Below are 72089 nucleotides of genomic sequence, written 5' to 3'. Positions count from 1 at the left end.
ATGGGCAATGATAGGGCCGATGAAATTTTTGATGGTGTTCTCAAAATGGTTGCGGAAGAAGCTCATGATTTATCAAACTCATTTTATGAATGGTCGAGACTAAGGACTAAAATACTATTTGAGGACATGCTCCTAGATTATTCCGAAGCTGACAAGTGGTCCACCTTAATAAACATGGAGAGAAAGGTGATTGAGCTCGCCAAGACATCATCCGTACCGGTAGCCATGTCAAGAGAAAGGTTGGTAGAAACTAATACAAAATTAAAGATACAAATGTCAACAATGGAAACCGCTCATCAAAATCATATGGTTAAGGGTGAAATAACCGGGGAAGATAAGAGCGTGATGGAAGCACTAGATCAGTTGTAGAGAGACTTCAGGCCGATATCAAGAGGATGGAAGAAGAAATCGAGAGAATTATTGCAATTTACTTTACTCCGATTGAAGAGGCTGACAGAAATGGGAAACAGCGGGAACAGACAACCTTTGAGTTCGGTCAATCATCCAGACCGGAAGGGGATCAACATGGAAAAAGTCAACCGGAATCTCCCTCCGTGTCTCTAGAAAAAGAAGACAGTGCAACGGTTTCTTCGTCCACCAAAAATGTCCAGGGCAAGGACACAACTATTGACAAGTCTTCATCGGGTAAGTCTCCTAACCGAAATAATTCTATAGAGAACAGTCCTCTAAGACAGACCGGCCCAACTCTATCTCTATCGATTCAATTTGCGCCTCCGGTACAAAATCAGGTTGTTGTTCCATTTCCGAATGAAATGAAGGCGTTTATTTAGAAAACAGTTCAGGACTCCATGGCCTTGTGACAGACATCCCTGGAAGCTAGGGCTTCATCGACCGACTCCAAAATTGAAAACGTTGAAAAGGTCGCTTCTCAAACCTTAGAAATGGTGCAAGCCATGTCGGTCCAGATCGATGAATTGGCAAGAGTCAAAGTTGTTGCCAATGAAGAGAAAATACAAAGAGATGAAGAAACGGTCAGACAGATTCAGGCCGATGAAGAAGAAAGGGCACGTCTGGCCAATGAAACCGAAATGACTGATGCAGAATTAGCCAAGAGAATTCAAAACGAAGAGGATAATCCTGAAGAGGCTGAACGAGAAAACGTTGATGCGGCTAGAAACTTTCAACAACAATAAATTTTAGAGGTGGCAAATGAAGAAATAAGATAGACACCCACCCCGATTGCCAAACAGACAAGGGCTCATGCAAAGAAAAGAAAAGGAGCACAAGTAACAACGGTTTTAGCCCGTGCTGCACAAACAAGTATTCAGATGGCTGAGAATCTAGCCGGTGGTTCAAATATTCTAACCGCTGACGAATAAGAGGAAGATGTTGCACCTCTGAATCCAAGAAAGCATCGACCTGCAGTTTCAACCACACCGATTTCAGCATCTCCAATTCAATATGTTCGCTCTAGTACCCGGTCAGAACAAGGAACTAGAGCAGACTCGGTTGAAAACTTTATGTAGAGTCGAAGAACCTCATCTTTCCAAGCTTCTGCTCGACCGATCTCAGGTCAACCGACTAGCAATTTACGAGATCCTACCGCTCCAGGAACAGGTTTCGTATACGGCTGGGCCATGGACATGATCAACCAACCGGATAAAAGTGGCCAATGAATTCTCAACCCTTAAGCTTTCCGTTTCGAATATATATATATATATATATATATATATATATATATATATATATATATATCTTATAATTATAACTTATGATAGTTTTGGAAATTTATATTATTCAGTCTTAAAATTATATATATATTATATGACCTACGACTATTTTGGGAAATTATGATATTTTGGAAAATACAAAGTCTTCGATTTCAGTTTCAACTTACTGGTTTTGATACTTTTATATAAAAATATCAAAAAGGGAGAAATTGTTAAGTATACAAAATTTTTCATACAAAATTCTTCCTCAAATAAAGTTTTAAAGTTTTCCTTAAATCAAACCGTTTTCTAAAATCGGCCAAACAAATACAAGTTCTTTAAAATCGGCCAACGGTTACAGAGTTTTGAATATTTAACTTAAATAATTAAAAAGGGAGAAATTGTTAGAGAAATTAGATAAGTTCATTAATAAGCAATTAACTATCTAAAAGAACTTAATTAAATTCAACTATATGTGCATGTATATATTTTCAACCTAGCGGGTCAAACTATTCTTCCTGAAACAGCACAAACTGAAATCCCTTATTTATATTCTCGGAAGTCCGGCTCGACTAAACCTCTGTCAAGTTATCAACCGATATGTGTCCAGTTAGAATAAATCCTAAAGGTGACATGTATTTTCACCGGACAGATTAAATCAAAACAAGATCAAAGATATGGATACATTGGCAGTTGACGTGTTGATGCAAACATATATTCCTTGGAATGTGCAAAGAAAGATCTTCAAAGGTTCAGACTGCGTCACTTGTCTTCTGAAACAAATCTGCTGATTAGACTAAATGCAGCTATCAGATGAATAGTTACCGGATTTAGTATAAATCCAGAAGCAACCTCCAAGGAGCAGGCAACCGGCAAATGTACAGCTGCCAAGTGTACAAATACACAAATGTACAAGCTACCTAACTTGAGCCGACACGACATCATAATTTGAGAAGCTTCCAATGAATGGATAATCATTTTTGACCAACCATCTTAGAGAGAGAGAAATATGACTGTTGTCATATTTTGACGATAAAAGGAAGCTAAAAGGCTGAAGAAAAGCTTCTTCTTGATTCTAATTTCGAAGTCTTGTGGTTTTTGCTACTTCTTCGCGCTTGATCTACTTCTTGCCTCTTTTCTCTAGCTCTGGATTCAAACTCTTAAGAACATACATTGAGAAATCTACAAAGCTATTGAGTGATAAAAACAAACTGTACAAGTTCTGGGTATTTACATATTTGTAAAAGTGTATTACAATACTATGTGAGTGTTGTAAAGTGAACATCGATCAGTAAATAAGACTCGATCGTGTGTTGTATTGTGTGGTTAAATATTCCTTAATGAATATTCTTCTCAATTGTTTAAGAAGAAGGGGTAACATAGGAGTTTCATCTCCGAACATCCATAAAATATGTGTCTTGTGTTCTTCATTTACTTTCGGTCACCAAACCAACCGAACCGGTTTCCCCTCATTCTAACTGATCCTTCTCTACTCTCTTCTTTAACCGATCTGTGTGTGTGTTGCTTCAAGATGAAACAAATATTTCTACACTTAAACCCGGTTCAAGAGTTTGTGACAGTCTGTGTGGTGTTTAAGACCGGTGTTAATTCCTAACCGGATTAGTGCCAACCGTTGTGTGTGTGTAAGAGGTCTCCTTTAGCCGGACCCTAGTCTACTATCGGCGATCCCGATCCTAATAGTCTACTTTTTCAGAATCAGATATCTATCGAAAACTGAGGACACCCAAAACGAACTTCCATCATCTACTTTCTCAAAATAAGAAATCGATCGAAAAAACAAGAAGACTCAAGACGAACCTTTATCGTCTACTTCATAACAAATAAATTAGGCTATCACAACATCTCTTTTCTCTAACTCAAGATCTAATAAATTATTTGTCACTCATCTAGCCTTGAATGTTGCATACTCAATCAACTTGAACCTCATACTTCTCATTGAACAAATTAGCTTGCAATCTGTTAGTTTCTTGAATCCAAAAACGCCTAGCAATCCAAGAATATTATTTCAAGATTCACTATATCTCTTTAATTATCTTCACCAATGCTTCAAATAATTATCTATAGTTTCTCCAAAACAAATTGTGAATATCCTTCCATTTGAATTGATCGGACCTCTCATCTAGCCCATTTTTCATGACTAGGAATCTCATTCAAATTCTTAATCATCTAATCTATGATCCATAATGTATAGACAATTAAGATAGAACAAAAGAAGTAACAAAATCATCACCTTCAAATTTTCGAGTCTCCCATCTAGCTCTTTTTTTTTCATGACTAAATCTCATTCAAGATTTTATTTATCTTCTCACATTAGAAAATCGTGCAATGATTTCTTCTTAATTCGTTTGAGAGTTGCTCTTAAGATGTCTCTACCTCAACTTATAAGTGTCTTTAACTAGTCTTTCTCTTTCTGGTCTTTCATTCATATTGTGTGTTAACTTGAATTGTTTCAATCCTTAATCACCCTCCAACTCAATACAATCTTGCAATTTGGCCCGAATGATTTCCCTATCAACATGTCGACAATGTTGTCATCGATAAATACCATTTTGATAACAACTTTCCATACTCGATCATGTTTTTGTCAAGTATAAAAGCACATAATCTCACCACCGTCTTCATCTTGATTAGCTCTTCCAATAAGATAAGGTCATAACCAAAAAGATACAAACTTTTTGTTCCAAACAAGTCAAATAAAACTAAAATTAGGCAGACACTTTAAGCCCTAGAAAAAACAAGCTTCGAGACCTCCAAACCTTGATCCGACCGTTAAAAATGTAGAGGAATGAGTTACCAACCCTCTCGACAAAATTTCAGTGCTATCGGACTTCGTTTGATTCTCCGATCGTCAGTTTGATGAACCTTGTGCGGCTGTAGGCGAAAATCTGCTGCTAGATTTTCTCTCTTCCTCTCTTTTAATTTTGACTTCTTCCATAACCGTTTTCCAAAGAAAAATCTCTTCAAACTTATTTCAGTCGAGAGTTTCTTCAAGTCAAAGCCTCGAGAAAGTGAAATAATGTCACTCATGTATACCAAGACAACAATCGGTTGTAATAAAAACCTCCAACTAATTTTCAACAAACATGAAGATGTTCGTTTGTTCTCCATTTCTTCTAGCCAAATCTTGCATAGAAAGAATCTAACAAACCATATATATGATTAGTGCACCCTCAACTCATACCTTATAAATTATCATTCTTGGTAGAACCCTTGAGGCATCAACACCCACTTGACAACTTCGCACCAGCACTTACTAGAGATTACCAATCAAAACATACTCACAAGGTTTGATGCAAATCAAAATTCGGCCTTTATACACACATATCAAACTACACTCTTACAAACAAACATTAAAAGCCACCCGCTTTAATTAGAAAACCCTTTACATGTTGCATCAATTGTCTTCCATAATGTGCAACATTGAATAAGCTCTCCACCTTCTTTTTCAACTCCAATTTTTAATCTCCATATTGACGAATTATCAAATCTCTTAACAGATAAATCACAAATCTCCATCTTTGAGAAATTCAAGTCAAACAAGACTCAATACAAATCCAAGATAAAAGCATACAAAGCTTTGAGAATTTGATTAAAATCAAACAAGGCTTTACTTGTGAAAATTAGAATCAAATAGGTCTTAAACCTATTTTATTAATTCAAACAAGACTTAAATAAAAAGTCTTAGTTGTTGACCGTTTCAAAGATTCTTGGCTCATCTCCATATATTATATTATATGATAATATAATATAATATCTATATATATGGAATATATATAGAGATATATATGGAATATATATGGAGATATATATATTTTTTTTCTTTTTATATTTTAATAGACCATATGCCCCAAATTAAAATAAGTCAAAAGAATATACATTATCTTCTTCATTCTGGTGTCGTTGTCGATGACTTTTCGTCACCTACACCCATTGGCGCCTTCGAGAAGAACAAAAAGACTCATTGTCTTCTTCTCTCTTCTTCTCAAGACATCGTCACCCAAAACAAAAAATATATTTTAACGACTGTTGACATCTCCTTAGCAATTGAAGTTTTCAACTCAAATCTTCACAGCGGCTAAATTTTCTAAACCAATGTCGTTTCTCCAATAACCATCTTCAACAAAAACACAAATATCCAATAACTTCTTCAATGGTGGTTAGGGTTTCCGTAATATCTTCAAAAATAGATTAGGATAAATATTCTCAAACCATGCTCTGATATCACTTGTTGAGAAAATATCTAATCTAAACACACGATAAAAGAATATATAAATATAAAGTGGTAAAGAATAATAAAGAACACAAGATATAACGAGGTTCGGCCAATAATGTCTACATCCTCGGGGAGTTGTCCATTTTATTGATTTTCCATGGAATAATAGTTTAAGTAAACTTAGGTGTCTCTATTTATATGAAATAATGTATGCAAGATTTTACAGTAATCTGAAATTTAAATAATAAATAAAAATAATGCATATTAAATATCCATTTTTATAAATAAATAAATAAATAATGAAAACAAATACAAGGTGCATTTTAGATACATGTTTTATCTTTTGTTTTCTTTTGCACAAAAATTGCAAATGAATAGAAGAAACCTTAAATTTGTTTACAACCGGCAGGGTTTTTTCTAGCAACGCCGGCGGCAGGGTTTAGGAGGAGGAAAATCAAAGGAGAACGGATTTCCTTCCTCGACCGAGAGTTGGAGGTTTGCTATCTTCTTGATTTCTACCGAAAGCTGAATCGATACCAAATTACAAAGAACGAGAGAGAAAGAAAGAGATCCGAGAACTGACTAGTTCGATTCAAGTTTGCTCTTCTTTAGACATTCAAACCTAATTTACAGTTTTTTCCATCAAATACTATCTGGGTTCGTGATTTCAGCTCTCAATGACCTTCGCATTAAGCTCCTGATCGATTTCGCGGCTGAGACAGGTGAGCTTCAATGGAGTAACCTCTGGTAGCGGCGACAACATCAATTAACTATCACTTCTCTCCAGCAATAGGTACATGATCTTCTTCCCTGTTGTGGTTGATGAAATGATTTCTATTCTGAAATGTTGATTAGCTGCATTAGAATGCTAAGAATTGCTTGAAGTTGAATGATTATTAACCTAGAAATGAAGCCCAGCTTGATTAATAACTCTACATTTCTGTATAATGTCTTTCTTTTCCCTTGTTATTTACTGAAGCCACAGTTCTTAACTTTCAGGTTTGATTTTGGATTTAGAAAGTCTGGTAGAAAGGTAAAAGAATGGTCTGGAAAATTTCAACAACCAAGTTATTAAATATAAGCATAGCTTCTTTCTGCAGGAACAACCAGTTGGAGAAAGCAGAAATTGTCATAATAGATGGTATTAGATTAGGTGTATTACCAGATGTGGTTACTTATAATACTCTAATTTCTGCGTATTGTCGTCTCGTTGGATTAGATGCTGCTTCTTCGGTTCTTTCAAGAATGAAAGAAGCTGGAATTCAATCAGACCTCATTACATATAACACGTTGATGGCTAGCGCGACCACTCATTGTTTGTTTCAGACAACTCTTGAGCTGTTCGATGAAATGCTCAAGAGAAATATCAGACCAAACGTCTGGACATACAACACCTTGATGCATTGTTATTTCAAATCTGGAAAACCAGACGAAGCCGACAGAGTATTCCAACACATAATTGATCCTTGTCCGACAACCTTTAACATCATGATTAACGGATTATGCAACAATGGCTACACAGCCAATGCTCTCAGTTTATTCAGGAATCTGCAACGTTGTGGCTTTATCCCACAGTTACCCACTTTCAACATCCTTATTAACGGCCTTTGCAAGTCAGGCAGATTAGGTTCCGCAAGAAGAATCCTAAGGGAGCTTGAGCAATCGGGTCATAAGCCAAACGCTATAACTTATACAACCGTAATGAAATGTTGTTTCAAGTCTCGAAAGTATAGGCAAGGACTCGAGGTATTTTACGAGATGAGGGATAAAGGGTATACTTTCGACTCATTTGGATACTGCACGGTTATCGGTGCTTTGGTTAGGATCGGTAGAATAAACGAGGCTAATAAGTATGCTGAAGAGATGTCGAGAAACGGGGGTAAGCTCGATTTAGTTTGTTACAACACATTGATTAATCTCTCGTTTAAGGAAGGAAAATTGGACGTCGTTGATAGATTATTAGAAGACATTGAGAAGGCCGGTTTCGCAGTTGATAAGTACACCCATGCGATAATAGTAGACGGGTTTTGCAATTCGGGTGATTTTGATACGGCTAAGAGGCATTTGAAGGATATGAGTCAGAATGGGTTAGATTGGAACATTGTGGCTTTCAATTGTTATCTAAACGCTTTGGCTAGATCGGGTCATCTTCATCGTGCAATGAGGGTTTACTATTCGATGGACATTAGGGATTCATTTACTTATTCTTCTTTGGTGCATCATCTTTGTAAGTCTAGGAGATATGTTACTGCATCTAAGTTACTTCAAGCTTGTTTAAGAAGCCGTGGGAAAATTCTTAAGTCTGCTCAAAGAGCGGTTCTAAGTGGACTTCGATATTCGGGATTTTCGAATGAAGCGAGAAAAGTTCACAAGGCAATTCAAACAGCAAAAATTTTGCAGCATAAGTGAAAAGTTATTGTATTTGTATATTATAGATATTGTCTCATTTGATCATACATATTTATTCATGTTAGTGGAAGTTTTGAGACTGCCTTTTATAGCTCTATGGCATCCTTTTAGAAGGGTTCCATGGTTTATTGAATTATTTTGGGTCTAAATTATTTTGTTGTTCTAAAGCATACAAATTTATATGTTTTTGTTGTATTCATTGCTCTATTAGAATATTTACATGTAGTGCTGTTAATGTGTTAGATTGTTGGGTAATTTTTTTTGTTTGGCGAGGGCATATTTCTTATCTAAACAAGATAAATATACAAAGTGATGCTCATTATAAATATGATACATGACCGACAAAATTCCTAAATAAATGTTTATGTGAATTTTTTTTTTACTTGAATCTCTTATTAGGTTAGCTAAATTTCAAAATTATAACAAATCAAATAAAGTTTTTTTTTATACTGCAAGTTGTTTTATGTCATAAATAAATTCGATCACATTTTAATGACATATGAATGTACCAAGAAAACAAATATTTCAAAGGAGGCTGTAATTTCAATTTCAATTGCCTTTCCACAATTAAGAATTATATAGACAAAAGATTCACTTCTTAACTAATGCATTTAAAATTTTGAATTAACTTTCAATTTTAAACTAGACTAACTAGAATTCTATATTTAATTTCTAAGTTAGTTAAATTTGTATGATTTTACAAGTTTATAAATTATTTAAATTTTATATTTTATACAATTTTTTATATTAATAAAATAGATTTATTTTTAAATTCAAAAAACACATTAGAATTAATTTTATAACTATTATTTATTTAATTAATTTATAAAAACTTAATGAATTGAATATTTAAGTAAATGTTGAAAAAAACTAAATAGAGCGGTATACAATAGTATATAATTCTTAGACTTATTCCAAGATAGAAAACGGTTTAATAAAAAAATGTCTAACTACTAAAATGTTGCATTACACAATGAGGTAGAGATGATTCAAGATTAGCTTAGTGATTTTTTTAAAGCTAGTTAGAGTGTATTGGCTAACCTTTCCTATGCACATTAATTATTTTTTGAAAAAGTTTGTATAACAACTCAATGTAGTGTTGTAACATTTAGGTTAAAAGGTGTGTGGTCAATAGTACCTTTGAACAAATATTTAACTTGTCCATTATAAATAATATTTGCAGTCTATTAATTTTGATATGTTATGGAATGCTAAGTTGTTTATCCAAATTAACATTTATTATCATTTTAATTTTAAAATGAGAAATAATGTTAACTATATTATTTTTGTTATATAAGTTATATTTCAAAATTTAACATTAGATAATAATAATAATAATAATAATAATAATAAGTTAATAACTAAGGTTTGTGTTATTATTCAAACTCCTTCAATGGAATATAAAAATCAATTCCATATATTACAATCTCTAATTTCTCAAATATCCATTCCATTTTAGCCCCCACATACACCCACAAAACTAGCGTTATGTTTAAATTAAATCCCCACAAAATCTCAAAAGCAATTGACAAAGATCTTCTTGACAAAAAAAAACCCAAAAAGATGTTGAAATCCACTAGATGTGCATCTTGCAAATCTTTGAGGAAAAGATGCTCTAAAGATTGCATCTTTGCTCCATATTTCCCTGGAAATAATCCAAAAAGATTTGATTGTGCTCATAAGATCTATGGAGCAAACAATATTTCCAGAGCCTTGCAGGTAAATATCAAATAATGACGATATTTGGCTAAATTCAGAAGAAACTGTGTTTTTAAATTTTATATGTACTTTACCACTGAGTTATGAGTCTCTATTATTATATATGTTTAGAATAAAGTGTCTTCTACATTTCATGTAATTCTTTACAGGATCTTCCCATTCATGCAAGAGCAATGGCTGCAGACTGCATGGTTCTTGAAGCAAGTTGGAGAATAACTGACCCTGTTTATGGATGCATTGGGCTCATAACCCAATTGCAAGATCAATTCATTAAGACCCAGAATGAGCTAACCCAAATTCAAGCCCTCTTAGCACTTCACTGGGCCCAGATTCATGAAAATGTACTAATTCCATTTGAAAATAATACTCAAGTGGTTGAACTAGAACCATCTTGGGTAAATTGTAATGGGTTTGTAGTAGATCAATAATGAAATCATCACACAGAAATGGAAAGTTGGGTAATTTTTGTATAACAACTATATTAATACAAAAAATAACAGAGAACTATCTTGTAATAATTGATGATAGTGTTATTATAGCAGTTACCAACATGTTCAACACAAATGATTGGATTACCCTATTAGGTCTTGTTCTCAACTATTGTGATTGCTTCTTCAATAGCTTGTATAAATGTGGAGATCTTGTAAGTAAAGAAGCCAATCAGCATTGGTATCAATTCTAAATGCATTAATCCATAATTTGGAACCGCTATCCTGAGTACAGTAATAAAACATGAAATTTCCTGAATGAGTGAAAAAAAATTAGAAGTTTAAATAAAGTTTTATCGTGAGAGGATTTTACCCATTCCATCGGTTGTAGAGCATGACCAACGCAACAGGAACCAGTAACCTCGGTTGTCCTATTGCTCCCCTGCAATAAATAAAAGGTAATGTAGAAGAAATTCAACAGATCATAATCCATTTGGAAAAACTTTTTAGATCTTTATCTGAATCTGGATCCAAATGAAAACTTCTTTTTGTTGGGTAAATATGATTTTAGACAAATCGACTTAAGGAGCCAATTTGTTTTTGTTTGGTACTTACTTGATAACACCCCTAGCTCCATCTGCCATTGAATCTATACTGGTGCTAAGCATGCGAATATACACGAAAGAACCGATCAAGCCAGCCCCATAGCTGCATATGCAAGTTTACGACTTCATATGACACCATAAACATGAATAAAATCTACACACAAAGAAAAACAAAATCATATTTACCTAGCAGTAATTTCAGGAGAATATGAAACATAGGCTGACAGTAAACCGACACCACCAACACCCATTGTGAGTAACTGTAGTTTGTTCTTCAACTGAAAAAAAACACCAAAAAAAAAATCAACAAATATAAGTAGACAAAGATAGAAAAGAAACCCATCGAAAGGAACCTTAGAGTATTGCTCTCGTGATTCAGCAGCTAAGATTACTGGATCGCCACGAGGCTTGCTTCCTTCTCGGAGAATCACATCCTACACGAAAAAGAGTTGATTAAACCAAATTTATTAACAAAATTTTCAATATCATTTGTATAGTACATACACTTCCTCCAGTGGCAGCCTTAGTGGCTCTGTCCCATTTCTCTTGCTCGCGTCTTGTTGGCGCTAGCTTCCATTTCGGTGACACAGGTCTACGCCTCTGAAAAAAATATGAAGATAGTTTTGAATCGGTATCTGGATTACAGTGAATCTGACTTATGACTTCATTTGAAAACATATTGACTTTGATTATACAAGTGATCTGAAACATTTAAATTCCAAATTATGTTCTTACTTGGACTGATTCTATTACAGGTTGCTGTTGTAGTGCAGATTTAGATGGTGAAGCCAACTGCTTGCTCAAATCAATATCCATGCTTTTTTTATGAACACAATACATGAATGGTAAAGAACTAAAGATGATAAATACAAAAGGTAAGCAAGATTAAAAAAATTTGTAAACCTGTCAAGACTCATAACTCTGTTCAAACTAAGAAACCCAGAAATCTCTTCCTGTTAAAGACCCAATCAAATGAACAAACAATCAATCAAATCAAGTGACCAATTTCATAATACTAATTACAGGACAAATAAACCTTAGGGGGAGATTCAATGTCTTCATTTGGATCCTGAATCAATCGCTTCATTCGATCCATGAAATCTCGGTTCCAGATATAATCAGTGGAAGTAAGAGGGTCATCTTTCTCACCTCCCCAATACTTCCGAAGTTTGGTTGAAGTGGGTGGTCCACCATAGTCCCCAGGAGCTACACCAGTTGACCATTTCTGCGGTTTCTTATTTGGAAGTATGATTTTAGTGGGTAAGGTAGGCGATTGCGGCGGAATTGACGAAGGAGAAGGATTCGCCGTTGAATCCTGAGAGATGGATGATGAAGAAGTGGCGGAAATGCGGTAGGCGTTGAGAATTGTTACCGCCATTGTTGATTGTTCTGTGTTAATTGGGTTTTTGGAAATTGATGAAAGAAAACCTTCTTCAGTCTTATCTTTGGATAATTGAATAATCGAAAAATGGAATCTTGATGATGGTGGTAATGTGTGAGTTGATTTTCAGCCGTTCGTTTTACAGTTTCTGATATTTATAGATATTTTTTTTTCATTCTTTCAATAAATATCTAGATTATTCATTTAGAAATTTTATTAAGTTTTCATCTTTATATTTGAAGTGAAGAATTAAAGATGAATGTGAATTTGACTAAGTTAATGATAGTCAACCCAAAAAAAAATTGAATATAATAATGTTTTGAAATGTAATTCCTAATCACCTTAAAAATAAACCCAAATTAAAAATAGAACCTTTAAAAATAAACACAAATTAAAAATAGAACCTTTATTTATTTATTTTTGTGAATAAATGAAAACTAAGTTGTAAATTCCAATTTTTTTTTAAAATGTAAGTATTAGGTTCCAACCTGAATTAGTTAAAGCTTTTTTTTATAAAAACTAATCAATTATTATTTAAACTCAAATTTGAGTTAATTTTACTCACTCAAAATTTTGAATTATGAATTATCACAATTTTATATATTTTAGAAAATAATTTATAAAAATGTTCTATACGTATTATTTTAAAATTGATCTTTTATTTTTATAACTACTAATTTTAATTTACAGATATAGTTTGGGGACTAAAAAATGTTGTGATTTGAAAAAAAAAAAAATAGATTTAACATTTATTTTTCGAAACTAAATAACGTTTTGAATGGTTTATCAATTTAAACTAGGGTCGGTCCTGGGTAAATTCGGCAAACCCTCGGGCTAGGGCAGCACACTCCCAGGACAGTCCATTTGTTAAAATCATTAAGTTATTTAGTTAAAAAAATATTTAATTCTAAATATAAAATGTTGTAACTTAGTGATTCAAGATAAAAGAAATTAAAACTTTTATATGTTTATGAGTTCAAATCTCACAAAAACAATTAGTTTTTATCAATTTTTTTTTGAACTAGACATAGGATAAGAAAAATATATCGACCTTTTTTCTACCAGGGTTGAGGCAATCCAAAACTTTGGACCGACTCTGATTTAAACTCTGATTTAAACGTATTTGTGTTTTATATAGAGATTTTTTTATTTATTAAATATACTCATTTTAAATTGTCAAGATGTTGTATAGTTTGAAAAATAAAATATATATATACCTACAATTATTTTAAAAATGTTCAAATATATTAAAAATGAAAAAAAAAATCATTTATATGAAAGAAAAAAAATGGTACTCTATATGTTATTGAGCGCATAAGTAATTCAGAAGAACGATTAACTCCTCCAAAATACTTTACTGGCTTTCCAGAACGAATCTCATAAAGTGTTATAAGAATAACATTATGAATGATATAAATCGGACGACTACACTTATTGAATGTTCGACGATTTCTCTCTAACTATATATTTTCATTTTCATTTTAAAGAGTTCTAATGTGATTGAATTAGTGATATCGGATTTCTTATAAGCTATTATCACTTGAGTTATCTTAGTGAATATATATTTTTTATAAATTTATAAATTGTTTAAGAAAAAAACAATATATTAAAAATATATTAAAGTAAAAAGAGATGTTGTGACTTGTGAGACAAAAACCTCAAATGAATATAAATTTTAATACACAATTTAAAATTTAAATCTCATCGGTGATCACCTAATGAGAAATTCAGTTTAAAGATAATTCAGTTTTTTCAAATTAGAGTGTTCCTATTCTTATGTGAATATTTGAAAACAAAATAGGGGCAATAGAAAGCTAAAGGGAAATAGAACATTTCAAAAGGCACGGTATGAAGCAATACTTTTCATACTAATAAGACCAAATTAGGATACAATTAACTCCATATCTCTACCCGTTTTATTTATGCCTATAAAAACACCACAATATAGTTTAGAAAGCAAGATCACCCAGCCCCTCTAGTTAACAACATTTTAATTAAGATGGATTCCAAAAACATGAGAATGACTTTGCTCTTAGTTTTCGCAGCCCTACTTTCTCAAGTTGACACCTCTATGCTCGATAGACACGAGCAATGGATGGTGCAACATAGTCGTTTCTACAAAGATGATGCCGAGAAGTACACTCGGTTCATCGTATTCAAAGAGAACTTGGAGCGGATTGAATTGTTTAACAAAGCCGGAAACGCTCCATACAAGCTCGGAGTGAACCAGTTTGCCGACCTAACGAATGAAGAGTTCAAGCTAATGAATAGGTTTAAGAGCCATGTTTGTTCCTCATCAACCGATTCCTTTCGATATGGGAACGTTTCTACAGTGCCCGCTACCATTGACTGGAGGAAGAAAGGTGCAGTTACGGCAGTCAAGGACCAAGGTCAATGCGGTGAGTTAGCTTTTAAGTTTGCTTTAGTAGGATTTAATTATATAAAAGAAAAACGCACTCATTGATCAATTGATAGGGTGTTGCTGGGCATTTTCTGCTGTGGCTTCCATGGAAGGAATCACACAGCTAACAACCGGAAAGCTGATCTCCCTGTCTGAGCAAGAGCTAGTTGATTGCGACGTAAACGGGGTGGATCAAGGCTGCAATGGCGGTCTTATGGACGATGCTTTCAAGTTCATAAAAAGCAACGGAGGCCTCACAACCGAATCCAACTACCCATACGCTGGAACTGATGACAAATGCAGCAAAAATAAAGCAGCCAACCACGCAGCTAAGATAACTGGATTTGAAGACGTGCCCACGAACAGCGAGAGTGCGTTGCTCAAAGCGGTGGCCAATCACCCTGTTTCGGTAGCCATTGATGCAGGAGGGTTTGGTTTTCAGTTCTACTCGGGAGGTGTCTTCACGGGGGCGTGTGGAACCTCTCTAGACCACGGTGTAACGGCTGTGGGCTATGGCACATCAGATGATGGGACCAAATATTGGCTTGTGAAGAACTCGTGGGGGGCCTCTTGGGGCGAGGAAGGATACATCAGAATGGAGCGTGGTATTAGTGCCAAGGAAGGACTGTGCGGCATAGCTATGCAGGCTTCATACCCAACTGCTGCATAAGCTAGCTCAGAAATGCCATCAAATTGTGTAAAAATGTATTTAAGTGCTATCTGTTATCTCATGTATATAATTGCAGCAAGCAATTGTCATTTGAACCATCACTAGTTGTTTATGTACCTGTAAATGGATTGTAAATGACACATATTTGCTCTACATGCCCAACTTTCCATAACCCATTTTTTCTTTTCAAGCATAAATATCATATGTAGTTGAAAACTGATATTCTAGTAAGTGTTTCACCAATTGGGCATTACCAGGACAGCAATCCTAGGAAGTTAAGATGAGTCAAACCTAATTTGGTGATGAGACAATTATCATGACAACAAGATTGCTTAAAATCCACAAGCCAATAAGGTGTTGCTTAGTGCATTATTCCATTCTCGAGAGGCATGCTTCAAACCATATCGGTTGTGTTTCAATTTGTAAACTCATTTGATATCAAATTGAGAATCAAGGATCTTACACCATGGACTCCAAACTAGCAGAATCTTTCGCTGGCATTCCAAGGATCTCATCGAGTTTCAGGTTCGCCTAACTCGAGGTTCTAAGCACTTTGGGGTCGTCGAGTTCAAACTCGAGTTCTCCAGTTCCATGGAAATTTTGCATGCTAACCTTCCATATACCTCAGTAAGCTGCTGCTGCTGCTTACTACTCTCATCTTCTTCCTTGGGAGGTAAACTTTCGTACCTACAAGAAAGCAATGGCCCCAGTACCTTTAATCTCTACATCATTAACATTATTATTATAATTATTATCTCACCAATCTCTCGGGATTCCAGCTTCTTCGCGTGCTGAATAATTAAAAGGCCCTTTAATCTCTACATTGTACTAAGAAACATGCTTCACTAAGTTGTAGTAGTGATAAGCAATAGTAATTAACACAATATTATCAACTCGCCTTTAAAAGTGGAGCAGGGCACAACACCCATCTTTTTGCAAACCGAAACAAACCAATACACTCTAACTGCCACATGGACAACTTCTTCTTCCGCAATCCTCCCCACTATTTTTGACGTCCTATTATCTCCACACCCAACCAACCTCTGCACAAGTTGGGGTCCAGCATCGAGTTCTCGAGCCTCCTGTAACAGTTAATCTGTCTTGTAGTAATTTCGAAAGCAGGAGCAGAAAAAACATCATTTTTTAACCGCATTCTAATCAGCCAAGCGAGAATCATCAACTACTTCTCTATTTCTGCATTTTTTTTTATGTATAAACAGCTAACAAGTATAAGGAAAGCAATAGATTTGAAATTAAAATCCACTAGACAATTTAAAGAAAAAAACACATGCCTTATGGACAATGTTCTTCTTGTTCTTATGAAGGCAACCATCTTTGAGTCAGAACTGCAAATAAGAGTTACCTGCACAAGAGGAATTACAGCCAAACGTGCAGCGACAACATTTGCAGATTTCTCACATTCCCTCCAGAGTAGATTATGGGCTGGCATGTCTCCATAACTGCACACATAAGAAACAAAAAATGATACAACATAACCATCCAAACATGCAATTAAGTGTTGCCCTCTTCGCCTAAAGCCAAGCTCAGCCAATCTCTGTGAACACCAAACAAAATGGCGACTTTCGTCGTCAGCAACATGAGCGAAATCATCAAAGAAACCATCTCCAAGAAGCTCAACATAAGGTGAAAACCGAACAACTGTGTCCCAAGCTAAGTCAATAGCATTCAGCTCGACATGAGCAAGATTATGGAGCATGTAAGCATTAAGGGGCAGTCCCGAACTCTTTGGGGGTGGAATTGCCTTTGGGGACACCTAAATGTTTTTCACAAATAAAAGAAATAGATCCTAAGAGACCTGAACTCTTTCGACCCTGATCCTAAGAAATAATAATCAATTAACTAACCAACTCAGGTTTAGTAGGGCGAGAAGGTCTATTGGGTGCTTCAGAAACTCCAACTGGAAGCTTTTCCCCTTTCCATCTCGAGAATGCCAAGTGAGAGAACTTTGATTTGGTTAAAGGGTCTGAGGTGCAGAGAATAATAGCACCCAATTCCGCCAATGAAGAAGCGGACAAAATCGGACCATCGTCAACTTCAACGGAAGATGGCATCGACGGCTTAGACGGTTCCGGGCCTGAGGATCCCCATAAGCGGTTTCGATTGAGGGAACTATGTCTCCAATGATTGAAAGATGAAGTGGGTAGTTTGGGAAATTTGATGAAATGGCCCTAATTCTTAAAATGTCCCCGCCTAATAAACTTTGAAAAAAAGGCTTTTTCGTTTCGTAAAATGTCCGTATTACTCCTTGCACCCTTATTTTACTACTTATTAACGCGAAATACCACTCTCGCGTTTTCATCTAGAATGCGTGAGTTCATAAACGCGTTTTAGATTAAACGCGTGAGTGACAATTCGCGTTAATAAAAATGACGTGAAATGTCACTCGCGCGTTTCATCTAAAACGTGTTTATGAACTCACGCGTTTTAGATGAAAACGCGAGAGTGATATTTCACGTCTTTCATCGTATATATACTTTATTTTTCCATAATTTTAAAAAAGCCCCATTCACGACTCTCGACTCTCTCTCCGACTCTACTCTCAAACCTTACTCCCCTGAAGACCACGACCACGACCACGAGCAACAACTGACGACGACGACTAAGACCACGACCTCTCCGTTTGAAGACCCACTACTCTTCGTTCTCAAAATGGGTATGTTTATTTTATGTTATTTAGTGATTATGAACCCTAGGTTGGTTATAGTATAGTATAGCTAGGCTGTATTCTTAGTTAGTGATTCGATAACTCTTAAATGAATGTGAATTAATACTATGTTATATGAACAAAGACAGATGTGACTCACGCGTATTGTTTCTAACTCACGCGAAATACTCAATGAGGAGGAGTTTGCTGGTATGTTTTAGGGAAATACAATGTGCCAAGAATTGCCCACAAGTTTGTTTCAATGGACTTATTGAATAGGGGCTCCTATCCCATTAGATCCATTGCAGCAAACTTTTGGGAAAGTTGCTACATTGGATTTCCATGAAACTCTACTAGAAAACTCCATCTCGGTTATGGTTCACGCCATCTTAAAAAAAAACAACCGAAGTAAGTAAAAATCGCGAGTGAGGCAACAACTAAACATTACAATACGCATAATTCTTGTAATGTTGTTGAACTGTTTCAATTGCAGCTCAAGTAATTCTTTTACTTTGATGTAGAGTGGAAAATTACGGATGATGTTACTCATTTTGCTCCAAAGTCAAACACATGTTTGGATGTTCCCCTAAATTGTACTTAAGCCCAATTAGTTGATCTAATCTATTCTGCTACTAATATTGACAAATCTAGATATGATTCGTTGCTTCAAACCAAGTATAATACTCCGGGCATGAATGACAAATTTTCTTATATAACTATTATAAAAAAGATGTGGATGTGGAGTTCTTTTTACATGAAGCAGTTTCAGTCCACAACCGCACTCTATTGTGTGTATCTTTAGTAGAGAATTCACTATCTAGAAATCCAACAAACCCAACTCAAGAAAGTGTAGTGGTTCTAGAAATTGATTATCCTCACGTATTCCCAAAGTAGCGAGAGATTGTCTTTGAAACTCAAAATGAGATTGAAGATGAACCATGTTTGCGTCTGAATAAGGGGGATGATGATTGGTTTCCTATTACCCAACCTAGTAGTGCTGCTTGGTTCCTGTTACTCAACCAAGCAGTGTTTGTGTTGCTAGTACCAATCCAAGCAGTGCTTGGGTTCCTAGGATTGGGCTCCAACCAAGCTGTAGTGATTGGGTTGCTAGTAATATACCAAACATTGAAAATTCGATACCTGGGGTATTAAATTGCGAAATTGAAGTCAGTTCGTTGTTTGAGAATAAAAAAGAACTTCAATTGAGGTTACATAAATATGCGATGGCTAATCATTTTGAATTCAAAGTGGCGAAGTCAAAAAAAGGTATTTGGGTGGTGAAATGTTTGGATCAGAATTGCAAGTGGAGATTGCGTGCTGTGAAAGAAAAATCCTCGGAAATGTTTGAGATTTGGAAATTTGTAAAAGATCATACATGTTCAATTGTGACAAGGCGAGAGAATAAAAGGCAAGCGCCATCATGGGTTATTGGGAAATGGATGAAGAATAAGTACATGGACCATCACCATGATCACATGCCTAAGAAAATAATGGAAGACATGCATAGAAGTTATAGAATAAAGATGAGTTATAATAAGGCTTAGAGGTCCAGGGTAAAGGCCTTAATGTCGGTGCGAGGAACTGTAGAGGATTCCTATGGTAAATTATCATCATACCTCTACATGTTGGAGATGAATAATTTGGGTACCATAACAGATATCCAGACGGATGAGCACAACCATTTCAGATATATGTTCATGTCCTAGGCCTCTCAATTAGGGGTTTTAGAACCGATTGTCGTCCTGTATTGTGTGTCGATGCTAGTTTCTTAAGCATAAGGTTGAAGGTCAACTATTGGTGGCTATAGCATTGGATGCAAATGCACAACTATATCATGTTGCTTTTGGCGTCGTTAATTCAGAGAATAATCATATTTCATGTAACAACTAAGAGTGGCAATTGGATCAGTCCAGGATCTCGTCTTCGTATCTGATAGACACCCAAGTATTGCCAATGCATTGTGCCTAATTTTTCTAGAAGCATATCACGGTGCATGCACATACCACATCAAGATGAATATAATGACCAAATTTAAAAATGATCACTGCCACGCAGAATTTGAATTGGCTTCTCGTGCATACATCGTCCCAATATTTAATCAGTTTTTTGATAAGATCAGGATTAATGACCCTCGTATACCTGTCTATTTAACAGATATTGGGATGGAGATGGAGTCGTGCCTTTTCTCCTTGTAAACGATACAATCAAATGACAAGTAATCACGTCGAGAACTTTAATAGTTAGAGTAGGAAAGCTAGAAAGTATCCCATATCAACCTTATCTGACTATCTAAGATTCACAATACAACAATGGTGTCATAATAGAAGAGAAAAAGCGGATAATAACAAATAACGTTTATCTCAATATTATGAAAAGTTTTTACGTGAGGAAGCTGAGAAGGCCAGAATGTATAACGTTAATCCACTTAACTGATTCGAGTTTTATGTACATGATGGTGAATTTCATTTTAAAGTTAACTTACACGAAATAACTTGTAGTTGTAGGGTATTTGATGTATCTGATCTTTCTTGTACTCATGCCCTAGCTGCTGCCCGTACAAAAAAATTGGATCCCTATCACTTATGCTCAAGGTAACAATTGCTCAAATGTTTAATTGTTATCTTTAATCTACCTATCTAACCAATTGCTCACATGTTTAATCGTTATTTTTCAGGTATTACTTAACTGAAATGTGGTTGAATGCATATGCGAAGACATGTTATCTTATTGGTGATAAAGAAGAATGAGATATTTCGGAAATTATCAAACAATGCGTCTGCCTAAAACCACCTATTAAGGTGAAAAAAGGGAGGCCAACAACAAATCGTAGGTCATCCCAAGGTGAGACTCGTAAGGTCCGAAGACGATGCAGCTCATGTGGTGGTCAATGTCATAACAGGGCAACATGCAAATCAGTGATGTCTACACTATCTACTGTAAGAGCATAATCTCAGCAACAACATCAACCATCATCTCAGCAACAACATCAACCATCATTTCAGCAGCATGTTGAATAATTCTATTTTCATGTGTGGCATTTGATGATATTAATGTTGTATGAATAATTCCCTAAGATAATGTTGTTTTGTATGAAACATAATGTTCTAAGTTTACTTCAACTGTGGCTCTTAGTTTGGCTCATAATGTTATTATTGCATATTATTACATTGTTATTTATTTCAGCATGTTGAACAAATAGTGATTCAACATATTGTCCACCCATGTTGAGTTATGTTGTAGTATGGTGTATCATAACTCACGCATATTACAACATAACTCACATATATTGTAATATGCGTGAGTTATATATGGTGTATCATTACTCACGTATATTGTTATATGCGTGAGTTATGTTAAAATATTCATGAATCATAACTCACGCATATTACAAGATAACTCATGCATATTGTAATATGCGTGAATATTGATACACCTTTATACAACATAACTCACTCATACTACAAGATAACTCACGCATATTGTAATATGCGTGAGTTATGTTGTAATATGCCTGAGTTATGATTCACGAATATTTTTCACAAACCTTGATATCCTTGATATCTCTTATTAATGTGAATTGTTTCAACATATTACAATAATATTACAACAATATAGTGGATTGTTTCAACATATTACAACAATATAGTTAATTGTTTTAACATATTACAACAATAATGTGAATTGTTTTAACATATTACAACAATAATGTGAATTGTTTCAACATATTACAACTATTATCACATAGCTCTAAAATATTACAAGAATAACACTTCATGGCTCTAAAATATGGTGGAACAACCTGACTGCCCACTTTTCTCTATAAAATTTTATCTTATCTGATATACAATTTTCTAGACCAAATTTAGCAATTAGGTACTCTATATACATTAATACAAAAACGCCATAGTCCCCAATTATTTTTGCTTTTGGTACTTTTGGATGTGGGATTCTACGAAATGTTAAAGTCTCCATTGTCATGTTAGGATACCTGGAAATTTCAACTAGAGACATTGCTTTATAAAGGAAGAGAAACAACATTTGACACATGGGTATCATGAATTCTGCAAAATTGTCGTCATTGAAAATTGACTAATCGCAATTATAAATGTCAATTCTCCATTCTTTCATTTGCAGAACACACAGTACCCAATGCTTCATGTAGAGGTTGAGGGGGAAGGAAATGTCTTCAAAAATGATCCACGTGAGCATATGTATTTCTTTCTTACCCCAGTAGTACTCATAAAATGATACATCAAAATCCTTCATGTACGTCTTAGGGTAGGTGATTGCTCTTTTTCTTAGTAGAGCACATCCGACATTGATCTCCACATCAGTTAGCCACCTAGTTTTCCTCAGCATCGTATCGAAGAATTTAAAGCCTATAGTGCCAGTACAGAGCTCCACCTGTTTACATTTACTTTTTTTCCGCAACTCTGTCATCAACTCTTTTTGTAGTTTCGGATCAGATTTCTCCATAGGATCGACAGTGATTGGATCTTTGACCCTCATAATTTTCCAACTAGGATCGGTGTAGGGACTAAGTAGTACTTTCGACCTCAACCTCTTTCTCTTAAATTGGACATGGGTTGCATCGTCCAATTCCACCACATCCTCCTCCACCTCTTGCTTGTGCTTCTTCTACACCACCACATCCACCTTCTTATTCTGCACCTTTTCTTCCTTCTTGTCCACAAATACATCATCCTCCACCTTCTTCTGTACCACCTTCTTCTTCTGCACCACCTTCTTCTTCTACACCACCTTCTTCTTCTCAATCTTCTCCATAAGCACATCCTCCTCCACCTTCTTCTTTTTCATATTGTCTTCATTCTTCCCAATCTTCTCCACAAACATATCCTCCTCCACCCTTTTCACATTCTGCATGTCTTCCTTCTTCTCTAAATTCTGTACAAACACATCATCCTTCTTCTCATTGACCATATTGTCTTTATCATTCACATCCTCCACCTTGTCATTCACATCCTTGAATTAAAAAAAATATTGAGATTAGACCAAATGCTTAAATTAGACCAAATGCTCGAATTAGACCAATTGCTCGAATTAGACATACCTCAATATTCTCATTCTTCAGCATATCATCCTCCACCACATCCTCATTCTTCTTCTCCTCCACAAGACCATCATTGTCTTTTTCATTCTTCTTCTACACAAGCCCATATTAAAAAAAGACAAAATGCTCAAATTAGACAAAATGCTCGAATTAGACCAAATGCTCAAATTACACCAAATGCTCGAATTAGACATATCTCAATATTCTCATTCTTCACCACATTATCCTCAACCACATCCTTATTATTCTTCTCATTCACAAGCCCATCATTGTCTTTTTAATTTTTCTTCTCCACAAGCCCATCCTAAAAAAAAGACAAAATGCTCAAATTAGACCAAATGCTCGAATTAGACCAAATGCTCGAATTAAACTAAATGCTCGAATTAGATATACCTCAATATTCTCATTTTTTAGCACATCATCCTCCACCACATCCTCATTCTTCTTCTCCTCCACAAGCCCATCATTGTCTTTGTCATTCAGATTATCCACCACATTATAAAAAAAGACAAAATGCTTGAATTAGACCAAATGTTTGAATTAGACAAAATGCTCGAATTAGACATACATCATTCTTCTGCCTGTCTTCCTTCTGTACCAGCACATCCTCATTCTTCTTCTCCACAAGCCCATCCTAAAAAAAGACAAAATGCTTGAATTAGACCAAATGAACGAATTACACCAAATGCTTGAATTAGACATACCTCAATATTATCATTCACCATATCCTTAATCAACACATTCACCTCCAAATCTTCCTCATTCATCTCCTCCAAATCTTCCTCATTCACCTTCTCCAAATCTTCCCCATTCACCTCCAAATATTCTTCATTCATCTCCTCCAAATATTCCTCATCCTTGTCTTCCTCACTCACCTTCTTTTTCTCCACAAGCACATTCACATATTCCTCATTCAATCTTCTCATTCTCTATTCCTCCCCTAGTGTGGATGATAATATGCCAAACTATTCTTGTAGTTGGTTTAACATCTTTTTTATGAGATTTATTTCAGTTCTCATTTCAGTTTTTAGTTCATTTAGCTCCTTCATCAGTTGATCCAATCTACATATATCTTGGGGAGTTGTTACTATTGAAGTCATTTGAGGGCCATCATCATCATGGGGATCTATTGATGTTGTATTCATTTGAGAGGAATCATCATCTTTTCTACTCGTGGTGCTCTCGACAGAATAAGAGCTTTTGGGGGTAGGGATGCGGGTTCTTCTACTCGTGGAATGTTTGGTAGGAACAAAATGAGAGGTGTTGTGGTGAGTAATTTGTCTTTTTTTTTTCTAATATCAGGTTTAGAAGGAACTACATCTTCAATATCTCAAAATTTCCTCTCTCTGAAATCAAGTTCAAATAAGCAATCATAAAAATTACCTCCCATATCTTCAAAGTCTTCCCCAGCATATAAGATTTCTCGTCTATAGACAATTCCATCTTCTTGACAATCTTGCTTTGCAAGGCAGTGTGAAGATCAGAGACGGTGCTCTTCCTGCTGGATTTGTACTGTATTATCCTTGGGCAAACAAGCTCATGTGCTTGAAGCATCGTATTCCTTGCAAGTTTGGGGGAAAACGTTTTGATAACCTCATAGGTTCACACTTTTAAGGCTAGTGCGAACCCATATACAATATAAGAAATATCGACATTCTTGTCTTTGTTCTTCTTCCCCATGGATTTCTTCTTCTCCAGATATACTGGTAGTGTTTCAGTCCCTATTCAAACCCTTTAAGGTTGCTCTAAAGGACAACTTTCCCCATGGAAATTGGAGGAAAGTTTCGATGTCCTAGACCATGCTGAGGAGTTTGATATTTATTATCCTCTTTGGGTCAAGGGAGAAGAGATATTGGAAACCAGGTATACCAACCCCAATATCCATGCATCTTTCTTATCAAAGCAGAACACAAATTTTGAGTGAAGGTCTTCTATTATAACAATCATATTAATTTTAAAATATTTGACAACCAAAGGTGGACATTCTTCTATTATAACAATCATATTCATTTGAACGATGATGAAAGTTGATCTATGATGTTAAACGAAGTTGGAATGGAAAGTCGAGAGTTATAAATACGAAGTTGGAAGTTGGAGAGTCGTGAATGGAAAGTGAGAGTGTCGAGAGTCGTGAAAGGAAAGAGTTTTTTTAAATGAGGGGTCCAACTATGTATATATACGATGAAAGACGCGAAATACCACTCTCGCGTTTTCATCTAAAACGTGTGAGTTCATAAACGCATTTTAGATGAAACGCACGAGTGACATTTCAGGTCTTTCCATTAACGCGAAATATCACTCACGCATTTCATCTAAAACAAGTGAATTCAAAAACGCATTTTAGAAGAAAGTGCAAGAATAGTATTTCACGTTAATGAACGATAAAATGGGTGCGCGAGGGGCAATACAGACATTTCGCACACATTTCGCACTGTGTTTATCAGGCGGGGTCCATTTTTTGGATTTAAACCCTTTATCAGACCATCCCATCAAATTTCCCGTGGAGAAAAGAAGTAAAAGATTTGAATCTGAAAAGGAAAGTGGGTGAAGGCTTGCATAGGTGAAGTTGGTCATGGTTCAATCGATGACAAAAATAAAATAAAAAAATTGAGAAGATATTTGGGAATTTAACTTTTATAAATTTAAAATAAAATGTTTAATAATAACTTCTCCACAATCTTTTGACTTGTTAATTTTTTATCATAATTTAATTAATTTTTTTTTAATTATATATATATATATTATCTTCTAAATAATTTTTATAAAATAATAAATTATATAATATTGAGAGTAAAAAATAATTTTCGTTATCATTAATTTTATATAAATATTTTATTCTCTTATTATATTTATATATAAATAAAAGTTTAACATATTAAATCAGAATATTATATAAATATAAATTAAAAATAATATATATATATATATATATATATATATATATATATATTCAACCTTTTTTTTTATATAAACTAACTCTAAATCGTTATTCTAAATAAATATATTAGTTAATTTAAGTTAATATTTTTTTAATTTAATAAAATAAAATAAAAATATTATAATGTAATTTTAAAAAAGTATATTGTAACCACTAAAAATATATAAACACATCTACCATCAAAATTATATTTGTGTTAATATATTACAGAACATTCAAATTATGAAAGTAATGACAATAAATTATAGTCAACCCATAAAAAATGATCATTCATGTTTAATACAATCATACATTTTTTTTAGAAAATTAATTTAAAATTTAGTTCAAGTAATAAGAAGATTGTCTAATAGATTAAATATTTTATGTTTAATTAACACTAAAACACATTAAATTGAAAAGTGTAAAATGATAATTTTCTAAAAATAAAATTTTAAAATAATTTAAGATAGAAGTGAGTATTCATAGCTCTTGAAAAAACACAAAATATTTATGAAAAAAATTTATAATTGGAGAATTAAAAATCAATTTGTTCTTACTATTAATCAAATCTTTTAAAAGTTAATTAATAGCTAATAGTTTTAGTTGATGAGAAGTGTTATGAAGAAAGTTGAATTGAAAGAAGGGAGAAGGGAGAAGGAAGAATTGAAATTGAAGAAATGAAATAATGAAATGTTTGGGTGAATATTGACTTATAAAGAAAGAAAAGTTGAAATGGATAAGATTTTGAATAAGTAGAATAGAGTAGAGGAGAAAATGAGAACTGAGCTGAGCAGAGCAGGGTAAAATTGGAAAGAATATTTAAACATTAAGTTTTTTTTCCTAATTTGATCAAACCAGAATTATTTAAAAAAAATAAAAATAAAACACCAATAACTTTTTTCAACAAACAAGCGCTCTCTATATATAAAGAAAAAGAGAAAAAATTATTAAAAAATTTATATAATTTATTGAGAAAAATTAAAATAATAAATTTGATTATTTTTATTATATATAATGTTATATCATTATTAATATTAATATTATATATATATATATTTTTTTTCTTAATTTTTTTTCTATCTTTTATCATATAATATAATTTAATATATATATTATATTATATTATATTATATTATATATATATATATTATATTATATTATATTATATGATAAATTTGAATTAATTATTTTCTACATTACTTAGCGTCTCCTTGTTGTTACTAGGATGTAGAGATGAGGGTTCAAGTTTCTTCCTTGAATTCATCTTGGGTATTTTGGGAATTTGTTTTTGGAAAAAATGGTCGCATCACTGGAGAAGCAATACGCATTACGAAGTCAATATCTATTACTGAACTAACTAAGATTGATTTACTTAGAAGAGCGGAATTGGAAAGTTTTGGGATGATGCGGGACTTTATGAAAGAGGTGGAAACTTGTAAGAGAAAAGAGGTCATTGGTCTAATCAAAGAGATAAAAAAGAATTGAGTGAAACAACTCACTCTCTCACTCTCTTGAGAGGCTATACAAAATAAATGGTGGAGGAGGTGAGTTTAAGCATTAATTGTCAGAAAATTGAAAGTTATAGGTCTTTATTGTTTTTTATACAATTATGATTTATTTAATTATCAATGCACTTGAGTCTGTATGTATAAGTAATTTAGAGTTTCTAGGCTAATTACTCTTATATAATGATTTTTTTAAATGTTAATATAGATCAATTGAGAATAGAAATACTTTTTTACCTCTTCAGCAAATCTTATTGTTCTTCTCAATTTTTCAGGGTTTTTTTCTTCGTAATCTTTTTTCAAGGATCCAATAGTCAAAAGCCAACATTTGGTATCAGAGCTAGATTGAAGAACATGGCGTCGACAAGATTAACCAAAGATGCGGCGACAATGAAGATTGGAAGAGAATGAAACATGACGCTCTCCTATTCGTTACTCACGAAGAGTAACTACTATGTGTGGGCTTTGAAGATGCGGGTAAACTTACAAGTAAAATGAGTGTGGGAAGTCATGATGCTCGATGATGTCGACGAACGGATGGATAGAATGGCTCTCGTCGCCATCTATCAAGCACTCCCTAAGGACGTTCTTCTCATGGTGGCTGAGAAGGATTCTGCCAAGCTAGCGTGGGATACGCTAAACACAATGCATGTTGGAGAGACAAAAGTGCAAACCTTGAAGACACAATTCGAGGCGATTCGTATGAAGAATGGGGAATCGGTGGATGATTTCACCATGAAATTGGCATCCATCGTGACTAGTATCCGCTCGTTGGGAGAGAAGGTGGAGGAGATCTCCGTCGTCAAGAATTTCCTTAGAGCCTTACCATAAACATACATCCAGATCGTTACAGCAATCGAGCAATTTGGTGACCTCAAGAATATGACCGTCAAAGAGATCGTCGGTCGTCTTAAAGTCCACGAGGAGAGACTTCGCGGCTATGGAGACCAAGAGGAGGAGCACCTATTGCTCACGCATGATGAATGTATGTCATGAATGAAGAAAAACGGAGAAGCTGATTTTTCTTCATTCCTTACGGCAGAGCCCACTCTTGATATAGAGGAATCGCTGGGCGGTTCCCTCAGCTGGATCGTCGAGTCGTAGCGACAACGGTGGAGATAACCGAGGTCGTGGCAAATGGCAAGGTCAAGGGCGAGGTTGTGTAGAAAGCTCACCTCGACAAGAAGATACCAAGCCCCGCAAAGACAAGAGCACAGTGAAGTGTTACGATTGTCAAGAGTATGGGCACTACGCTTCTAAGTGCCCTAACAATAGGTCTGACGATGAGGTAAACCTCACTAGCTTCTATGACGAGGAGCCAACATTAATGTTTGTTGAGGTAGTGACGAAAGCTTTTCCCGAAGATGATGATGCAAACCTCACTAGCTTCTATGAAGAGGAACCAGTATTAATATTTGCTGAGGGAGACGAGAAGACAAACCTTGAAGAGTTTATGCAAGAATCGTCCAAGGAGGAACCAGATGTGGTGTTGTTCAATGAAGAGAAAGTCATGGAGAAACTCATTGCAAGTGGCGATGATTGTAATCACACTGATATGTGGTACCTTGACAATGGAGCAAGCAACCATATGACGGGCCATCGAGAGAAGCTCAATGAGCTCGACGAGAAAATTACCGGAAATGTGAAGTTCGAAGACGGAAGTAAGGCGCACAAGTTTCCTAATCCAGCTTGCGGGAAAATCTATGTGAGTAGAGATGCCATATTCGAGAAGGAGAAGAAGTGGGAGTGGTGCAACAACAACAACAAGCTCGTACAAAATTTCGTGGAGTTCGGAATCCTACGAGATGTTTATGAGGAGGCACCACTGGTAGAGATGGATCTTGATGAATTGTTGTTGCTCACCACCGACGAGCCAACAACATATCACGAGGCGGTAGTTGAAGAGTCGTGGAATGAAGACCATAAGAAAGATAACATCGAGGTGAAACAGGAAGCTTATGCAAAGAAGGTGTTGAAATAGTTTGTAATAGAGGATTGTAACTCGAGCAAATATCCTATAGAAGTAAAGTTGCAGCTCGGAAACAAAATTTTGAAACTTAAAATAAATTTTTGAAACAAATCGCCCCTTCAAGTTTTAGAAAGGTTACCAATGACCCTTCCGTCAACTTTTTAGTTAAACATAATGATTTAAAATATTATTTTCCAAAAAAAAGCTTAAGATAATTTTTTTTTTATATATTATCTTTAAGTATATTTTTTATATTTATATATATATAATAATTAAATCGCTTATATATAATATATCATTAATCTTTTATATTTATATAATTATTAAATCATATATATATATACATATATTTATTTATATCTATAAAATAAAATTTAAAAATAATTTATATATATATTATCTTTAATCATTAAATTTTTTTATATGTATATGTATATATATAAATTTATATAATATATATTTAAAAAATAATATAAGGGTTAAAAGTAATGGTAAGTTTCAATTGTATACTCAATTATTTTTAAATTTTAAATTATTTTTAAAAATATATATTATATAAATATTATATATAAATTAATGAGTAAAGATAATATATATAAATTATATATATATATATATATATTATATAAATCATTTTAAAATTTATTTTATATAGATATAGTTAAAAATAAATAATATATATATATATATATTATCTATATATTATATAAAAGATTTAATAATTATATATATAAATATAAAAAATAAGATATATATATATATATTATATAAATTATTTTAAATTTTATTATATATATATATAAATATAAAAATTAATAATATATATATATATAATATTATATATATACGATTTAATAATTATATATATAAATATTAAAAATAAGATTAAAAATAATATATAAAAATTAATATTTTAAACTTAAACGGTTATATTTAACTAAAAAGTTTACGGAAAGGTTATCTTAAAAAAATTAGTTTAAGTACTTAAAGTGAGCGATTAAAAACCGCCTAAATGTTATCCATGCTAATTTACCAACAGTACTTGTCTGCACTTTTGAACTTCCTGATTGGGCCTTAGTAAAAACAAAATTAAAAAAAATATTATATCAGTCCATTCCAGGATTATCCTTGTAAGTAATAATTACTTTATTAAGAGCAAATAAGTCTTTAATATCATCAAATATTATATCAGTACATTCCAGTATTATCCTTGTAAATAATTACTTTATTATGAGCAAATAAGTCTTTAACATCATTCTTGATGATTCGATTCTACTTATTTAAATATTTAAAATAAAAAAAAATGTTTATTTAATTTATTATTTAAAATAAAAAATATTATATATTTTAAATTATTAATTTAATTTTATCATTATATATAATATTCTTTAAATATTTAAAATAAAATTAATATCTCAAAATCATAACTAACAACTTTTTTTAAATAATCTAATTTTTTCACTGACTCAATAACACTAAGCCTAAAAATTAATAATTTATATATTATAACACGATTTCAAACTGATCTATATTTAAAAAAAAAACTAGATAATAAAATTAAAGTAGAAAATAATAGTAGAACTAGGTGTAAATTTATTAGAGAAGAATATTCATATATAAAAAAATATATTATATTTAAAACACAACCAATTATGAGTTTTTTTTTTTAAATTGACATTTTCTAATAATTATATCAAAATCATAAATATTAATTTTCAAAATTGTTTAAATTGTTTATTATTATTTTATAGTCTTTTTTTATCTACTTTTCACCCAAAATAAAAATTTACATTAATTTATTTATATCTTTTATATAAAATATAAATAAAATTATTTTCACTTTTGACTTTAATCATTTTCAATTTTCACTTTTTACTTTATAATTTTTAAAAGTGTTTTAAAAAAATTACTAATAATAAAAAATATTTATCAAAAACACATTTTATTAATAAACAAAAAAAAACATGTATATGTGTTTTCTTCAGTTATACAATTATTATTATATTTTTAATATAAAAAAATCAAACATGTCCTACACTATTATATGTAGTTAACTTTGGACCCAAATGAAACAACTTATATTATAAACCATCAACTAAATTGGGAGAAGAAGATATTAAATCCAAAAGAAGAAGATAGAGCCTTCTTCCTTCTTGTAGGTTGTCATTTTTTCTTCTTTGTTTATTTAATTTTTGTATCGATACCAATTTGATAAAGAATTTGTTTGAAAACATCAGGATCCAGAGTTTTATCTGAGCTTGAAAAAGGACCATTTGTGTGACGACGCTATGGAGGAATCCCGTTTGAGACTCCAGATCCAACTTTTGAGAGATGAATTAAACAAGATGAGGACTTTAGCACAAAGATGCCTTGGAAGGCAAATAAGGCCTCTTGACCTATCAAACTCGGCTCTGATTGGACAAGGTCATAGTAACTACCACAACTCGATTGGAAAGTTACATTTTCTCGATCTAGCTGAGAAAGCAATGAATGAATTGACCATTTTAGTTAATGTAAACGATCCTCTATGGATAGAAATCGTAGGCGAAGGAGGAGGAGTCATGGAATCTCTAAACCTCGGAGAGTACGTCAAGTTGTTCGCTCCTTGTTTAGAAATTAAACCCGACAACAATTCTACCCATTATGCCACCAGGGCGTCTGGCATTATTGCCGCCAACAGCTCCACGATCCTCAGGGCATTGATGGATGAAGTAAGTATATATATCCATGAACTAATCATTTCTTAATTAAACCATTTATATGTGATCAAATAATTTAACCTTTTACTTGTTATGTATGTAGAATCAATGGCCATATTTATGTCAAACCATAATTGGTACGAGTGCACTTATAGACATAATTCAAGAAGACAATGGAACAAACTTGAAAATGGTAATTTTCTTATTCTAATATTTAATCACATCAAATAGGGTTAACATATCAATTTTACCTGTTACAAATGTTTTTATTCTATTATTTTTCTATATATTTTTATGAACTTAGTTTTTCCAATATAGTGTTTTTAGCTGTTACAAATGTTTTTATTCTATTATTTTTCTATATATTTTTGTGAACTTATTGTTGTTTTTCCAATATAGTGTAGTTTCATTTTATTGAAGTTGTGACAATTCATGTTACAATTTAATTTGTATAGGTGATATTTGTCTTCGATACCTGTTATTTTTACCTGAATGGCATTGGCTTAAATCAAACTGAAAATCAACCTAATTATCTGATCATGGTTTATGAATCCGCTAATCATAACTAAACAGTTTGGTTGGTCGATTTAGTGGCAGTCAAATTGTTAAACTCACTTATTATGATTAAAATTAAATATATAAATATATATAAGTTGGTTATACTTATAATTGATACCAACTATTTTTTATAATTAAGTTTTAAACCACAAAACTTATCTGACCATTTTTAAAAAATAAATAAAGTTTTTACTTTCGAACTAGAATATAGTTATTTTTTTTTTTTAAAGTGAATTTTATGTAATATTTAGATATATATGCATGAAAAAATGTTGTATTACGATAAATCGTTGTCGTATGTGTCAAAAAGACGTGGAATCGACGACTTTATTACTTTTGCATTGTCGACGGTGATTAATATATAAAGTCTTTTGTAGAGAATTACTAGAATTCACTAGGTAATGCCTCAGTTCTTGGATAGTTGCTAGGATGTTTGGATTGAGGCGATTAATATGATATGTCTACATATTTGAGTTATAATCTCGATATTGTTTTATTGGATTATCTGGTTTGAAATAAACCATTGAACCTTCAATTATTGTAGTCATCTAATGTATATCATCTCTATAGTATTACTATTACTATAATACTTTTTGAGATTCATTTTGAAAAATTGATGGAGTCAGTCGGAGAGTTAATCGTCATTTTCTCTACAAGGTGTATAATCTATTGGACAACGTGTTTATTTTCATATGTTGTGACATTTTATTTTATTTTTTATGTCAGACTTTATAAACTGACTTAACCGATCTTCTAACTAACTGGCCGAACTGACCAACCAATAAATCGAAATAATCATTTAGTTTGAAATTTTTTCAAAACTCGACTGCTAACAGTTTAGTTGTGAATTTGAATGAATAGATCGACCAAATCGATAACATCACTACAATACATGCATAATTGTTTTTTCTTATTATTTTGTAGATGTACGCTGAGCTGCAAGCACTATCGTCTTTGATTCCTGTTCGGAAAGTAAAATTTATTCGATTCAGCAGACAGGTTGCAGAGGGAGTATGGGGAATGGTGGATGTATCTGTTGAAAATTCCCATGATATTTCGGAAACAAACCCAATTATAAATTGTAGGAGGTTCCCTTCTGGATGTATTGTGCAAGATATGCCCAATGGTGGCTCCAAGGTAACAAAATGTTTTAAATTTGTCTATGATTTATCTTTAAGAATTGTTTAAAATATGACCATATATACTATAAATACTTTAACTTGAAATGAATTTATGTTTTGAAGGTAACTTGGGTGGAGCATTTGGACTTTGAAGAGAACGAGTTCAATCATCCATTAGGAGTCATGTGTTGCAGTTCGTCTTTTGGTGCTCAAAGGTGGCTTGGTTCACTTAAGAGACAATGCCTATGCTTGGCGATTATAACGTCTCCTCATGATCGAATTAGCGGTAAAATATATTTATTAATTAATTTTAGCATGGAAACTTTATCTCTTCCTGATCAAGGTTTGGATGGAGATGTTTAATTTAGACCTTTTCTCAGGGATGGTTAATCAGTCCAGGAAGAGAAGCATGGCTAATATGGCTCATAGAATGGTGAGTAACTTTGGATTCGGTGTATGCTCGACTGTGTACCAATGGCAGGTAGTCCAAGTAGGGGAAACAATGGTGACTATACGCAATAATAATCCGGGTGAGCCAACCGGGGTGGTGCTGAGTGCCTCAAAGTCGTTCTGCATGCCCATTTCCCATCAATCTCTGTTTAATTTCCTAAGCCACAAACATACAAGGGATGGTGAGTTGATGGAGGTTCATTCCACCATACCAATAATGCGAGAGTTGGTTAGAATCGACAAGAACAATGGAGACCATCTCAACCGTGTCTCTTTTCTTGTCACCAAGGTAAGTAATTAACTTGTGTTTCAAACAATAATCACATTATAATAACATATTCATTTCTTTAATTTGACCAATTCTTTAAAAATAGGTTTTACATGGAAACAATCAAAATTCTGTTCCTATACTGCAAGAGACTCAATCAGATGGGTCGGGTTCATTGTTAGTGTATGCGCAAGTGACCTTAGAGGGGATGCAGACCGTGATGGAGGGCCGGGATTCGAGTTTGGTGGAAATACTTCCGTCAGGATTTTCCATCATCCCGAATACCAAAGTGTGTGAAAATGATGATGATTCGTGTATGATGACAGTTGCGTTCCAACTATTGACCGAGAATAGCCCAGGAAACATGAACATACCCAGGCAGACCATTGAATACATAAACAACCTGATGTCTAGCAGGATTCAGATGATCAAATCTGCTATTTACCGTGGCTAGCATACATATATTTGACTGTCTGTCTCTCTGTTTCATTACTTTTTTTTTTACTCAGAAATTTGGTCTTGAACTTTTTTTTCTTTTCTTTTCATGAATCCCGCTACTACTGCTGGCTGGCTGCTAGAGACATCATGTTTTTTGTTGAACATGCTTAAAGTTTGATGATATGGTTAAGATCTTTAGACAATACATACTTCTTTTATCACAAGATTTTTTTCTTTGATCGCTTACATTCAACCACCACTCTTATATATGTCAACGCATATTAACCGTGAATAAAAGTTAAAAGAAAAAATATTTTTGCCAACCTTTATGTACATATACAATCACCTTTAATTTTTTTTATATATAAACTTTTTTAAAACCTTGTAATTTAACTATTCTAATTTTTAATATTTTTTATATTTTATTTTTAAACTTTATAAATATTTTATTTCACTATTTTAATTTTATAAATTAAATTTGACCTAAAATTTTATTAACATTAAAATTTAATTATTATTTTTTATATAACATAATTTTTAAACTTTTTATATCATTATTAAATTTTTTATTAATATCTGTCATTTAATTAATTATTATTTAAATTTAATTTAATTAAAAGTAAAAAATAATATAAACTAAAAATAAATAAATTAAACATTATATTATATTTAAAAACAAAGGAACTTATATATTTTTTTTTAAATTAGAAATCTTCTTTTCTCTAAAGGTAGAACAGCCCAATCTCAAGCCTAATTAATTTTTTGAAAACAGATCATTCATTTTCTAACCTAATTACCGACTCTCCCCAATCCCTTTCTAGATATGTTGTAGCCATTTTCTTCCTCCTATCTCTAGAGCAGATCTTCATCATCATGATATATTCATGAAACCATATTAATTTCTGCTATGTCTTCCTTGTGGAGCTATTTCAAATTCCTCCATCTATCTAACTATGTAATCACTTACGACTCATCATTCTCCTGGACGTTGCAATCAACGAAAAGAACGACAATAACACTTGAGAGAGAACGTTTCGTTGAAATTTGGACACAATAATATTCCACCGATAAGTAATCATCACTTTTGTTTATCTTCTTCTAATGCTTTGAGAATACACGTTCGGAGAAAATCGATTCGAAGAAATTTCGTTAGTATGTATCGATTTCCCTCTTTTTTGTCAGCAATTAATGCTTAAAACGAAATTCGAGTTTCTTTTTATCTGATGAATTTATTGAATCCTATATTTCCGATTAATTAGGTTTATATTAGCTAGGAGAGCATAAATAGAAAATAGATCCGAGCTATATATATATAAAAGAAACTGGACCGTGGTTTCAACCTTTGGTAGTAGGTGGTTAAAGAAATCAATTATCTTCTTCTATTGTTTCATGATCAACGTTTGATTAGTAATTTCTTCTAATTGTATTTGTTTTATGAAATCCATAGCATATCGATTGTCCTACATGGGTCATTGCTTATATAATTCTGTTTGAAGCTTCGTGGTTGAAGCAAAACTTTGAATATCTTGATTGTTTATGTCTTGGTGGAGGCTTTTTGCACAAAATGGTAAGAGAAGGGTAGGTGATAACTCTTGCTCTCTTTATCTTGAAAACTCAAGTTTTTTTATATATTTATGTTCAAAAGAAAAACATAGATCAAACCAAGTCATTTATGGCTGGCTCAGAAACTGAGAATCTATAGTTCTTAAACTAATACTCTATATACACACATTTATTCAGTTCGACCTAATTCATCAGCATGTGTTTTTTGCTGCAGAGTGTTCTTTGCGTAGACACTAAAGATCTAAGATTAGTTAAAAGGAAGAAAAGTGATACATTTGGAATGAGTTATCTATCATGGTCGAAGAATGAAGTGTCCCACCACCCCCAACATAGAAACTTATAGTCATCATTGATTGATTGTTTATTCATCATCTATACGGAAAGGTACCACTTATAACTATAAGTGGACTTCATCAGTTGCACTTACTCATATTCTTCTTGGCACTGTTTCATGTTATTATACAGTGCATTTACACAGTTGGAGTTGCAAAACTCAGGGTATTTTAACTATAAACACAAAATAACCAAATTTGTATTATATTACAAAAGGAATGAACTTATATAAATTGTTTTTTATCTTCAAGATCTGTAGTTGAAAAAATTAGGAATCGGAGACTACATCCCTTGACTTTGAATTTTCCACCGGTAGGATTATTATTATTATTATAGGAATTTTGATTAAACGTTTGAAATTAAAAAAATTTCTCTTTGCGGGTATGTGCAGATCCTTCAAGATTCAGGCTTACCCATGAGACATCATTTGTTCGAGCTCACACTAATTTCTACGGTCGGAGCCCATTCTTCTTCTATATTGTAAGACATATTTATTATATCTCTTATTGATTTCGTTGGTCCATTGATAACAATATATTGCAGGGATGCTACTTTCAATCATTTTTTAAATCGGTGACTAAGTCTGACTATTTAACGTTGCGAAATGGTTTCATAAGTGTAAGAGTTTCTTCTTTAGAATGAAATTCATTGAGAGAGGATGATGATGATCTTCATTTGTTCTACTGAAGTAAATTTTACTTTCAAAACTATATCCAAACGTCATTGGAGGATGATTTCAAAACAGTTGTAGGAGTAAGGTTATTATCTAAACAAATATGATTTTTTTAGATTAAAAAATACGTATTTTGCTGAAAATTGTATTGTTTTTAATATTAACAGTCCTGTCTTGTGAGCGTCATTTGTGATCTTCTTGCTCCTGAATATGAATGGTGAGTCATTGTTCTTTTGGGAATAGCTGTGGCTTTTCTTTCCAACATGAATTATGAACTCATAAAAATCTTCTTTTAGGATGGCATATATTGTTTTGGGGATCATTTATTCCTGTAGTGGTAAGGATTAAGGAATCTCTTTTTATGAACTTGTCTTGTTTATGAATTTAGATGTAATTTGTAAACTATATTGTAATTTTCAGATAATTTTGGTTTTGCAACAGAGCTTCAAGTTATTATGACAAAAATGGCTATGGAAATCACCCAAAGACATTACAGACGGCAAAGGAGAATTTTGAATTAGCCCTGGAGGTTGACAATTCAAATACACAAGCTAGATACATTTTTTATCAAAGTTACATTTTAAATATCTTACACCTGGGGAATGTGTAGCTGTGTAAGTGATAACAAGCTCTAAACCTTTTTTCCTTTGTTTGTTTCATCGGCTTACTTCTTCTTTGATGTTTTTTATATTTTAAGGGATAAAAATTGCATTCCCCTTTTTAGTTGAAAATTAACTCCATTTTTTCTTTTGACATTGTTATATCAAATAACTTGATAGTTTATCTACTTATACAAAAGGGCTGCTTTATTGGTTGAAGCTGCAACATGGGTGATCTAGATGCACGATATGAACTAGGTTGTAAGCTTAGAGTTGATGTAATTTTTTTATTCCTTGTTATTTTTAGTTGTTCTAAAGATCAGAAATATGTCCTTATCAAAGTTTTCTTTGTGTTGGAACATAATAAATATGTTCAGTCGGGTCGTCAAGAATTCTATTTGGAGAAGGCTATTGATAAGGTACATTTTTTTCCGCAAAGGTACGGGTTTATTATTTTGTTTGGAGAAGGCATACAAAATTTTTCATATAAAGTTTTTTGTAGAATCAATATGACAAGGAATATCTTATATGTTTATTATTTTCAATAATATCTTATATGTTTATTATTTTATTTGTTTTTTATACTAAGACCAAGGTATGACAATATTATACTTTTATGTTTGAGCTATAATACTTTTAAAGGAAAATTAAACCTCTGTATTTGATTTTTTCTTTTGACAGTATTGATGACGGGTTGTAGTATTGTTGTTGGAACTTATTCTAAGTTTTATTTTTGGATTTAATTCATTCCAGGTTTGTCTTGTCTATCTTTGTTTGATTGTTAATTGATTGAATGTTTCTATATAACATATATGATATCTGCTAGAGATAAAGATAATTGTTTATAGAAATATTTGTTAGTGATAGTTATATGCACCAAACATCCTTATTAATCGTGATCATCAAAGAAATTCGACAATTATAATTGTCGATCTTTATATAATTAATAATATTATATATTAGTGACTTAAGTATATTCACTAAGGTATTCTACTTTAAATAGTTTATATACCCTATGTCTCATGATATTGGTTATTTCAAATCTTTATTTTGCATATGAATTGTCTCATAAAATTTGAAAACATCTTTAAACTAGATATTTGTATTTTCAATGCTATTATTTTGCCAATTCTACATTGGAAATACTCTTTTTTTTTGTCTAGATTTATATAGATAAACTATTGATGACACTTTTTCGAATTGAAATTATAAAAAGTTGGGTTATTTGGTGAACAAACTTAACATTTATTAGTATTTTGGTTGATAAATTAATTGATGAGAGAATAAGTAAAAGTTTTTAGATTATTTGAAGATTATTTAAATAATCCAAATCGATTAGTCATTGTTAAACTGAAAAACTTAGTTATGTTTCTGTCTTAATCTAGATACAAAACTAGATATAAAATGTATTTTTAAATTGGGTTATAGAGAATTCTAGGTCAAGCATATCATATACTCATTTAGGGCATGTGAAACATAATCCAATGTAGATTCATATTTGGTTGAAATGGTATTTTCAAATCGGTATATTGACCTTCAAGAATTCTCAAAGTTTATTTTTGAAATTTTGTAATGAAAAATCTTAATATCTAGATTCCAATAATTAAAGATCAATTCATTTCCCTTTTAACGGTTTAATTGTGAAAAATGAATGAGGGCTTTAAGTGTTTATATATTAAAAATAAAATCAGATTATATTAATATAGGATTTAAATATTTTAATAAATTAAGTCTAATTGTTATGTAATTAAATTATAAATATGAAATAATTAAAAATTATGTTTTAATAAAGTATTATTAATATTAATATAATACTAAATAATTTCCTTTAAGCATTTATTTATCAAAGCAAAATTATAAAATATAATTTAGTTATATATTTATAAATTTAATAGGATAGTTTAATTTTTAAGAACTAACTCTCAAGAACTAAGAATCTATTTAAGTTAGTTTTGTATAAACAATATTTATAACAACAAACAAAAATTATAAATTTAAAGAAAGGGTAAGTGCAACAATCTCCATAATTAATTAGTAAAACTCAAATAGACCATCCAAAATTAATTAGTAAAACCCTTTAAATCTATTCAATCGTTAAAAAGAAATTTGATGAAATAACGGAAAATTAATTTTTGCAAAATTAAGCTTTTGCCAAAAACCTTTTGCCTTTAACAAAAGACCAATATATCCCCAAATAAAAGATTCTTTCCTTCACTTCTCCTCTTCTCTTCTTTTCTACTCTCTTCTTCTTTAGCAATGGTGAGTTCCCCTCCGACGACACGTCTATCCAAGCAAAGCAACGCCTTTTTCTACATCCCCTCCCGACGTCTGATATTCTCCCGACGACTCTATAGCCAGCATCTACGCCAGATCTTCAACAAACACTAACGACTGTACCATCCCGCTAGATCTCCAACAAACGCTGAATCAATGAGTAAGTTATATATTGCTTTATTTTAGCTGAAACACTTGTTATTAATCAATCGCAAAATGCATTTTGCGCATGTGAAAATTGCGCATTTGCGCCTGCGCAAATTGCATTTGCATGTGTTAGATTTTTGTTGTTGAGCAAAAAGGAGGTAAAATGTTATTGCCTTTTGTGTTTTGTAAGATAAAGTATCATTTTTCTTCTTTGTTTGGTCAGACAGACTAAATAATACACTAGTAAAAAAAGACATTCTAGCCATTGGTAAACCAATCGCTATTCACATCCAAACCAATCGCTAGAAGACTATAACGATTGGTTATAAACCAATCGCCGTCAATCGGCATAGGTTTTTTCGTTGTTGCCTTAATTGACAACGGCGATTGGTGAATGTCCACTCGCAATTTCTCTACGGCGATTGGTTAGTTTTCCAATCGCAATTTCCCTTTACTCTATGGCGATTGGTTAGTATACCAATCGTAATTTCCTTTATAAAAAAAAATTTAATAAAAATTAACAATTTCTTCCAATAACAACAAATGAGCAGATGGGTTAAAAATCCCTGAACTATAATGTGAATCCACGTGTGTGGCTGGGGAACCCTACAACTGTATCATGCCCAACCACAACCCATAGTAAGTCTAGAACCAATCTTCTAATACATGTACACGACAATAATAATATAAAGTAAATTTGAAAATTTGTGATGCATGTACATGACAATAACTAAAGAGTTTTACGAATTTTCTCACCATAACAAATATAAAGTATGTCCTCAGATAACAAACATGTATTTTATCAGATCTATTTCTATAATATCACCACTCGAATCATCCATTTCAACAACATTAAGAAAGAAAGGTCAAACGTCTTAACGTGGGCGTTTGAGGTTTGATTGTACATACCTGGCTGAATTTCATGGACAACAACACCAGAATGGATGGACAACAACACCAGAATGGATTCACTTCAGTTATGTTGATGATGTTGATGAGAGAAGCGGCAATCATCCAAATGGATTCAATCATATATTAACAGTACCTTCAAAGAAAAACGAGATTGTTGCTGAAATTTAAAAATAAATGAAGAAAATGTCTCAGCTAACATTGAGTTTGATAACTATATCTTTTAAACCATTTGAAATTGTATTTGAATCAGAATGTAAGCCCATTGGGAAACACTGATCTGGGTCTGGGTTTTGACGATATACCGTCTGATAAATTTATTTGAAAACACTATAATAACCTCTGATGTCACTTTCTATTTTGTAAATACTACTATTATTCTCATTTTCATTCATATTGGCTTATTAATTACAACAATGATAGCAATAATAATGAAATGGGCTTATTATTATTATGGTCCTCAACAACTGTAACTAGTGGATAAGAAAGAAGATGATGAGAATGCATATCTTATAGGCTTTTTACCCCTACTTACTACTTACTACTTACTACTATTCAAATAATTCAATGTCTCTAGATTACAAGCCTACCCATCAGATCAGACACAGCCAATTGAGATTCGAATGGTTGAAACTATGATGTAATTCATCGCTTATAGAAATGATCGCAGATCTATCTTATAAGTAGCAAGAACATAACTGGAGCGAATGAAATTTTACCTGGTGCGGCCGAGATCCACCAGATTCTCAGTCTTGTTTCCGGCCATGACTCTCTTCCTGAACAATCAATCAAAAACAAAAACAAAAATTTTAAAAAATTATATATTCTCCAATTTGGTCTACTTAAGATACCTGATTGCTCTAGCTTTTCTTTTCTCATCTTCCACTGTAGTAGTGGTTGTTGTGGTAGTAGTATTTGGAGCGACAGCTAACTTCTCAAGCCTAGCTTTCTTTTTCACATCAGCAACAGGCACAAAAGTCCCAAACATAAGAGAACAACAAATCTCAAGAACAAAATCAAATGCAAGGGAGAACAAAAACAAATTCTGTAAAACCTTTCTGCTCTTGTCTTCCTCTTCTGATCCTCTGAGTTCTTCACTTATTCTGATGTGGTTGAAGCAGTACCAAACATGAAATAAGACACCCATAGTTGATAAATCGAAAATGATTAGTTTGAGAGGACCACCAAAGTAATCAGAAACAAAACAGATAAATGATATTAACTGGTTTGATATGATCAAATAGATGGTTTAATATGAATTGTCAGTTGAGACTACCAAGATGCATTATACATTGAATAGATCTATTGTGCATTTCAAAATGAACACGATTACAGGCCTCAACTTAATATCTTCCTCCTGAAAACATAAGGAAAGAAACATGACCGCTTATTTCATATCCTTTGCTTTAATCACAGAAAGAAAAAATTAGGTGTAAGCCAAGTTGAATGATAAGAAAACAAATTAGAGAGAAAGCAATAACCATAATCATTGATTTAAGCAAAGATAAGAAAAAAAAATCAAATCCTACCTTCATTTTAAGTTTTTTTGCTATTCTGGATATATTCCGTTGAGAAAGCTCTCTGCTTTGCTGATCCTGATAATTACATAACAATACAACATAAAAAATATTGTTAGAAAAACAAGGTAATTAATATGCTTAAGAGGATCCAAACTATGATCAAAGAATGCAAAGGCTACTTAAGATTGGAATGGTCAATTCAATACATAAGAGAAATGAAACCTAAAATACATACTAAATAGACATGCACTTTACAGAAGCTAAAATGGTTTAAACAAAAATCAACTCATCAACTAATAGGATCATAAAATTGCATGTGAACAAATTCACTAGGACATGATTAAAGAAATAGAACCAATTGGAAGAAAAATATATAATCAAACAGTGATAAAGATGAAAGGTTATTATGGACCAAAATCTGACAATTAGCATAAGATGACTTTCATAAACCACTAAAGAGAGGTTTATTGAAATGAAACATACCTGAATAACTGAGAAGAGACGAAAAGCACGATCTTGACCAGCAGAAAGAATGTGTCTCCCATTAGCATAGAATCTACAAAGGGCATGAAGAGTTAACATATGGGTTCCCAAACTATAAAAGGGTCAACCCTGTCTGAAGATAAACTCCGATTTGACATGTCCGGTGGAAAGAAAGGTGATTTCATTGTCTCTAGTCATCTTCAGGTAATTAACGCATCTAATTTAGGTTTTTAGTTTCAAATACTGATTGTGTACATGTACATAAACAAATACTTATGAGCATTCTACATAAACAAAAAATTTCAAGTGAAAAAAACATCCTCACACATATCAAGTAAAATGGTGAACACTTCATAGGTTGATTCGTCTAAAGAAAAACAAACAACTACAAATACATCAACATATATATGCACCATTAACGAAAGTAAAAGACAATAAATAATGAAACCCTATCTTTCAGCCCTAGTATTACGTTTCTCTTGTTCAGAAAGCTGTATAGACACGCAAAACATCTCTGCGCGACGGATCTTCTTCTCGACATCAGTAGTAGTAGGAATTTCTCCCTTGTCTGACGATACAACCGAATCAGTCTTAACTGTAGCCATCGATTCAGTTCCTTCCGAGACTACTTCAGCTGCTAGGGTTGGAGGTGAAGAAACAACAGATTCTCCGATTCGGTGATATTTGATCTAAAGTAGAATCGTGCTTCGGCTACTCAAGAGTAATATGCAAACGAAGATGCGAGATCGAGAGGTACTGATACCTGATCGAGATACGCTACTAATGAACAATGAACAGCGAAAATAATAGGTGATGTTAGATTATAATTTATGAAAAAGTTTTGATAATGAATTGATAAAACTAAGTTCAATTATATATATATATAATTATTAAGTTATATCAAGTATAGTACCGTGGTAAATATTCTTACTTGTCACATGGGTGATTAGGGTTAGAACCTCACCAGTTGTAAATAATAATTAGAGTTTTATTATTTCTATCGAAATTGCCACGTAGGCGCTTCCGATATTAGATGAGAGGATCTTCTCTGAGCTCTCTTTCTAGTTAAAAACTCTCTCTACAAATATATATTCAAGCTTTTACCTTAGCAATTCTTCTGTGAGAGATTGTTCATACCAAAAATCATTGCATCACTTTTCTATATTTTGAGCTCTTTATAAGTTGATTGAGTGTTTATCAACAAGTGTTGTGTGTATTAGGAGTTCGGGAACATGAAGTGTCTAAGTCCTTGTTGTTCGATTGGGTCTGTATAAGCGTTGTATTCAAACCAAATCTTCTAGTGAATATTCTTCCTAAGGTTGAGAAGAATATCATTCTCGAGGACGAGAAGGAGGAGTGACGTATGAGAGTTTTGTTGGGAAAAACGTATATTTTATTCCCTACTTGATTGAAAAACTTAGGAGCAAATAAATAACACAATGCACACACGGAATTTTTACGTGGAAAACCTTCTCAAAACAAGGAGTAAAAACCACGAGACTTTACGTCCAGTTCAAGCTTCACTAAAATAAGAGTTGGGAATACAATCAAGGTATAACAACCTTTAATACTGCAGAAAGATAAAAGGGCATATCCAAAAAGATACAACTTTTTGGTCCCAAACAAGTCAAATAAAAACTTAAATCAGGAAGAACCTTTAAGCCCCAGAAAAAAACTCCGTTTGAATCTCCGACGTGAGTTTGATGAACCTGCGTGACTGTAGGAGAAAGTCTGCTACAAGAATTTCTCTTTCTTCATCTCTTTTAATTTTTTTTGACTTCTACTTCTTAATGACGGTTGCCGCTCTTTTTATACTAGAGCAATTATGTTATAATATAACCCTTTAAATATTATAATACCCTTAATGAATTAAAATTGAACTTGAACCCTATTGAAAGAAACCTGCTGTGCTGATAGTACCAACAACATAAGCTAAATCTGGTCTCGTGCTAACCATAGCATACATAAGACTACCAACAGCTGAACTATAGGGAACATTCTTCATATATTCCTTCTCATCATTATTTGAAGGACTATATTCGGAGCTCAATTTAAAATGAGCCGCTAAAGGTGTGCCGACACTTTTAGTATTCTCCATATTGAATCTTTGTAACACTTTCTCAATATATTTTTCTTGAGACAACCATAACTTTTTCATCTTTCTGTCACGACTGATTATAATTCCAAGAATCTGCTTTGCTTGTCCAAGATCCTTCATTGCAAAGGATTTCTCTAGGTCTTGTTTCAACCTATCAATTCTCGCAGCACTTTGACCAACAATAAGCATGTCATCAACATAAAGTAACAAAATAAAAAAATCATCATGAGAGAATTTTTGCACAAACACACAATGATCGAAAGTAGTCTTTTTATATCCGTGCTGCTTCATAAATAACTCAAACTTTTTGTACCATTGTCGTGGAGCTTGCTTCAATCCATACAAATTTCTTATTCAACTTGCAAACACAATTCTCTTTACCCTTGACCTCAAAACCATCAGGTTGATCCATATAAATCTCTTCCTCTAAATCACCGTGAAGAAAGGCCGTCTTCACGTCCATCTGTTCAATTTCCAAATCAAGACTAGCTGCCAAACTCAATATAGTTCTGATTGAAGTCATCTTAACAACAGGAGAGAAAATTTCGTCAAAGTCAATTCCCTTTCTTTGACTAAACCCTTTGACAACCAAACGAGCTTTGTATCGTGGAGCTGAAGTATGATCATCTTGTTTCAGTCTGTATACCCACCTGTTCTTCAAAGCTTTCTTTCCTTTTGGTAATTCTACCAACTCAAAAGTATGATTATCATGTAGGGATTGCATCTCATCTTTCATAGCATCAACCCATTTATACTTGGATTCACTATCCATGGCTTCTTCATATGACTCTGGCTCTCCCCCATCGGTCACTAAAACATATTCATTAATAGAATATTTCATAGAAGGTTGTCTATCTCTTGTTGATCTTCTAGATGGAATCGTAGATAATTCCTCTTGCTCGTTACTAATATTCTCCACTTGAACGTCATGTTCATCTTGAGAATCATCCTGTTGCAACTGATTTTCTGTTGAATTAGGTGATTCAGATAATTGAACTGGATCTGAATCTATCCAATCACCTTTTTCCTTCAACTCACTATTTTTAGCTTTATCAATGTTTTCAATAGTCTCATCTTCATAAAAGATGACATCACGACTTCTGACAAGCTTCTTTGCAACTAGATCGTATAATCTGTAACCAAATTCATCTTGGCCATAACCCAAGAAAATGTATTCTCGACTCTTTACATCCAACTTTGATCTTTCATCCTTTGGAATATGAATAGAGCACCTGCATCCAAATACTCGTAAATGATCATACAAAATATTTTTATGAGTCCATACCTTATTTGGAACTTCACCGTCCAAAGCAACTGTAGGACTCAAATTAATAACATGTACTACAGTGAGTAATGTTTCACCCCAAAACGTTTGAGATAACTTTGCTTCTGAAAGCAAACATCTGATTCTCTCAACAATTGTTCTGTTCATCCTTTCTGCAAGACCATTCAACCGAGGAGTCTTTGGAGGTGTTTTCTGATGTCTGATCCCTTATTGTCTGCAATATGCATCAAATGGACCACAATATTCACCACCATTATCACTACGAATGCACTTGATCTTCTTCCCGGTCTCTCTTTCAACAAGAGCATGGAACTCTTTGAACTTGTCTAAAACCTCGTCTTTAGACTTTAAAACATATACCCAAAGCTTCCTGGAATGATCATCAATAAATGTTACAAAATAAAGAGCACCACTAATAGTTCGTACCTTTAAAGGACCACAAACGTCTGAATGCACCAACTCTAAGACTTTTGACTTTCTTGAAGGAAGATTATGCTTGAACGATACTCTAGTTTGTTTTCCAGTAACACAATAAGAACAATTCTCCAAATCGGTCTCACTCAAACCAGAAATAACATTTTTCTTAACCAACAGATTCAATCTCTTTTCACTGATGTGACCAAGTCTTCTATGCCATAATTTAGAAGCATCTTTACTCTGTACAACATTCACACTATCCTTGCATATCGAACTTTGCATCAAATATAAATTATAATATTCTCTCCTCGAGCTATAATCAAGTTACCTTTAGAAAGTTTCAATTTTCCAGAACCAAAACTACTCGTGAAACCATCATCATCAAGTTTTCCAGTTGATATCAAATTCAGCCTAATATCTGGAGCATGTCGAACATCCTTAAGTAATAATTTTGACCCATTACCAGAATCCAAGCAAACGTCACCAATACCAATAACCTTACTTAAGCCGTCATTACCCATCTTCAATACTCCAAAATCACCTGAAGTATAAGACGTAAAATAGTCTTTCCTTGGCGTAACATGTAAGGAAGCTCCGGTGTCAAACACCCAACTCGACTCATTACATACAAGGTTAATTGTATTCTCATCGTGGACAGTTACAAGATCATTTGAAGTCGCTATTGACACGCGATCTTCACCAGCATCTTTATTTTGATTAGATCCGCTCATTTCGCGTTTCAACTTAAAGTAGTCTTTCTTAATGTACCCCCTTTTACCGCAATGATAACATTCAGTTGACTTGTACTTGGATTTGGACTTACTTCGACTCTTATGTCTCGCATTGTCTTTTCCACCCCCGTTCATCTGTCTCCCCCTATTTTCAGTAACCAACACATTTGAATTTATCGAAGACCCTTGAGATTTTCTTCTTAATTCCTCATTCATGACGCCACCTTTGGCCATCTATAGAGTTACTGCACCATTAGCAACAGAATTATAAAGAGAAACCTTAAACGTTTCCCACGAATCAGGTAGAGTAGTCAATAACCAAAGTCCTAAAACATCATCTTCAAACTTAATTCCCATGCCTGACATCTGATCAAGAACACCTTGAAACTCATTTAAATGATCAGCCATAGAAGCACTATCATTATATCTCAAATGAATTAATTTCTGAAGCAAGAATAATTTATTACTTCTAGTCTTTGAAGCATATAAATTTTCAATTTTATTCTGTTAGGATCGGCGACACCAATAGAGACGGGGGTCTGGCTATTGATGACGACTTCGGATAAACGGTTTGATAGAAATCCTGTTAGGGATTAATATCTCTTTCTATTCTTCGCAAATCCTTTGAACTCTTGAAACAGATTCAAGTGCGGAAATGTTCGTCGGATTTGAAGCTTTGAATCAATGAAAGATGAATGGAAGAAAGTAAAGAACACAAGAATTTGTTTATGGATGTTCGGAGCAAACTCTCCTACGTCACCCCTTCTTCCAACCACCGGAAGATTTCACTATAATTCTTTGAATCAAATACAGTTCACTAATCTAGCTAACTCTCTGTTGAACAAAACAAAATTTGTTCAACTTACAACACTGAAGTTTTCTCACAGAAAGACAGTTTGTAATACAATGTATTCACAGCTAGATGATAAGTGAGATGTTTGATTTCAGGAACTTTCTTGAAAAGAAAAATGAATGAAGCAACTCTCTCTCTCTCTGTTTCTTGTATTTTTCAGCCTGTAATTTGTCCGTTGTCTTAGGCAGCAATTTATTCTTGAAAAGCTTCAACGGTCAAATCCTTCTTTTGGACACATGTCATCTTTCCTTTGGATGTACTATCCATGAGGTACTGAGTAGTACAACGCAAAAAGATTCTTGAGATCGTGGTAGTACAATGTAGTACATGCAATTTGAATTATGGCATACGTGGCGGTTATTTATTTGTTGAGCTCTACTGTCAACTGCTTGGAAGACTCTGCTGCCAGCTGTCTAGAAGAGCATCTGCCTTCAGATGCATATCTGATCATCTTAGCCGTTCATTTGATCAGACTCCCCTATCTGATCAGTCTATTAGACGCCCCCATCTAACAGTCTATTAGACGCCTCCATCTAACATTAGACCCCCACGTCTAATCACACGTCTAACCACACTGGTTAGACTGCATGTTTAACTTTTTCTTTCTAGACTGCACGTCTAACTCCACTAGTTAGACTGCACGTCTAACTTTCTCTTTCTAAACTGCACGTCACTGCACGTCTAACTTTCTTTTTCTAGACTGCACGTCTAACTCCACTGTTTAGACTACACGTCTAACTTTCTCTTTCTAGACTGCACGTCTAACTCCACTAGTTAGACTGCACATCTAACTTTCTCTTTCTAGATTGCACGTCTAACTCCACTAGTTAGACTGCACGTCTAACTTTCTCTTTCTAGACTGCACGTCTAACTCCACTAGTTAGACTGCACGTCTAACTTTCTCTTTCTAGACTGCACGTCTAACTCCACTAGTTAGACTGCACGTCTAACAACACGTTATACCCCCACGTCTAACATTAAACGTTTTCCATATAATCGGTCTATTAGACGTTTTTCATAAAATCGGTCTAACTCCGCGTTGACTTTGCTCGCGCGCGTTGACTTTGAGCTGTGCCTGCAAATTAACAAAACTCTAATTATTAATTCTGCACCTGGTGAGATTCGAATCCAGGTCACCTGTATGACAGGCGGGCATGCTTACCAGTTCTGTCGTAGACGACGGTGTATCTGTCGTAGGCGACTGCGCATCTGTCGCATGCGACTGCGCATCTGTCGCAGACGACGGTGCATCTGTCGTAGGCGACTGCGCATCTGTCGCATGCGACTGCAGATCTGTCGCAGACGAATGCGCATTCGTCTGCGACAGATGCGCAGTCGCCTGCGACAGATGCGCAGTCGCCTGCGATAGATGTATATTCTACCGTAAAACCAATCAACCAAGCTTTAAAATCATTCATCCACGACCTAACCTACACCCTAGACTCTAAACGACGAAACCCTAAACATTCTTCCATTTCAGCGGTGAAACGACGAAGGCGACGAAGGCAACGGAAACACAAAAAACTAACCTGAATGTTGGAGACGTTCTGGTTTCCTTGGTTTTGTTGGATCGTTCTTCGCAGCGATGATCGTTCTTGGATCGTCATCGGGGAGAGGTGGGTTTCGGGAGCTTGGTTCGTCGTCGGAGAGAGGGGGCTTGGATCGGTCGTCTTTGGGGAGTGTTTGGAAATATGAAAAGTGGAGAGGGAGGGAAAACGGCTGAAGGGGAGAAGGGAAGGAGAAAAGAAACTGTTTTTTATTTATTTATTTAAGGGCAATAAGGTCTTTTTGCATAGGGAAAAAGTTATATTTGAAAGAATTATTTATCCTATGCTAAATTTGAAAATAACCTCTTATTAGGGTTATTTCGTCAAATTTCCTGATAGACACACCCACGCTATATTCGTAACAAAAGGAGACATCATATTCTATATATAGTTTTTTCTAACTATTCAATTATTTATAAATTTAAATTTTAAATAGAAAAATATATTAATAATTTAAAAAATCATAAAAAAACCAATGTTTTAAAATACGCGGTCCGACCGGCGGTTGAACCGGTCCGACCGCGAAACGGTCCAGTGAACGGTCCGGTTATTAACTTTAAAACGGTAACCCTACGAACCGTTCAAAAACCGGTCCAACCGGTCGATCCTACCGGAAAACCAAATTGGAAATTTCCGGTTCGTAAGGTACATGATGATGATGATGTATTCTTTCTATTTACTTCTTTTCTTTTTCAGTCGGATTGTTTTCTTCTCCTTTTTCTTCTTCTTCTTTTTCAGTCGGATTGTTTTCTTCTCTACTCCAATCTCTTGCTCCAATCTCTTAGACCGCGAGCAAGATTACGTGTAAAGAGAAATGAAAACCAAATCGGAGATCTGCAAGGAGAGAAAATCGTTGGGCGAAAAAAATCTTAAAAATGAAGTATATTGCAGTTGTGAATAGAGGAAGTTTCTTTTACATTCATCTGTAGTGACAGGCAGTTGTCAAATCCTTTCCTTTCAGAGTTTTACTTTTTTTCTTCTTTAATTATACATAGTCTAGTCTGATATCTATCCTATATTAATATTTAATTTAATATATATTTAATTATTATATATATATAATTGATTATATATACAATTTACATATTAATATATCTATCATATATTAATATTTAATTTAATATTTTAATTAATATATATTTAATTATTATATGTATATATATATATAATTGATTATATATACAATTTACATATTAATATATTTATATTTATTTATATTTTAAAAATAATTAAAATCCGGTGGTTGAACCGGTTGAGCCGGTCGAGCCAAGTTCGCTAAAAAACGGTTTTCAGAACCTTGAAAAAAACCAAAATAACACAAATGTCAAAGAAGTTAGATTATCTTCAACCCACCTGCAAACCCATCTCTATAATAGGTTTTAGCCCTCCAACCTACCTGCAAACTCAACTGCATTTTGAGTTTTTCTGCAAATTCTCTCTCCTCCATACCTAAATTTGCAGGGACACTGTTCACATACTCAAAACTTTTCAAAACTTTCATTTTAATCCTTTTAGTTTGTTTTTAATTAATTTACATAACTTATTTATATTTTAATTTATTTACCTATTTTATTTATTTATATTTTAATTTATTTATATTTTAAATTATGTATATGTTTAATTCATCATAATTTTAATTTGTTTATATGATTAATTTATATTTAAATTTGTTTATATTTATATTTTATATTTTTTAAGTATTACAAATTTATAATAATAAATAATATTGTATAAATAATTGATTTATAATTAGAATTTAAAAGTAATTAATAAGTTATTGTAAAGTTATGTGTTCAATTTTTTATTTTAGATAAATATATAGATAATATTGAAAAAATTAAAAATTATTATAAAAAGGAATATTCTAAGAATATTCTTTTGAGTTTGAGTTTGGGTTTTTGGGTTGGAGATGAATTACTGTTTGATGGGATTGTTTACTGCATTTTGGGTTTGTGGGTTTGAGAATATGTATTTGGGTTGGAGATGACCTTATAAAGGTAAAATTGATGTTTAGCATCGGATCCAGCTGATAATTTAGATAGAGAAAATGGAGGAGATTGAACATAGAAACTTGAAGATAAATGGAATAAACATGCACATAGCAGAAAAGGGAAAAGGTCCGACGATCCTATTCCTCCACGGCTTCCCTGATCTATGGTACTCATGGCGCCATCAGATCCTCTACTTCGCCGACAATGGTTACCGCGCCGTCGCCCCAGACCTACGCGGCTTTGGTCAAACAACCGGAGCCCCAACTCAGGACCCATCCAAATTCAGCGTCATGCATCTGGTCGGCGACATCGTTTCGCTCCTCGACGCCATCGCGTCGGACGAGGAAAAGGTGTTCATCGTGGGCCATGACTGGGGAGCATCCATCGGGTGGTACTTGTGTCTGTTCAGACCCGATAGAGTCAAGGCCTTCGTATCCCTCAGTGTCCATTATCTCAAACGGAACCCGGATCCTGCTATGAACTTCACGGATCTTTTCCGGGCCATCTACGGCGATCACCACTACATTTGGAGATTTCAGGTGTACTTCTCTTTCTCTCTTTCTTAATTTCATTTTTTTTATTAACTTTTTTTATTTTTTATTTTTAAATACGGTTTGTTATCTGTCACTTTCGCCGGCCAGATTGGAGTAAATTGGTTGAGTATAATTATTATTTATCATCATTAACTCACTCAGTATAATATATATATATATATATATATACTTTAAAAATATTTTTTTAGTTGAAATATATATATATATATATATATTCTTTATTACTCTTTAAACTATTATTATTTTATTTTTAAAAAGTTAATAAATATAAAAATAAATTAAAAAATAAAATAAAAATTATTTCAATTTTACTCTGCCGAATGAAAGTGGGGGCCCACGTATGGAAGTGGGGGGAGATAATAAGAGATGACCCTGACTGCATATTTAAATGTGAAATTGGTATGGGCTTATAATAACCATTTTCAAACACACATTTATTAAATAAACAAATAAAAGGATAATAATTTAAATAATAGGATAAATCGGTGGGGTCGGCCGACGGACCATTGATCCTTTTCCACTCTATTATTATCTTATACTATTATTTAGTAATAGAATAAAAAAAATGAGAGAGTAGTCTTATATTAATTTTAAATAAAATTAAATATTTTAAATTATAAATTAATAATTTTATTATTTTAATACACATGTATCTTTTTCAAAAACATTAACAAATAATAAATAAATCCAAAAATAATAAAAATTATTTAAACCTACCAAATAAATAATATAATAATTAATTTATGTATAAATTCAAATAAGAATGTATATAAACAATAAACAGAGCAAAATTATTTAATAAACACCACAATTCAACAGGTTTGATTGGGAACGATTTAGACCACATTAGACTGTTTGAGTCAAAAATACATGGACCAAATTAGAGTGCTTGAGCAAAAACTACATTTTTACATTAGCTAAAACTACTACCACTTATTATAGATCTGTAAAATGAAAACGTATATGCTTTTGAAAATAAATTGGCTAAAAATTGTATTTATTACATGTTGTGAAGGAACCTGGTGACATTGAAGCTGAGTTTGCAAAGGTTGGTTTTAAACAAGTGCTGAAAAAGTTCCTAACATTTCGCGATCCAGCCCCCTTTTTCTTCCCTAAAACCACCGATAATTTCATTGACTCGTACCACACCCCGATTGCCTTACCCCACTGGTTGTCCGAGGAAGATCTCGACTATTATGTTTCCAATTACGAGAAAACTGGATTCACTGGAGGCATAAACTACTATCGTGCTTTCAAGTTGTAAGTATTAACCGTGCATACATTTTTTTACTTGTTAAGTATCACATCCTTATTATTAAGTAATTGTCTCAGAGATTGGGAACTGTTGGCGCCATGGGAAGGTGCTAAAGTGAATGTGCCGGTGAAATTTGTGGTTGGGGACCTTGATCTGGTCTATCACATACCACTAGTGAAGGAGTATGTACACGGTGGTGGGTTCAAGAAAGACGTGCCATTGTTGGACGATGAGATTGTGGTGATGGAGGATGTTGCCCATTTTATAAACCAAGAGAAACCTCAAGATATCAATTACCACATCCACAACTTCATTAAAAGTTATAATTGACTCGACAAATCATTTCTTTCTGCAATGTCTCCTCCTCGTTTATGCACGTTATAGTACTTCGTCTCGTGTTTGGGAGTCTATTATTATTATAATTGTAATAAAGACAAAATTATTGTCACTTGATTTTATTTAATCATGTTATTACGTACAATGACTAGTTGACGAAGCTTGGCTTGAAGTGGCGTGCCTTTATAAGGCTTGTCTACTCCTCATGTATGCACCTTAGACTTCGTATTGTGTTTGGGGAGGTTATTTACATAGTCTATTATTATTATTATTATTATTATTATTGTAATAAAAACACTAGTTGAAAATGTTTTCAATTGTAATTTTATAAGGATGCTTTGTGGACAAGATTATCTTCATTTGTTTTTATTAAATCATGTTATTACAATTGAATGACTAGACAAAGCTTTGATAATGGTTTGTAGTCTACACTCTACTCATCTCAAAATAAAAGGGGTACCAATAGGTTTGGTATTCAGATTTGATTATTACACTTATTATTTTTTTAATTCTTTTAAATTTGATATTTTTTTGTGGTAATAACTTGCTACTTATTTTGATTTATTTTTAATGCGGATACATATGTTATTCGTTCCGACAATTTTGTTCGACTATGTTTTATTGGAATCCATTATGAGGTCTAGAATTTCTATTAAAATCATTTTTTTGGGTGGAAATCATTTTAACTTAGAATGATAAATGAATACTTAAGATTTAAATTGTAAAGGTACAATATTTGAAGTCTTTTTGACGAGAACTATTATTGAAGGTGGTGTTATGAGATGTGGATTGAGATTGAGACAACTAAACTTACGGATATCAGATTCATTTCCATTATTTTTTTTTAAAATAATTTAGTTAGAGAGAAACACCATTTCTTTCCATCCTCAGTTATAAATCATTTCTAATAATATCGTATTGACATTTTTATAATTGTTTTCTTCTATAATTTTTTTATATATATCATATTGACATATTTATAATTGTCTTCTTCTATAATTTTTCAGATGGTAATACAAAATCAAAAAGTTGAAAGTCAACTAAATAATGTTTAATTTAATATGATTGAGAAGAACGCGATTTATTTTTGCTAGTATTTTTCCTAAAGATACTCCGTTAATAATTTTTTTGAAAAGGAGAAAAAAATTAATATTTAAAAAAAAATCATTTAAGTTCTAAATTTTAATCAAAGCCTTTTTTTTAAACATACTATAGGCTCGTTTTAATTTATGAGATTTAAAAATGATTTAAATTATTTTTATGTGGTCAGTTTTTATTAACTAGTATATATAGATATGATTTAAAAATAAATAAATAAGTCAAATTTTTTCGGTAAAGATATATAAAAATTATGTATAAATGATTAAGCGAACTGGTAGTCTGCAAAACTAACACTCTTCTGCCTTTTAAATAACAACACTTAAATGATTCAAATATTTTTTATTTTAAAATTTCAAATAAAAATCTAAAATAACCTAAAACGTGAAGCACTTATTATTTCTTCCATTTATTCTTAAAAATATAATATTTTTAGGCTTGATTAAGTTTGAATTATTTTAAAATAACTCAAATTATTAAAATATAATTATTTCACCCTCTTTTTAATCAATCGTATCACTTAATTCATTAATTAAAATACTAAAATAGTCTTTATTTTAAAATTTTATTTTATTTATATAAATTAATATATTTTAAGTCTTTTAAAAAAATAAAATAAAAAAATAATTATTAATTAACTCTTCAAAATCATTAATTATTATTATTTTTTTCTCCTATAATAGTAATAACCCAAACAAACTCTTATATATATTAATTAGTTCACGAATCTTTCTCATAATTTCTCTATCTAATGAAGAAAAATGGAGACTAATCATATGATATGATGAAAGATCACTTCATTCTTAAAGCTTGTTAATTTGATCTTTCAATTTTTCAATTTTTTTAACCACATCGAGGCAACAATGAACATTATAATCTATATATTTTTTATAGAATAAATTATTAAAGTAAAATTTCTTAACTTAAAAGATGTGTGTTATTAAGTTTGATTCTCATTTAATTAAAACATATGTTTGTAATATCATCGTGTTTCATGTTGTCTTACAAATTGGGAATTAGTGGACGGATACTAAAGTGAATGTGCTGGTTAAATTTGCGGTGGGAGACCTTGATCTAGTCTATCATATACCACTAGTGAAGGAGTATATATACACGGTGGTGGATTCAAGAAAACTGTGCCATTGTTGGACGATGAGATTGTGGTGATGGAGGATGTTGCCCATTTCATAAACCAAGAGAAACCTCAAGATGTCAATTACCACATCCACAACTTCATTAAAAATAATTGATTCATTATTCAGATAAGTATTATTACATTGTTATTTATAATTTTATACTAACTAATTTTTGAGTTAATTTATACAGAATATAAAGTTTAAAAGATTATTAGTTAGTATAATAAGTTTAATACATTACTTAAATTCTTGAGAACTATTTTATGTTTTGTTGCAACTGAAATAATTATCCTTCCTATGTAAAAGATATTGGTAATCACCACTACTCCTTCTTTAATAAAATCTCAGACAGTTTTCTCTCCAGCCACCTTCTAATACCATTCTTGATCTTGATTTATAAATTAATGTTAATTCTTCAAGTTTTATTAACAACAAATCATACCTTTCTGCAATGTTCACTCCTCATTTATGCACGTTATACTTCATCTAGTGTTTGAGGAGGTTACTTATGTAGTATTATTATTATTGTAGGAAAGATACCAGTGCATAGGTTTGATATTAGTCCGATTTATAAATACTTTAAATTGAAGTTTAACGAAAAAAATGTTATTAAATTTGTTAATATATAATTAATTAAAAAAATATTAAAAATTATTTATCCATATTAATACCCTAATAAGATATTAAAAAGTAATTTTTATGTAAAAAAAAAAATCATAATCCCAACTCTAGCTCCTTCCGGAGATGGGGTTCTAAACAGGGCATATTGAACATTTTCCATAATAATTTGATAAATAGGCTTTGTAAGCAAGATTGTTGTCACTTAATTTTAGTAAAATCATGTGATTTAAAAAAAAAGTATTTTGGAAAAACTCAAGTCCTGACCAGACGTAAGCTTAATTTGAGGTGGCATGTTTGTCTCCACATGATTATTCAATAGGTTTGGTGGAAAAAATAACAATTTGAGTTGAACAAATTAGAGATAAAATGAAAATAAATAAAATTAATTTTATCTTTTTTTTATTAAATAAAAATAATGTACTAAATTAAAATTTTGAAAAAATTAAGGAATTTGTACCGTAAAATTATATATATGTTTATTTTTTATAAAAGTAATTTAGACTGGATTTGCACCCACCCAAACCCAAACCCCTAAATAGACAGGAAAATTTGACGAAATAACCCTCGTAATAGGGTTATTTCTAAATTTAGCATAGGCTAAATAAAATTTTCAAATATAACCTTTTTTCTATGCAAAAAGACATTATTGCCCTTAAATAATAATAATAAAAAAAGTCTCTTTCCTTTCTCCTTCCCTTATCCCCTTCAGTTTTCACACTCTCTCCTCTTTTGATATTTCTAAACTGCCTCCTCTCCGACGACGACCGATCCAAGCCCACGACCCACCTCTCCCCGACGACGATCCAAGCCACGAAACCCCACCGCTCCCCCGACCCCCGACGACATATCCGAGCCCCCCGACGACGATCCAAGCAGAACAAAGAACAATCATCGCTGCGAAGATCGATCCAACAAAACTAGGCTTCAAATGCATCGTCGAAGGTTGACTGAATCGTTTTGTGTTTAAAATACATCTGTCGAAGGCTGTTACCACTACACCACTTAAGATGTTGATATCTAAATATATATTTATATATTTGATATGACTAACAATTATTGAACTTAGTTTTATCCAAAAAACTATTTCATCAATCATCAAATCATTTTTTTTAAATCAATTAAAAATTTCAACCCAACAATATCTTCTTTTTTATTATTTAAACTAAATTATCAAAACTAGTTTAAACATTAAAAATTTAAACCCAACAATCTCTCTCATTTTGATTATTTAAACTAAATTATCAAAACTAGTTGAGTTCATGATTTAAACATAATCTAGGCATTATCATAATCTAACAATCTTAAAAATATTTCTAAGGTAAGAAAACTTAGACTAGAGAAGTGGCTTTGAAAAGATGTCAGCCACTTCAGGCTGCTGATTGTCATATGCTATGTCCGAGCAACCGACTGTCCAGATGCCGTCTTGCTCTTCCAAGCTGCTTTCCTGTTTTACCTGTATTCAAAGACAATAACGAATCAGGTAATAATTTTTCTTTGGGTCCATGGCTTATTAGTCCCTTGGGAATCCATACTTTGATTAATTTTATGGATTTTTCATGTTGCGTTGTGATTGGTGCGTATGGTTTACGCTTAGCAAACGTCTTTCTGCTAGCAACTGAACTGTTAATCTTAGAATATAGTTTTTGTCTAAAACTCCTTGACTTCCTGTCAAGTTTTAATATGCCAGACTTGCTGACTGCTTCCATCTTAAGTTTTAGCCAGCTAACAGTTGGCGGAACATAAGTAATCTCATCCTTTAAGGTTAACTCATCACAACTTGGATCAGTTTCATTCTCAGTTAAGCTCCCTTTGACAAAGTTTATAGACTTAAACTTGTCAGTTTCTGGGTTTAACTTTTCACAAGACTTGTCTGAGTCATTGCCATCAAATCCTAAACCGGATTTGCATCTGGCAGGCCTCAACATACTTATCTGCTGTCTGACTACATCTCCAGACTTCGTCTAGGAACTGACCACATATGTCAAACGTTGGTTTTCAGAAAACAGAGTTTGAACATTTTCCTTGAGCTTTTCATTCTCAGATGAGAGCTCAACCATTTTGTTTTCAAAAACTTCAGAATCATTGATTTGAGATGAAGAAGAGCTATCAGATTTGTTTTTCAAATTTAGTTCATCAAAAGAGTTTGACAGTTTCTTGTACTCAACGACCATGTAATTGAGTTCAGTAATTAACTAATCTCTTGAGAATTTTTCAGAGGAGAAATCAAATACCTCAGAGTCAACTTCTTCTTTTGCCATGAAGCAAGTGACCTCTTCATCATCACTAACGTTGGATGATGAATCATCTGAGTCGCTGTCGGCCCACTTGGCTTTGTTTTCAGCCGCCATGAGAGTCTTCAACTCTTTCTTATTCTTTTTCTCATATTTCTTTTTCTCATCAAGCTTCAACTTGCTGTTTCCTTCCTTGAAGTGTCTCTTCTTCATGAACTTGCAGATTTTCTTCATGAAAAGAGCCATGGCATCGCTACTAATCTGCATATCAGCAGCCTTCACAGCAGTGGCAGTAGATGGCTCCTCAACAGTCACCAATGCCTTTGTTATGATTGTGGATGTGGGGTGCTTCTCTTCATTTCTATAGTTCAACTCGAACTCATAGGCCTTCAAATTGGCTAACAAATCATAGAGCTCCATCTTATTGAGGTCTTTAGATTCCCTCATCACCATCGTCTTGATATCATACTCTCTAGGCAGAGCACGCATGACCTTGATCGCAACCTCTCTGTTGCTGTAAGTCTTGCCCAAAGTGGATAGAGAAGTGATAACCTTACTAAATCTCTCATCGAACTCAGTCATCGTCTCTCCAGGACGCATCTTGAAGTTATCGAACTGTTGAGTGGCAACCATGAGTCTGTTTTCTTTTGTTTGCTCGTTGTCCTCACACAGTTTAGTCAGCTTCTCCCAAATATCTTTGGCAATGGGACATGTAATGATCTTGTATACCATATTGTCATCCAATGTATTATAGAGGATGTCTTTTGCTATGTTGTCGAGGTTGTTCTTTCTTTTATCTTCACTGGTCCACTCAGATCTAGCCTTCTCAATCTTTATCGGACCATCGGTGATGACAAACCACATGTCATCATTTATGGAAACTAGATGAGTGTGGACTCTCGCCTTCCACACGACATGGTTTTCCTCTGAGAACATGGGAACATTATTGATGACAGCCATATACATGATTCAAATTTCTTAGAAGCTTGAGAATAGAAAACGAGGCTCTGATACCAATTGTTAGGATCAACAGCACCAATAGAGACGGGGTCTGGCTATTGATGACGACTTCGGATAAACGGTTTGATAGAAATCCTGTTAGGGATTAATATCTCTTTCTATTCTTCGCAAATCCTTCGAACTCTTGAAACAGATTCAAGTGCGGAAATATTCGTCGGATTTGAAGCTTTGAACCAATGAAAGATGAATGGCAGAATGTAAAGAACACAAGAATTTGTTTATGGATGTTCGTAGCAAACTCTCCTACGTCACCCCTTCTTCCAACCACCGGAAGGATTCATTATAATTCTTTGAATCAAATACAGTTCACTAATCTAGCTAACTCTCTGTTGAACAAAACAACCTTTGTTCAACTTACAACACTGAAGTTTTCTCACAGAAAAGACAGTATGTAATACAATGTATTCACAGCTAGATGATAAGTGAGATGTTTGATTTCAGGAACATTCTTGAAAAGAAAAATGAATGAAGCAACTCTCTCTCTGTTTCTTATATTTTTCAACCTGCAATTTGTCCGTTGTCTTAGGCAGCAATTTATTCTTGAAAAGTTTCAACGGTCAAATCCTTCTTTTGGACACATGTCATATTTCCGTTGGATGTACTATCCATGAGGTACTGGGTAGTACAACAGAAAAAGATTTTTGAGATCGTGGTAGTACAACAGTACAGACAATTTGAATTATGGCCTACGTGGCGGTTATTCATTTGTTGAGCTCTGCTGTCAGCTGCCTGCCTGGAAGACTCTACTGCCAGCTGTCTAGAAGAGCATCTGCCTTCAGATGCCTATCTGATCATCTTAGCCGTTCATTTGATTAGACGCCTCCATCTTACATTAGACCACACGTTAGACCCCCACGTCTAACATTAGACGTTTTCAATATAATCGGTCTATTAGACGTTTTTCATAAAATCGGTCTAACTCCGCATTGACTTTGATTGCGCGCGTTGACTTTGCGCTGTGCCTGCAAATTAACAAAACTCTAATTATTAATTTTTGAGATCGTGGTAGTACAACAGTACATACAATTTGAATTATGGCCTACGTGGCGGTTATTCATTTGTTGAGCTCTGCTGTCAGCTGCCTGGAAGTCTCTACTGCCAGCTGTCTAGAAGAGCATCTGCCTTCAGATGCCTATCTTAGCCGTTCATTTGATTAGACGCTCTCATCTAACAGTCTATTAGACGCCTCCTTCTAACATTATACCACACGTTAGACCCCCACGTCTAACATTAGACGTTTTCCATATAATCGGTTTATTAGACATTTTTCATAAAATCGGTCTAACTCCGCATTGACTTTGATTGCGCGCGTTGACTTTGAGTTGTGCCTGCAAATTAACAAAACTCTAATTATTAATTCTGCACCTGGTGAGATTCGAACCCAGGTCACCTGTATGACAGACAGACATGCTTACCACTACACCATTTAAGATGTTGATATCTAAATATATATTTATATATTTGATATGACTAACAATTATTGAACTTAGTTTTATCCAAAAAACTATTTCATCAATCATCAAATCAAATTTTTTTTAAATCAATTAAAAATTTCAACCCAACATATTCCATAAAGATTGTGCATTTGTCTAATGTTGGATGTGGTTGTAAACATTCTCTTCAACAAACTGACGAATAAAATCACATACATGTTCATGCTCAAAATTCCATTCCTCGTCAGATTTGGATGCAGGTTTTTTACTACCAAAAATGGGTTAGTGTAAAGCCTTAACGAATAACAAATCCTTCATCTTTCCTTTCCAAATTTGATAATTTTGAACCATTGAGAAAAATCATCCTACTTGTGTTTATCTCTATAATTCAATCAAGTCCTAAACAGCTAACCAAGATCTGATACCACTTGTTGGAAAAAACGTATATTTTATTCCCTACTTGATTGAAAAACTTAGGAGCAAATAAAGCACAAGTAAAAGTGAAAATAAATAACAAAATGCACACGGAATTTTTACGTGGAAAACCTCCTCAAAACAAGGAGTAAAAACCACGGGACTTTACGTCCAGTTCAAGCTTCACTAAAATCAGAGTTAGGAATACAATCAAGGTATAACAACCTTTAATACCGCAGAAAGATAAAAGGGCATACCCAAAAAGATACAACTTTTTGGTCCCAAACAAGTCAAATAAAAACTTAAATTAGGAATAACCTTTAAGCCCACAAAAAAACTCCGTTTGAATCTCCGACGTGAGTTTGATGAACCTGCGTGACTGTAGGCGAAAGTCTGCTACAAGAATTTCTCTTTCTTCATCTCTTTTAATTTTTTTTGACTTCTACTTCTTAATGACGGCTGCCGCTCTTTTTATACTAGAGCAATTAGGTTATAACATAACCCTTTAAATATTATAATACCCTTAATGAATTAAAAGTGAACTTGAACCCTATTGGGCCTTTTTCATAGTTGGGAGCCCAAATAAAACTCAACAAGTTTACTCCGAACTTCTATAAACAACCCTTGTGTCTTGTGTTCTTTACTTTTTGAATCTTCCAACCCCTTATCTTCCGCTTCAAGTCTAAACAAACACTTCTGCACTTGAACTTCGTTTAAGAGTTTGTGACGACTTGCGAAGAATAGAAACGGATATTAACTTCTAACAGAGTTAATAACAAATTAAAGTGTGTAAGCGTTCAACAAGTGAAAGAGCTGCTAAAGATTTCATCAAGTCTTTAAATTTTGAATGGACAAGGGGAAGATTTTATTCCTTCTATGGAATGAAAACATAAACAATAGATGCCTTTTATGACAGTGATTTAAATGCTAAAGTAGAAAATTTTATGATTGTGGTTTCTTGTCATGTGTCTGGACAGGTTGAATCTTCTCTAGAGGCTGCAACTTTGACCCTAAGTGATGCTTCTCTAAGTAAATTGAAAAAACTTCAGCCAATATGCTCAGTCTTAACCAAACCCTTCAGGGATGTTTCTTATGGACAGACTAGCAGGGGCATCAACATATAAACTAACAACTACTTCTTGCTTCTTTTAAACCATATTTCTTCATGCTTTGGTTCCTGAATGTGTGAACATTCATATTTATTGTGAACTTACATCTGATGATTAATTGTTTTAGATATATTCATAACATGTTATATGAAATTTGGCAATTATTCGAGGTACCCGATACACATGTACTATAAAGTGTGTATGCATTTATTTGTTTTACTTAAACATATTTTGTTGAAATACAAATTTATAAAAAAAATGGGATATTATTCTTATTTGAATTCAAAGACAGAGGAAGGCAGAAGCATGCAATTTTATAAATAAGAGGGAAGAATGCAAAGTGTGGCAGTTCTTAAACTTGATAACCATCTACAAACTAAAAGGAAGCCATAAGAGGAGGGAAAGGAGGAGACCACACAATAATTAATACATAAATCCTAAATATTGCTACTTGAATCATTCTCCAACTTTTGAGCATTCCTAGAAGAGGAAGAATGGTTGTTAAACTGCTCTCTAGCAAGAAAAACTAAATGCATTTGCTGAGGATGATAAGACGGTTTTCCCAATTGAGAAACAACTTCAACAAAACATTCGTGAAGCTTGTGTGTCCAACGTAATCATTGCTTTGCGGAAAGACTATTATTAGGGTTGTTGTTGTTGTTACCACCATTCATGAATTTGTTCATCATCATTCAAACTCACTATTATTTATTATTTAGTTTGTCTGTCCAAAAAAAAAAGAAAAAAATGATACTTTACCTTATAAAACACAAAGGGCAATAACATTTTACCTCATTTTTTGTTCAACAACAAGAACCCAACACATGCAAATGCAATTTGCGCAGGCGTAAATGCAATTTTTGCAAACTCACTATTATTTAGTTTGTCTGTCCAAACAAAGTAGAAAAAATGAGAACCTGTCAAAGATCCATAATTATTTGAAATAGAAAAATAAAATTTGTTTTCTTTCCAGTCTTACCAAATTAAAGTTTTAAAATGAGTTTTTATTAATTTTTTTCTATATTTTTTTAGTGTTGGTAGAATGTTTCCCCTAATTATTTCTATATTGAAATAAAAATAGAATGTTTTATTTCTCTTTCCATCACTTAGATTTGAGTTGATAATAAGTTTTATTCGAATTGATATTATGTTTAGCTGAATTAATTTTATCGTCTCAAATTTTTTTAATCTGAATAATACTCTCAATTATTTGATTGTGTTGATGATAATACATTTGATTGTATATATGATCATTTCTCGACTTCGAGTTCATCTACTTCTTAACAACAAATGAGACAAATAATTGGATTTGGTGTTGTTTTTTCTAACAAAGAGTAATTAGAAATTATTAGGGGTGTGTAAATGAAAAAACCCAACCCATATTCTACCAAAATTAAATTTGGTCAACCTATTATCCAACCCATATTGATGAATAATATGAGTTGCATACGGGTTGGGTTGGGTAACCCAAACTAAATTTTAGTTTGTAACACATTTATTACGTTTTTATTCGTTTAATATTTAACAGGTTTTTGTCCCAATTAACACATTTAGATCATTTTAACAATTATTTGACTCGCTTTTTACCTAATTTAATACATTTTTACTTAATCATAACGTTTTTAACTCGTTTAACTAATATTTGATTCGTTTGACCTGTTTAACTCGCTTAATACGTTTTTAGTTTTAACAAGTATGTTACTCATTTTAATTCATTTCACACATTTTTGACGCGTTTAATATGTTGCACGTTTAACACATTTTTGACATATTTAACACGTTTTTGGCACGTTTAACATGTATAACACGTTTTCACACATTGAACATGTTTTTGACAAGTGTAACACCCCAAAAAAACGAGTATCTCTACCTTCTGGTCTCATAGCCTAACACGTGCCGCGGCGAGGCAGACACGTGGCAATATGGGGGAAATATTACATCACTCGATGACTCTATGTTCGATGCGTTTCAACCTTAGTTTGCGTGTCAAACATCTTTTAAAATGAAACATTAAGTTTTTAAAAGATTTTGAAAATACCTTGAGAGGTAAGAAATTAATTATGTAAAAATAATTAATCCTTTGTTCAAAATTTAAAAAATCTTGGAGGTTAAATAATAAGTTGACCTGAACCTCATTTAAATTAATTAAACATAATTAATTTAAAAATTATTTTATTGAAAATCAGAGTCTCCAAGAGATTTTATGAACATTAATAAAATGATACGTGTATAAACGTATTTAGACTAAAGTTTCTAAAAAAGGGTGGTTCGTTGTCTATTTACGCTTAGGAAAGAGCTTTCGTCTTATGTCATCTACGCCCGCCTTAGGACGGTTTTTAAAAATTCTTCTAAAATAAACAAAATTATAACTTTTATAAATCCAATTATAACATTTATTAACTTTAGTTAGTAGTCCATGGGTCCTAAGTAAGGATGAACTTTAAATAATTGTACAAAATTATTTAAAAGGGGTGTGTACCCATTGCACTAGTGTTTAGATTTAACAAAATCTAAAAATATCAGAGGAGAATGTTAGAATTTAAAAATAAATTCTAAACGGGACCTTATCCAAAATATTGGTTTAGGAAACATCTCGAAAATAAAAATAATATCATTTTCTGACCTTTCTGGATTATTTAAAAATGGATTCAGGTTCCAAAATTATAAAAATAATTATGGAATTTAAAAAGTGGAACCAAACAGGCCTTAGGACCAGAGTCCTAGGGTTTGGATTCGGTTTGGCCGATCTAGGCTCGGTCAGACTCGATCAAAACCGGAGTGGTCTAGACCAAGTCTTGGTCGCATGGGTAGGAGTGGGGAAAATTACCGATATTAAAGGTATATCGAAAATACCGTACCGTAATATATAAAAAATAATGACTTTTAAGGTATACCGAAAAAATGTAAGTTATGATACCGATACAGTAATTATTGGTACGGTAAAAGTATGAGATTTTTAAAATTTTGGTATAACGAGATATACCGAAATACCGAAATAGTATTTATAAGTTAATATATATATATAAATATATATATAATACTTATAAGGAAATAATTAAATAGATTTGAAATTAATTTAATTATAGAAATATAATTTTTGAATAATATCAAAATATAATTATACTGAAATATTATTCAATATATGCAATCTCTACCTTACCAATGGGATTGAAAATTAATATATTTTTTAGGTATCAAAGGTATAATACCGATACCGTACCGAAAATAAGGTAAGGTAAATGTATGAATTTTTTGTATACCGAAATTAAGGTATATCGAAATAAGGTATACCGAAATCAAGGTAAGGTAAATGTATGCATTTTTTCCATACCGAAATTTTAGGTAAGGTATAAGGTATAGATAAAATATTAAGGTATATCGTACCGACCCACCCTTATGCATAAGTCAAGGGACTAGGGAGCTCGATCCTGGGCTCGAGAGGCTTGATCCCAAACTCAGGTGGCTCGATCGTAGATTTGGGAGGTTCGGTCCTAGGTCAAGTCCACTGGTCAAGGTGCTTGATCCTAGGGTTAAGTAGCTATCGGTCCTAGGTATAGGGTTAGGGTTAGTTTTACCAGTCCTAGGTTTATGAGGCTTGGTCCTAATCATCGATCCTAGGTCTAGGAGGATAGGTCCCAATCATCAGTCCTAGGTTAGAGGTTCTTAGTCCTAGTCCACGGTCATAGGCTAAAGGCTCTCAGTCATAGGTTTAAACAAGACTCAGTTTTAGGTTAAAAACATTGGTCCTAGGCCAAGGAGGTACTCAGTCTAAGTCAAAAAACTCGATCGATTTCCACGGTCCTAGGCTAAAACCATCGGTCACGGGGCTCGGTCCTTACTAAAGAACACTAGTCTTAGTCCTCGATCGGAGCTAAAGAACAACAGTCTTGGGTCAGAAATATTGGTCTTGGGATGCTTGGTCCTAGGTTAATTTTCTCGGTCTTGGTTTTTGACATGGTGTTCATTTTCTCGGTCCTTGCTGAAGAATAGGACCGAGGATCACCGATCCTAGGCTAAAACCTTAGGACCGAGTGTTCTTGTTTTGGTCCAAAATTTAAGAAGTCCATAACTTTTGATTGTGATCATGAAATCATAATCTGTAAGCCACAATAATTTAATATGATTGTGAAGAACAAAAGCCCTAACATAAATCACAATTTTGATGTCCTTACAAGGATCAATTTTAAAAAACCATTTTTAAGTCAAATTTTAGGATCTTTAAAATTAGGCCATTTCAAGGTCTAATGTTTACTCCATTAGCTTTAAAATGATAAAAATAGTTGAACACAACCACAAAATGAACATCATAACATCATTAAAACAGTTTTAGAAGATTGAATGAAAATCCAAAAAAATTCAAAAACAAGATTTGATCAATCAAAGTGATGAAACAGTTGATTGGATTTCATCCTAACATATTAACAAATATATAAACAACTAATTGGATAAAAAATCCAGATTAAAAACAAGAACACAAAATTTTTAAAATTTCAGTTTAGGCTTAATTTTTAAAACTTTCAGTTTGACCAAACATGATCAAAACGTGATTACAATTGCTTGGGATTCATTCTAACATGTTAACAAACATATATAGCAACTAATTTGATCAAAAAATCAGAAAAAATGCAATAACACATAATTTAAAAAAAATCAAGTTTTAAGCTCAAATTTCTGATTTTTTTTTATATAGGTGGATTTGATCTGATTTCTTTCAACATAAATTCACATATGATATATAGAATGATTCTAAACAAAGAAATTCCATAACCAAGCTTAAAAACAAGATCAAACCGATCAAACTTTAGAAATCTAAAAAAAATTAAATTTCAAATCACAAATCATGATACAAATAATTTTGAAGCATACCAATAGTTGGAGAACACTTCTAGGAGATGTTGGATGCTTTCCCGAATCTTGAATCACGACTGAGATCGCCAAAGACAATTTTTACTAAAACTATTCTTGGTCGGAATTTGAATCCGTCAATTGAAGTTGTAAGGAACTATGATTGTTTGATGATTTGGTAGTGGAAGGGTAAGGGAGTATTTATACTACCCTAATGTCAATCGGGGAGGGGGATTGAAGTTTTATTTTCCCTTCTTCGATCTTATCCCTAATTCGTGGCAGCTTTATCTACGGTAGGATAAGACTGAAAGATAAGGGGGTTTCTAGTGAGCCTTGGGTCTCAATGAAGAAGACGGCTGAAACAACATTAATTCAGCTAACGACGTCAGCGTTCTATCCATGGTCAATAGTATTGACTATCGGGGTTAATCCATCTCGTTATTGATTTAGTGCGGGCGAGCGCACGCGGGTTTTATTATAGCGGGTGTTTGGCACGTTCTGGGATGTTCGATAAAATCTGAGCGCTCATATAATATTCTAGGATCCCGCTGCAAAGATTAGAAATAACTTCGACTACAAAGGATCATCGAATTTTATTTCTATTGAAAAGGTTTATTAAAATCGCTTTTTTTAATTCTTTTTAAATTCATTTCTTCACCAAAAATTTCACAAAATATCTTTCTGGATTCATAATAAAAATTATGATCATAATTTATTATTTTTGGTATTTTTGGGAATTTTGGGGTATTTTATTTAATTATTTTAAGTTATAAATAATTATTTAATTATGATCATGATTAAATCACAATTAAATATTTTTAACCTCTTATTTGGTCTAATTTGGGTAAAATTAATACAATATTTTTTTCTCAAATTATTTTTAGACTTTTGAATAATTATCCTCACTCGGGCTCAATTATCACAATAATTAACCATTATTTGGATTTAATTTCTTCTTTAAATTATATTGAATATAAAAATTCAATATATTATTTTAATATTATTAAAAATAATAATATTATTTGAAAAATAGGGTAAGTCAAATTTTCATGCTTATAGAATGCCCCTCTCGAACCGTGTTTGAATAAAACAATCTCAGTGTTGGGAAAACTTGGGTTCGAGGTTTGATCATACAAATTTGTACCCTAACCTACAGTGAGATAGAAGAATAAAACTTGGATGGAACATGCTGCTAGTGAGGAGTCATAACAATGACTCATGGTTGGGGATATTGTGTGTTCTTCCATTGCCTGTTGTCTTCAATCGGGGATTGACTACCACAATAGTCTTATCATGTGTTGGGAAGACTATAGGGTGCTGCTGGGGATGAGCATGACAATGGATCATTGTTTCATTTGTTGAATCTTTCTAAGGATAGACTATTACAATAGTCTTACCATGTTGAGGAGTAAACATGACTCCAACTAGGGATGGATTATTATAATAATCCTGTCATAACAAAGGCTGATGATGCCTATTAACAGATAAGACTCACTTGGTAAGTGAAAAGAACTCTTCGTGGGGAAGAGTGTCATGCTAGTAAGACTACCTATCAAGAGGTAAAACTCTCCTAAGGAATGCTTTCCTGGGAATAAAATCCCACGGGGATAGTGATAATAATCATACCACGTCCATCAACATATAGAATCCACTACTGAAGATTAATCATTAAAATGACTCTTGAGGATGCATATAAAGAGATAGGACTTACTGTAGGAGAAAGTATCCACAACTAGGACTTTTATAGGGAATGAAGAGAAATTTCTACTTAGGATAAAGGAAGATATTCGTGGTGACATGACAATAGTCACACTAGGTGGTGATAACAATCACGTTATGTGGGGAATGTAGCAACAATTTCTCTATGGGGATGATAACAATTGTGTTGAGGATATATGTTATAACAATGACCTATAGACAATACATGTGATAACAATCATCCTAATGGGACACGTGATAACAATCACTCTAGTGGGAATTGGTCATAACAATGACCTACATTGATACCTATCAAGATAGGACTCACCCTTGTAGAGGATAGGTGAAAACACTCACTCTGAGGGGATGGGTTATAATCATAACCCTCATAGCCACCAATCTGCTGGGGATATATTACAACAATAACATATATAGAGTGTGGGGAATGTATCAAAAATTGCTCTATGAGGATGATAACAATCGTGTTGAGGATATATTTTATAACAATGACCTGTCGACAAGATAGGTGATAATAATTATCTTGAAGGGACATGTGATAATAATCACTCTAGTGGGGATTGGTCATAACACTGACCTGCATGGATACCTCTCTGGAGATAGGGCTCACCCTTGTAGGGGATATGTGAAAACACTCATTCCGAGGGGATGAGTTATAATAATAACCCTCATAACCGTCAATCTAATGGGGATAGGTTATAATAATAACTTATATAGATGCCTATCGGAATAGGGCTTTAAGAATCATAATCTTTTTCCCTTCGGTTTTATAAAGTGTTTTTTCACAACTTGGTTGACACATCGACCAATTGTTTTATTACTTTATAAGGTGGGAGAGCTTTAACAAAAGCTACTTGAGGAATGGACTATTCGCAATTCCGTTTTAGACAAGGTCTTAAAGTAGAAAAAATTCCTGGTCTTATCCATATAGTAGGGTGACTTGGATTCGAAACGCGTTTGGGGCTAGGATATGAGCATTCCTGTGTTGATAGGGATTGTCTTGTTTTTTGAAAAATCCCGAGTTTCTTTTCTCCTATGTTAAGATATATAGATTAAATATGTTAGTATAAGACTAAAATGATGGTGGTGGTATATGTGAGATTAAAATATGTTGGTATAAGACTAAAATGACAATAATTATTAGATATGCAGATTAGAAAACATTAATAGATTGCTAGTTTGATGTGTTTGATTACATTTTAATAAGTCACTTGATTTGACATATTTAAAGACATTAGCATTATTTTTTCATCTATAATATAAGCCCACATTTTCAATTTTTGTTACCTTAGTTAGTGAAGAATCATGCAAATATTTATACCTTATATATTGCTATAATATTACTCACGGTTCTCATATTTTTTGTGAGTGTTTTGGATTATACCTTATATAATGAAAGTTTGCAATATCTATGTCCAAGCGATGAAAAACATGCAACAAATTTACTAAATAATTTAAGTGGATGGATGCTTCATAATTTTCATTGACTTTATATAAATAATATTAATTATTTTTATTAATATAATCTTAAACATTTTCTTATGATAATTTATTAGGACGACCCATCATTATTGACTCCTCATAAATGACCGATCGACTTACGTGAACACACATGTAGTCAATTTAATTAGTAATTTGATTCAAAAACTAATATTTGAAACGTTTATCCATTGATATATCTTTGTGGTTTTTAAAATCAACAATATTAAATTTCAAACTC

At 32.9% G+C, this 72089-nt stretch overlaps 8 protein-coding genes across 8 annotated transcripts; 4 read left to right on the top strand and 4 right to left on the bottom strand.

Annotated features, from left to right (window-relative positions):
- Nucleotides 1-6303: 6303 nt before the first annotated feature.
- Nucleotides 6304-8505, top strand: LOC124934197 (putative pentatricopeptide repeat-containing protein At4g17915). The gene is made up of 2 exons (XM_047474689.1): nucleotides 6304-6697; nucleotides 6904-8505. The coding sequence occupies exon 2, from the start codon at nucleotides 6946-6948 to the stop codon at nucleotides 8311-8313; it is 1368 nt and encodes a 455-aa protein (XP_047330645.1). The 5' UTR covers nucleotides 6304-6697; nucleotides 6904-6945; the 3' UTR covers nucleotides 8314-8505.
- Nucleotides 8506-9876: 1371 nt separating this feature from the next.
- On the top strand, nucleotides 9877-10460 carry LOC124934894 (LOB domain-containing protein 23-like). Its single transcript, XM_047475386.1, has 2 exons — nucleotides 9877-10032; nucleotides 10182-10460. The coding sequence occupies exons 1-2, from the start codon at nucleotides 9877-9879 to the stop codon at nucleotides 10458-10460; spliced, it is 435 nt and encodes a 144-aa protein (XP_047331342.1).
- Nucleotides 10461-10475: 15 nt separating this feature from the next.
- On the bottom strand, nucleotides 10476-12555 carry LOC124936394 (protein CONSERVED ONLY IN THE GREEN LINEAGE 160, chloroplastic). Its single transcript, XM_047476892.1, has 9 exons — nucleotides 12102-12555; nucleotides 11969-12018; nucleotides 11801-11882; nucleotides 11570-11665; nucleotides 11419-11499; nucleotides 11252-11343; nucleotides 11076-11168; nucleotides 10834-10902; nucleotides 10476-10745 (listed from the first exon to the last, which is right to left on the bottom strand). The coding sequence occupies exons 1-9, from the start codon at nucleotides 12441-12443 to the stop codon at nucleotides 10613-10615; spliced, it is 1038 nt and encodes a 345-aa protein (XP_047332848.1). The 5' UTR covers nucleotides 12444-12555; the 3' UTR covers nucleotides 10476-10612.
- On the top strand, nucleotides 12548-15517 carry LOC124934893 (senescence-specific cysteine protease SAG39-like). The gene is made up of 3 exons (XM_047475385.1): nucleotides 12548-12553; nucleotides 14446-14845; nucleotides 14922-15517. Exons 1-3 carry the CDS (start codon nucleotides 12548-12550, stop codon nucleotides 15515-15517), a joined length of 1002 nt encoding a protein of 333 aa, XP_047331341.1.
- Nucleotides 15518-16416: 899 nt separating this feature from the next.
- On the bottom strand, nucleotides 16417-17676 carry LOC124936506 (uncharacterized protein HI_0077-like). Its single transcript, XM_047477010.1, has 2 exons — nucleotides 16810-17676; nucleotides 16417-16711 (listed from the first exon to the last, which is right to left on the bottom strand). The coding sequence occupies exons 1-2, from the start codon at nucleotides 17232-17234 to the stop codon at nucleotides 16672-16674; spliced, it is 465 nt and encodes a 154-aa protein (XP_047332966.1). The 5' UTR covers nucleotides 17235-17676; the 3' UTR covers nucleotides 16417-16671.
- Nucleotides 17677-21113: 3437 nt separating this feature from the next.
- On the bottom strand, nucleotides 21114-24179 carry LOC124934892 (DNA ligase 1-like). Its single transcript, XM_047475384.1, has 7 exons — nucleotides 23958-24179; nucleotides 23822-23887; nucleotides 23647-23769; nucleotides 23254-23346; nucleotides 22944-23165; nucleotides 22329-22820; nucleotides 21114-21251 (listed from the first exon to the last, which is right to left on the bottom strand). The coding sequence occupies exons 1-7, from the start codon at nucleotides 24177-24179 to the stop codon at nucleotides 21114-21116; spliced, it is 1356 nt and encodes a 451-aa protein (XP_047331340.1).
- Nucleotides 24180-42398: 18219 nt separating this feature from the next.
- On the bottom strand, nucleotides 42399-44449 carry LOC124934891. Its single transcript, XM_047475383.1, has 4 exons — nucleotides 44133-44449; nucleotides 43680-43752; nucleotides 43091-43271; nucleotides 42399-42912 (listed from the first exon to the last, which is right to left on the bottom strand). Exons 1-4 carry the CDS (start codon nucleotides 44282-44284, stop codon nucleotides 42515-42517), a joined length of 804 nt encoding a protein of 267 aa, XP_047331339.1. The 5' UTR covers nucleotides 44285-44449; the 3' UTR covers nucleotides 42399-42514.
- Nucleotides 44450-52652: 8203 nt separating this feature from the next.
- Nucleotides 52653-54800, top strand: LOC124936136 (epoxide hydrolase A-like). Its single transcript, XM_047476600.1, has 3 exons — nucleotides 52653-53140; nucleotides 54171-54415; nucleotides 54488-54800. The coding sequence occupies exons 1-3, from the start codon at nucleotides 52658-52660 to the stop codon at nucleotides 54738-54740; spliced, it is 981 nt and encodes a 326-aa protein (XP_047332556.1). The 5' UTR covers nucleotides 52653-52657; the 3' UTR covers nucleotides 54741-54800.
- The last annotated feature ends 17289 nt before the right edge of the window (nucleotides 54801-72089 follow it).

The sequence above is a fragment of the Impatiens glandulifera genome, chromosome 4 (genome assembly GCF_907164915.1).
Source record: "Impatiens glandulifera chromosome 4, dImpGla2.1, whole genome shotgun sequence".
Lineage (NCBI taxonomy): Eukaryota > Viridiplantae > Streptophyta > Magnoliopsida > Ericales > Balsaminaceae > Impatiens > Impatiens glandulifera.
Note: the sequence above shows the minus strand (reverse complement) of the source record. Positions and strands in the feature narration are given on the sequence as shown.

What these genes read in the sequence shown, in the direction of transcription:
- LOC124934891 (XM_047475383.1), bottom strand. Translation starts at nt 44,284, where the DNA reads ATGGCTACAGTTAAGACTGATTCGGTTGTATCGTCAGACAAGGGAGAA. An exon ending in GTCTCTTCTCAGTTATTCAG is followed by an intron (nt 43,272 to 43,679) that starts GTATGTTTCATT and finishes TGTAATTATCAG; the next exon opens with GATCAGCAAAGCAGAGAGCT. An exon ending in ACACCTAATTTTTTCTTTCT is followed by an intron (nt 42,913 to 43,090) that starts GTGATTAAAGCA and finishes CCATCTATTTGA; the next exon opens with TCATATCAAACCAGTTAATA.
- LOC124936506 (XM_047477010.1), bottom strand. Translation starts at nt 17,234, where the DNA reads ATGCTCCATAATCTTGCTCATGTCGAGCTGAATGCTATTGACTTAGCT. An exon ending in AGAAGAACATTGTCCATAAG is followed by an intron (nt 16,712 to 16,809) that starts GCATGTGTTTTT and finishes AAAAAAATGCAG; the next exon opens with AAATAGAGAAGTAGTTGATG.
- LOC124936394 (XM_047476892.1), bottom strand. Translation starts at nt 12,443, where the DNA reads ATGGCGGTAACAATTCTCAACGCCTACCGCATTTCCGCCACTTCTTCA. An exon ending in AGGCTGCCACTGGAGGAAGT is followed by an intron (nt 11,500 to 11,569) that starts GTATGTACTATA and finishes TTTTTCGTGTAG; the next exon opens with GATGTGATTCTCCGAGAAGG. An exon ending in CACGAGAGCAATACTCTAAG is followed by an intron (nt 11,344 to 11,418) that starts GTTCCTTTCGAT and finishes GTTTTTTTTCAG; the next exon opens with TTGAAGAACAAACTACAGTT.
- LOC124934893 (XM_047475385.1), top strand. An exon ending in CAAGGACCAAGGTCAATGCG is followed by an intron (nt 14,846 to 14,921) that starts GTGAGTTAGCTT and finishes ATCAATTGATAG; the next exon opens with GGTGTTGCTGGGCATTTTCT.
- LOC124934892 (XM_047475384.1), bottom strand. Translation starts at nt 24,179, where the DNA reads ATGAGAAGATTGAATGAGGAATATGTGAATGTGCTTGTGGAGAAAAAG. An exon ending in TAAAAAATGAGAATATTGAG is followed by an intron (nt 23,347 to 23,646) that starts GTATATCTAATT and finishes GGGCTTGTGTAG; the next exon opens with AAGAAGAATGAAAAAGACAA. An exon ending in AGAAGATTGAGAAGAAGAAG is followed by an intron (nt 22,821 to 22,943) that starts GTGGTGTAGAAG and finishes GTGGTGGTGTAG; the next exon opens with AAGAAGCACAAGCAAGAGGT.
- LOC124936136 (XM_047476600.1), top strand. Translation starts at nt 52,658, where the DNA reads ATGGAGGAGATTGAACATAGAAACTTGAAGATAAATGGAATAAACATG. An exon ending in ACTACATTTGGAGATTTCAG is followed by an intron (nt 53,141 to 54,170) that starts GTGTACTTCTCT and finishes CATGTTGTGAAG; the next exon opens with GAACCTGGTGACATTGAAGC. An exon ending in TACTATCGTGCTTTCAAGTT is followed by an intron (nt 54,416 to 54,487) that starts GTAAGTATTAAC and finishes TAATTGTCTCAG; the next exon opens with AGATTGGGAACTGTTGGCGC.
- LOC124934894 (XM_047475386.1), top strand. Translation starts at nt 9,877, where the DNA reads ATGTTGAAATCCACTAGATGTGCATCTTGCAAATCTTTGAGGAAAAGA. An exon ending in ATATTTCCAGAGCCTTGCAG is followed by an intron (nt 10,033 to 10,181) that starts GTAAATATCAAA and finishes AATTCTTTACAG; the next exon opens with GATCTTCCCATTCATGCAAG.
- LOC124934197 (XM_047474689.1), top strand. Translation starts at nt 6,946, where the DNA reads ATGGTCTGGAAAATTTCAACAACCAAGTTATTAAATATAAGCATAGCT.